At 42.6% G+C, this 72,089-nt stretch overlaps 1 protein-coding gene and 1 long non-coding RNA gene across 4 annotated transcripts; both read left to right on the top strand.

Moving 5' to 3' along the window:
- The first annotated feature begins 23,049 nt into the window (after window positions 1-23,049).
- Window positions 23,050-56,299, top strand: LOC306913679. Of its 3 annotated transcripts, none has more exons than XR_013788591.1 (3): window positions 23,050-23,207; window positions 42,499-42,568; window positions 55,519-56,299. It is a non-coding gene; the product is annotated as an uncharacterized lncRNA (long non-coding RNA). The 3 variants fall into 3 exon arrangements; XR_013788592.1 differs by lacking the exon at window positions 55,519-56,299 and adding an exon at window positions 43,032-43,330; XR_013788593.1 differs by lacking the exons at window positions 23,050-23,207; window positions 55,519-56,299 and adding exons at window positions 29,194-29,300; window positions 43,032-43,330.
- Window positions 47,446-48,738, top strand: LOC306914119 (alpha-2 adrenergic receptor-like; the record flags this gene model as incomplete). Its single annotated transcript, XM_079491049.1, has 1 exon — window positions 47,446-48,738. One exon carries the CDS (start codon window positions 47,446-47,448, stop codon window positions 48,736-48,738), a length of 1,293 nt encoding a protein of 430 aa, XP_079347175.1.
- Window positions 56,300-72,089: the final 15,790 nt, after the last annotated feature.

Genomic DNA, 72,089 nt, shown 5'->3' with positions numbered 1-72,089 from the left:
ACTGGCCCAACACAATTGATGCATGTTTGGGGAGAGAAGCTGGGCAGAACAGGCCGCTGCATGTACTCAGTATTCCTATAAGGGCTGAGGCCGCACCTCCCCTCCCTCTTATTGAGGGAATTCTGAAAGGCAGGTGTAACCCAGGTGGAAAACCCAGCTTACAAGCTAAAAGAGTTAACAAGGTTAACCAAGACATTATTTTATTTGTATTGAAATTCAATGTAAGGTATTGTTTTATTTAAAAACATGTACAAAAGAACCTACCTCAAACTAATACTACTACAATGGTTTAGTTGTTCATGAGGTATACTTGAAAGCAACACTAGAGGGCAGCACTGCTTTTTACAAGCACACACACACACTTGAAAGCAACAGCGTAGCTGAAAGTGACGTCACCACGTCTACACTTCCTTTTTCACGTTGGCGCGAGTCTTCAGCAGCAGCAGTGAAAAAGCTGAGAGAGACTAAGTTCATAAAAAAGTATATAACTAACAGAACAGATACACCAGCTGTGGCTACAGTGTGGTGCTGTATGTTAGTCTTGCCAGGGGAGAATCCTGCAGCCGTTTGGTGTGTGAACCAAACGTTAACCCACTCGGCAAACCCCTGTTGTGAGAGTTGAGTCCTGACGTCGCTCAGTACTGGAACATTGGATGTGATTCGGTCAGGTTTTTTGATGAGGTTGAAGATCCCTGGAGACCAGTATTCCTGGTAACCAGAACCCTGGAGACCCAGTAACCCTGGAGATCCAGTTGATGGCGAGCTACCCAGTTTGATGATTCCAGGACCAGATCTGCATCAACCACGTTCTCAAACAGCAGACGGACGGTCTGTTGATGGTAGGATTGTGCCAGTCACCCGACTGGTGCTGAATTCGAACGCGTGATTAAGAGTGCACTCCAACGAACTGAATTGACCACATAGACCCGGTCTGTGTGGAACTCTGGATCAGAGTCAGACTTGTTCAGTCTGATTCCAACTGACCTTTGACCCAATTGACTTACAAGAGTTGATTGAATTGACTTTGGACCATACTGTTGACCTTAAGAGTACAGAGCTCTAAAAAGTGACGACTTCACTTAAAGACATTTCTTTTTCTATTTTTATTTTGGGGGTTATTGTTTGCCGGCTAATGTACCATTGTTTGTATGTATTTCATGTGCACTATACAGCTGCTAAAATACTAAACGAGTGCCAAGAGGTTACTCAACAAAAGTTACTGTGTCGTCTGATGTGTCACTGTGGTCATTGTACATCGAACATAACAGCTTTAACGGACCTAGAACAAAGCGTCCACCGTAATACGCAGAGTGGGGTACAGGTGGGGGTTACACAAAGTGGCGAGCTAGCCAGGAGCTAAATTACTGTTGTACAATTACCACAACACATCAGATGTATATGTTTTCATGTACTTTATGAGCATTGGTCATTACGAGTGAACTTAACGAAACAAAAACGAAAATGGATATGGATGTAATTGAGAAAGAAAGTGTCAAGGTTCCAAATTCAGTACTCATCACAGGTATGTCCAATACAACTGTAGATGAGGAGATATTTGACTACCTGAAACAGTTTGGGGCCATTGAGAGAAAAATAGAAATTCCACTGGTGCCAGAAAATATAATTTTAGAATTTAAATCTGGTACTACTGTTGAATCTTTACCGTTACCAATGCACAGAACGAGTGAAGCAGACCCTGACATCGTACACCATGTTGATGCACTAGCCAGTGTATATTCCATTGACAAGGGCTCAGTCTTAACAGGCAAGTTTTTGTCTGACCTTAAAAACATGGCTAAGATTAGTGGCAAGTCCTTTGAACAAATTTTGCAAGACGAGTTAGCTAGGATAACCGATGCTGTTGGAGAACCAAACAAGGAAGTGTCTGGTGGAACTGAGGAAAACGCAGCTGATAGTTCATTAAACCTCAGTCCAAGTGTAGCTGTTAATGTCACACCAGCTAGAGTAGCATCAGAACCCATTCCAAAGCTTTCGTCCGAGCAAATAATTCCACCCGAAGTACAACGTCTAGTTGTAGAACACATTGTAAAGACTACAGATTCCTCAGCACAGAGCCATTCAACCGCAAGGTTGCGTTCTTTCTCGGGCAAGGTACCATGTCCCAATTTCGAAGTAGACTATGAAACCTGGAGAGATAGTGTTGAATTCTACATAGCAGACCGCACAATCTCTGAAAGACAGTTAGTGAGGAAAATTGTTGACAGTTTATCATCCCCAGCTGTCAGTGTGGTCAAGTCATTAGGCCCACACTCAACGCCGAGAGCTTATTTAGAATTACTTGACTCCGCTTATGCTACAGTTGAAGACAGCGATGAGTTATTTGCAAAGTTCCTCAGCCTGAACCAAAATTCTAACTCTGGAGAGAAAGCATCAAACTACCTTCAGAGGCTACAGACTGTTCTGAACAAAGCTGTACAAATGAAAGCCATCGCAGCCAGTGATGCAGATATGCAGCTCTTGAAACAGTTCTGCAGAGGATGCTGGGAGAATGACCTTATCAACAAACTTCAACTGGAGCGTAAGACGAAAAACCCTCCTACCTTCTCTGAATTCTTAATGCTCTTGCGCACTGAGGAGGATAAGCAGGCAGCCAAAGACACCAGAATGAAGCGACATTTAGGTTTCACCAAAACCAAAGCTCAATCTCAAGCTCATAATGTTAGCTTCCCTGACAATGATGATGGTGAGTCACATTCACCCGCTGCAGTCAGCAAACCACCTCCAGAACTAAAGCAAATCCAGAAGCAGCTTGTCGCTCTTCAAACACAGATTGCGACTCTCATGCTACACAATGAAGGGAAATCTGATCAGAACAAAGGAGCAAAGAAAAAGTATAAACCATCCAGTGAAAAGGAAGAACCACTCAGTGTGAAGCAGCCACCAGTCAAACCTGTCTATGCAGCTAAACGACCAAAACCGTGGTACTGCTTCCAATGTGGTGAGGACGGACACATCAAGATCACTTGCAGCAATCCTCCTGATCCTGCACTAGTGAATGCAAAGAGACAAGAGCTGAAAGCAAAACAAGAAGCTTGGGAGAAAAATAACACAGACCCTTTAAACGACTAACTGTTCCTATTGCGGGGCAAATGGGAACAGATCAGTGCGAAAGTCCCAAAACTGAGACTGTACACAAAACCAGAGCATCACTAAAAGAACACAGAACTACACCAACCAGAATAATCCCCAAAGGTTTAGTAGGCAGCAAGACTGCAGCTAACATTAAAATTAATGGAATCGACTGCAACTCATTACTTGATACCGGTTCACAGGTCACTACTGTGTCCCAGTCCTTCTATAACTTGCACTTGTCAGACCAAACTATGCACCCAGTGAACAAAATACTAGAAGTAGAAGGAGCCACTGGTGATTTAGTGCCCTATGCAGGTTGTGTACAGTTGAATATCCAATTCCCCAAAGAGTTCATTGCTTCTGAACCTCAAGTTGAAACCCTTGCTTTAGTAGTGCCAGACGTTCGTTCCAACAGCGACATGCCAGTACTGATTGGAACTAACACTCTCGACACACTCTACGAACAGTACTATGACTCTATACCCTCAGTTAATCCCTACTGCGGTTATCAACAAGTACTGCAGATCTTACAGTTCAGACACAAGCAACAAGATGGTCAGCTCGGATTTGTCAAGCTGCGAGGCAGTGAGCCAGATGTCATCCCTGCTGGTCAGAAAGTTGTGTTAGAAGGTTTTGTTAATGTCAGTGGCATCAGCAATGAGAAATGGGCATTACTTGAACAACCCACCTTTTCATCCTTACCCGGTGGAATCCTCACTGATCGCTGTCTCATTACCCTTCCAGCTCGTTCACCACACAAGATTCCAGTGGTGTTAAGCAATGAAACCAACCATGATATTGTCCTCCCAACCAACTGTGTTATTGCTAAGCTTAGTGTTCCACAGAAAATCACTGATCCCCAGAGCACTGGTTCACAGGAGAACCAGAAACCTGAAGCTAGTCAGCAACAGCCTGCTAGCCAGACAAACCAACAGAAATGTGACACGAATGAAAGTCTCAAGTTCGATTTTAGAGATTCCCCACTTCCAGAGGAGTGGAAGGCCCGAGTAACTAAAAATCTCAACTCCTACTCTGATGTCTTTTCCCATCATGATCTTGACTTCGGTCATGCGACGAAAGTCAAACACAGAATCCAACTCAAAGATGAGACAACTTTCAAACAGAGACCACGACCTATACACCCTCAAGATTACGATGCTGTAAGACGTCACCTTCAAACTCTTCTAGAGGCTGGAGTTATCCGGGAATCTGAGTCGCCATTTTCATCACCGATAGTCGTTGTCAAAAAGAAGAATGGTGATATTCGGTTATGCGTTGACTACCGGAAATTAAACATTCAAACAATCAAGGACGCATACGCTTTGCCTAACCTTGAAGAGTCGTTCTCTGCACTCAGTGGATCGCAATGGTTCTCGGTGATGGATTTAAAGTCAGGATACTATCAAATAGAGATGGAAGAGAGTGATAAGGCCAAAACAGCATTTGTGTGTCCTCTCGGTTTTTGGGAGTGGAATAGAATGCCGCAAGGGATAACTAACGCACCAAGCACATTCCAGCGCTTAATGGAGAAGTGCATGGGCGATATCAACCTGCGTGAAGTCCTAGTCTTTCTTGATGACATCATCGTCTTTTCAAAAACCTTGGAGGAACATGAGACTCGTTTAGCCAAAGTCCTGAGTCGTTTGAGAGAGAATGGTCTGAAATTGTCTCCAGAGAAGTGTAGTTTCTTCCAAACATCAGTACGCTATCTGGGACATATCGTGTCTCGAAGTGGAGTGGAAACCGATCCCAAGAAGATCGAAGCCTTAAAGACCTGGCCGAAACCTCAGACTTTGAAGGAACTAAGATCGTTTCTAGGTTTTTCTGGATACTATCGTCGGTACGTTGAAGGGTACTCAAAGATTGCAAAGCCCTTAACAAGTCTCACGGCAGGCTATCCACCAACCCGGAAAATGACAAAAGTATCCAAAGATGGTACCAAATACCACAATCCCAAGGAACCCTTCGGAGAAAGATGGACACAAGCATGTCAAAAATCATTTGAGGAAATCATTGAGAAACTAACGTCATCCCCAGTCCTAGGGTTTGCAAATCCTGAGATACCATACATCATCCATACGGATGCAAGTACAACAGGACTGGGAGCGGCATTGTATCAGGAGCAGGATGGAAAGAGTCGGGTTATTGCCTATGCAAGTAGAGGCCTATCAAGAAGTGAAGCACGATACCCAGCCCATAAGCTGGAATTCCTAGCCTTAAAATGGGCTGTCAGTGAAAAATTCCATGACTATCTGTATGGGAACACCTTTACTGTAATAACCGACAACAATCCACTCAGATATATACTCACCACTGCTAAGATGGATGCCACCAGCTACCGTTGGTTGGCCAACCTGTCCACTTACACTTTTGACATCAAATACCGTGCCGGTAAGCAGAACCAAGACGCGGATGGTCTATCAAGAAGACCACATGGAGAATTGACCAACGATCTATTTTCTCAAGAGGAAAGCATGAGAATCCATGATTTCACATCACACCACTTAGCTCCTGTGGATGTAGTCAAGGCAACCTGTCAGTATCACATTGTGCTACAAGAAGAGGAACAGTTCCAATCTCCTTGTCTCATAGAGTCATTAGCCATCCATCCGGATGCTATTCCAGCTGCATATGAAGAGGAGGATGGGTCCTCTGACGGCCTTTGCACAGTTCCTAAATACAGTGAAGCTGAGTTGGCGAGATTACAGCAAGCCGATCCTGTAATCTGTACTATCATTAAATTCCTTGAATCAGGAGAGCCTGTACCTGACAGCTTAAAGCTAGAGCTGCCAGAGATTCCTCTTATGCTCAGAGAGATAAGTCGGCTAGAACTGAAGAATAGCCTGTTATACAGGAAACGACAGTGTGACAACACAACCGTGTACCAACTTGTTCTTCCACGTGTGTTAAGATCGTCTGTACTCACCAGTCTTCACGATGAGATGGGTCATCTCGGAATAGAACGCACTCTCGATTTGGCCAGATCTCGATTTTATTGGCCGAAGATGACATCTGAAGTGGAGTCCAAGATCAAAACCTGTGGGAGATGTGTCAAAAGGAAAAAACAACCAGACAAGGCCGCACCTCTGGTCAATATCAGAACCAGTCGGCCTATGGAATTAGTCTGTATGGATTTCCTGTCACTAGAGCCGGATAGTCACAACACAAAGGATATCCTGGTCATAACTGACCACTTCACCAAATATGCTGTGGCCATACCGACTAGAGACCAGAAAGCCACCACAGTCGCTCGATGTCTTTGGGAGCAGTATTTCGTTCATTATGGATTCCCAGAACGTCTCCATAGCGATCAGGGACGTGACTTTGAATCCCTGCTTATCAAAGAACTCTGTGCCTTGGTGGGGATAAAGAAAATCAGAACAAGTCCATACCACCCTCGAGGGAACCCAGTAGAACGGTACAACCGTACGCTACTAAGCATGCTGGGTACTCTACAGGAAAAACAAAAGACGAAGTGGCGTGAATATGTTAAGCCTTTAACTCATGCATACAACTGCACGAAGAACGACGTCACAGGTTTTTCGCCCTACGAGCTCATGTTTGGACGACAGCCTCGACTACCGATTGACATAGCATTTGGATTACCAGTCAAGGAAGGCTCAGCTACAACTCACACGCAATATGTGAAAAACCTGAAGTCTTACCTGAAAGCAAGTTACCAGCTAGCTACAACAAATGCAAAGAAAGTGGCTGACAAGAACAAACAAAGATTCGACGCGCGAGTGAGAGAATCTACTCTGGAGATAGGAGATAGAGTGCTGGTGCGTAATGTCCGCCTCCGTGGCAAGAATAAACTCGCTGATCGGTGGGAGTCTACTGTTTATGTAGTGCAAAAGAGAGCAGGCGACCTACCAGTCTATACAGTATGTCCTGAAGGTCGAGATGGACCAACACGTACTTTGCACCGAGATCTACTGCTTCCATGCGAATTTCTCTCTGAAATGGAGGAAGAGCCTGTTAAATCAAAGACACCTACTAAGCGTAGGACAAGACAAACCACCCAAATGGATGACAATCATCAGTTCTCGGACGAGGATGAAGATGAAATTCCATTATTCTATCCCTTAGAGATTGAGACACTGTTCTATCCCATAGAAATTGAGACTGAAGCCAGAGAGTCGTCAAAACCCTTCAGTGTGTCTCCATCTGAGGATGTCGCAGCAACTGGAAGGGAGACAAAACACCTACCTGAAATGGAGCAACCAAACTTACCTGAATCCACTGAAGCTGAAGTTCTAAACTCATCTGTGGAAGGAGAAAATTCAAACTTACCTGAAACAAATACGGATGAACCTGTGGAGAAAGACAATGATATAATGGACATGGAAAACCAACAAACTGAAAACGACTTACCTGCAACGGAAAGAGAGGAAATAACCGAAATAGGACAAGAGGAAATGGAAAGTGGAGAAAAGCAAGCAAGAGATGAGAATCTTCTATTGGAAGAAGAATTACCAGCAGATAATCCTCAGGAAGACTACCAGTCACCTGCAGAAACAACTGAAGATACTGTTAGTGAACAAGATCCCATACAATCTGTACGTAGGTCAGAACGTCAGAGAAAGCCTACTGGGAAATTCACTTACCCTCAGTTAGGAAATCCCTTTGTTTCTTTTATTCAAACCGTATTTGATGGTTTCAATAAAGCACTAGTTGAAACCTTTGAAAGCAATATATTGAAGGGAGAACATGAAGGGACTCATGTTAGTTAAGGAGGGGAGGGTGTAACCCAGGTGGAAAACCCAGCTTACAAGCTAAAAGAGTTAACAAGGTTAACCAAGACATTATTTTATTTGTATTGAAATTCAATGTAAGGTATTGTTTTATTTAAAAACATGTACAAAAGAACCTACCTCAAACTAATACTACTACAATGGTTTAGTTGTTCATGAGGTATACTTGAAAGCAACACTAGAGGGCAGCACTGCTTTTTACAAGCACACACACACTTGAAAGCAACAGCGTAGCTGAAAGTGACGTCACCACGTCTACACTTCCTTTTTCACGTTGGCGCGAGTCTTCAGCAGCAGCAGTGAAAAAGCTGAGAGAGACTAAGTTCATAAAAAAGTATATAACTAACAGAACAGATACACCAGCTGTGGCTACAGTGTGGTGCTGTATGTTAGTCTTGCCAGGGGAGAATCCTGCAGCCGTTTGGTGTGTGAACCAAACGTTAACCCACTCGGCAAACCCCTGTTGTGAGAGTTGAGTCCTGACGTCGCTCAGTACTGGAACATTGGATGTGATTCGGTCAGGTTTTTTGATGAGGTTGAAGATCCCTGGAGACCAGTATTCCTGGTAACCAGAACCCTGGAGACCCAGTAACCCTGGAGATCCAGTTGATGGCGAGCTACCCAGTTTGATGATTCCAGGACCAGATCTGCATCAACCACGTTCTCAAACAGCAGACGGACGGTCTGTTGATGGTAGGATTGTGCCAGTCACCCGACTGGTGTTGAATTCGAACGCGTGATTAAGAGTGCACTCCAACGAACTGAATTGACCACATAGACCCGGTCTGTGTGGAACTCTGGATCAGAGTCAGACTTGTTCAGTCTGATTCCAACTGACCTTTGACCCAATTGACTTACAAGAGTTGATTGAATTGACTTTGGACCATACTGTTGACCTTAAGAGTACAGAGCTCTAAAAAGTGACGACTTCACTTAAAGACATTTCTTTTTCTATTTTTATTTTGGGGGTTATTGTTTGCCGGCTAATGTACCATTGTTTGTATGTATTTCATGTGCACTATACAGCTGCTAAAATACTAAACGAGTGCCAAGAGGTTACTCAACAAAAGTTACTGTGTCGTCTGATGTGTCACTGTGGTCATTGTACATCGAACATAACAGCTTTAACGGACCTAGAACAAAGCGTCCACCGTAATACGCAGAGTGGGGTACAGGTGGGGGTTACACAGGCATAGGATGGAGGCACTACATTCATCCTCCTCACAGTGAGTACGATAGCAGTGGCAATACATAAATGTGTGGGATGAAGGAATTCAGATTTCCTATCATGGAACATGTTTTTATTCAAATAAATAAAAGCATCAGGTTCATAAATGAGTACATTCTACTGTAAGTAAAATAATAAAGTAAACCTTTTCAAAACGTTGCCCATGACCTTCCTTGAATCATAACACACTGCTATGCAGTTTCAGCCCAACCCAACCTGTGGTGTGGGCGTTCATAAAAGACAAAACAGACAGACCCATTTATAATCGGCATGGGATGGGAGCTTTGCACGGCAATTTCTCCTATTTTTTATTTTGATTATACGTTATTTGGTTCTGCTAACAGCGATCACTTTAACCTATAGCCTACCTATGTGCATCCCTAGGCTGTAGCATATAATCACAGGAAAAGACGGTTGGGAGTTATCGCTTATGTAATCTCTATTGGGATTTCTGCTTAATGTGCTCGTTTAATATCTGAGAGAACTCGTGTCCCTTCGCCCCACTGTGAAAATTACATCTGTTAAATTATGCTGAAATGCAAATCAGACCAGACAGTCCTTTTTTCAGTCTTACGGCTTGTCAGAACACATGCCTCCAATTCAGTCTCTTTAATTATTACCACAAAGACACATTTCCTCCGGCTATAGTCCGACGGCAAAAAAAAAAAGGCAAAAAAAGAAAAAAAGAAATCCTTTGAATTTGCCTCTGGGGCACCGCCCAATTCTCTTGTAGAGACTGGATGTCGGCCCTTAACTCTCTCTCCTTCAGCCCTCCTTCCGGTGGAGCGTCTTTGTTTTCATTCCTATACTAACAACAAGCTACACGTTGTAACGGGAGTTACTGACAGATTTAGCTGCGGAGCTCTGGTTCTGTTTTGAGAGATTAGCCCGACAGTAACGTTACGCTCTAGTGAGTCAGCTGTGCAGCAGACTTGTGGTATAATGGGAAGGTCATATAGGTGAGTAAACTAAACTTTCTAGCAGTTGCCCTTGACCAGGCACGTGCAGAGAGTGTTAGAGAGGCAGGGGCTGAAATATGAGGGCACTTTTGGCCCAAAATAGCAGATCTACAAGCTCACAACGCGCCGTGCTGCGACGCATTGAGAGCTTGTAGATCAGCTATTTTCGGGGCGCAACCCTGCACTCTTTATCGATTGGAGATGGGGTGTACGTCTGTACGACATGGATTTCGAAACAAATTAGTTCAATGCAAAATGCTGCGTTCAAGTTCAGGAGACTTCGGGGGAAAAAAAACAATTCTCCTGAATGCTGGTTTCCGGTACGGCATGGAAAGGAGAGGAGCTCGGGCATTTGCATTTCTTTCACCATAGTAAATGCATTTGGTCTGGAGAGGGCAGTTGTTTTACAGACGAGTGAAAGGGCAGGGGCTCGAGCCCCATTTGACGTCTATGTGTCAGAAGCCTGTGTGCGGCCTAATTGGCAGCCAATCAGACACTATATCCTTTTTTGGGAAACACTGTCAAACACAACAACATAGAAATAGACAACCTAGACTAGAGCACAGCCATAACTGTCCTCGTTGCGCACGTAAGGCCTGCTGCATGAATACATTTAGAAAGGCCTATACAAGGCGGTTCAATGGGAGGCTATTGTGCAGTCAAAGTTACCAATACAAGCTAGTTAATTCAGCATTATTTGTATTGACCGGTCAGGCCGGTATGGTAGGCCTCAGGCCTATCATTGCGTGGCACTATGCACTATGCACGGAATATCTATGTTCACAGTGAAAGGGGGTGTTGTTGAGAAGAACCACACGCCCACTCACTATGCATATTTCCTTTGGGAAACCCATTGACTTTTACAGTAGCGTAACAGGATGATGATAGCGAAAAGAAATCTGCACAAACATTTTACAGTTCCATCTGCAAGCAGTGGCAAGAGAGCTGTCTAGTCACGTAATCTTTATTGACTGAGATGGAATAACGTTAACTTAAAACAATAACACAATTACTGATATTGATTTAACAACAGTTCTTCACACCAGTGGTCTGCCAGCGACAAACTCACCTCCTAGTGAACAAAAAACAACAACGTTACTCCATCAGAAAAGATTACTTTCCAATATTCATTTTTATATATTCAATTCATGGTCTCTGTAATGAAACTGTCTCCAGTAATGAAAAGAAAAAGTGAAAAAGAAAACACGAAGAACTGGACGAAAGAGAAATCGATGAAGACAGAAAGCAAACCTTAAATTGAACACAGCATGGACTATTGCAAAGTTATTACTAAAATAATCAAAAATAAAATGTCAGCAATCAGCACCTCAACACCTCAACAATCAGGTACTGCGGTTATATTTGATGCATCTGTAAAACACCAGTAGTTTGCGCGCCTGCGGCACGCTCACCTCCATGTTGTGTTGTTTCTCTGTGAATATCGCGTGTCCAAGTGAGACACACACACAATGCATACATTTCTGAGCGGTGCTAGCGCCACTACTATACGCAGCAATGTGTGTGTGTGTGTCTGTATGTATTTTGTCTGTTTTTCTTCATTGTTGGATTTTCCTTTCACCGTGAAGGAATGTGACACAAACAAAAGTTCTCTGTGAATTCAAGAGGACATTTTGGGGGTGAATTCTACTGTACTTCTGTAATTGCCGTGCAGACGCTTCAACCTATAACCTTGGCAGGTCTAAGTAAATGTTATGCTTCTACAAATAGCAGCTGATCAGCTTATCTGTCGGAAGTGATTTGTTGCACATCATCAAAGCCTGCGGGGCTTGGTAACATTTCCAAACGGCAACCCAATAAACTCTGTTCACTGACCTTTCTGCTCTGGTCATTCGCCTTGTTCAACACAACTCAATTATGACCTGTAATGTCCCGCACAACAAGGCTCTTGCAGTCAGCACCCTCAAGGCATCGTAAGAAGGAAATGTCCTATTGTTGTTTTCTATCAAGACAAGGCTATTTCCTAGGCTGTAGACATCCTATTGGCTGAGATACCTCCAAGTTTTTGTTTTATTTCTTAGTTATTCTCTGTCATGTTTTCACATTCAAGAGTCTGTTCTAGAATCTGTTCTTAATTTGTCTTGCCTGATTGAATAAAGCTAAAGAAAACAAACATTCTTACATGAACACAGCTAACCGCTAATACAGAGTGACAAGCACTCAAGTGGCACACGCAAAAGACACTCACACACTCACACACCTATAAGGTACTTTCAGGGACATTTAAGGATATAGAAAATGCATTATCCCCACACACACACACACACACACACACTAGTAATGCAGAATCAGTGAGGGTACATCAGTGAGGCTCGATCCATTCGTTGATAAAATCTTAATGAAAAAACTTGCCGTCCTCCACCATCTTGTGACTTGTTACAAACCATTCAATTACATTGATTGTCCAATATAATGCTCAAGAGCTGAGGGTGGAATTAATTTTGCTCTCAGCCTCTCTCCCCATTATTGCATTATTGCTCTGCCTATTTTATAAAAAATCTGCACTTTGTAAAGTCAAATCTTGAGATTGATGAATAGTGTGTCATTGTGTAGCATAATGTTGCAACGCTATGTCACACAACTGAGGTAACACGATTTTTGGGGGTAGTCTTTTTATGGGGTTCGTGTCATTTCACAGCAGAAACGTAGTTGGCATACATTGGAAGTCTTACGCTAATAGAGCAAGTTGTTCCACAATAACTTGGCCCATGTCATTGGACATTAAAATAAGCAATACGTTCTCATTACAATGTAAACATTAAAATATATTATATATTTTTTTTACAGCCTGCCATTTTTTGGGAGGGGAAAGGGGCACTTTGAGGCCCAAACCCCAAAAGCCACTCCCTCTGCACATGTCTCCACAGACATGAGCAAAGAATCAATTTGAAATTCCTGATGAAGTTGGGGAACTGGGGAAGTACTGAGTGTTCTCCAAGAGTCTTACGAGGATGGAGAAGACGTTTCAAAGGTGACCGCACGGAGGAGGAGGAGGATGACCCCAAGTCTTCCACAACGAAGACGACAGCTGGTGCGGAGTGATCAAAGATTAACGCTGTGGATGGTAGCGGAGAAATTCAGCCTGAATAGGGAGTCAGTGAGGACCATCTTGGTGTTAAGTGCCAAACTGTCACTAAGCAAGACACCCTAACTGCTCCCCGGTACAAATCCCCTCACTCCCAGAGTGGGTGGAGTTACATTCTGTGGTTCTAATAATTTCACTGATTGGTGGGTGGGGTCTGTGTTTAGCCTAATCTGGTACACCTGTGCCTATACTGTATAGGCCTATATAGGCCCACTGGTCCAGGTAGAACTGCCAGAGCAAACTTTTGGTCTGAAGGGTGAAGAAGTAGCCTGGAGCTTAAACAAACCATTTTACCAAACCCAGCCTGTGAACTTTTCCACCCAATTTAAATCCACACTCTTTACAACTGTATTAATGGCACTCACTGCTCATAATGCTGTAGTTAGGATGGGTAATAGAAGAGGACAAATTTCACGTTAGGTGAAAATGTACCGTGACCAATGTTAAGGCAGTCTGTAGGACACATGCTCAGAAAGACATAATAATGAGGCAACACAATAATTCAGAGTTTGGAAGTATTAGGATTTTACTCGAGTAAGGAGCCAAAACTTACATGACCTGTCATGATAATGGAAACCCCAGTCTGGCTCAAAGAGTTACATAGGGTCACAGCCTTTATAGTTTCACTCCCACAACAGTCAACCCCCAACATAGCCCCAAGGAATGGGACAGTAACCAAACAGCACAGGGGTGTGACAGATGAGATAACCTCAGAGTGCAATTTAGGAGATACGCTTTATAAAGGGGTATTATTAAATGTTTGTATCTAAATTTCTACGACACTAAGACACCCATACATTTAAGTGTGAATTTGCATGTATTAACACCCCAGGTACTAAGCGGTTATGCAGTTCTGCACACCCTGAAGGAGATATTTGCTGCATCATCCACTGATCTGATCAGATCTTTGGCTTTGTTCAGACTGCAAACTCTCCACCAGGCCAAAAGCATATGGGACTGGGGAGAGAGTACAATGTTTGTGTGTCCGTCCAGGCGTCCATATTATGTGTACAGCTAATCTCTGGCACCGATTTTTGCAAAGCACATTCTTTTTATATTACTCGTACAGATATTATCCATACATCACGCAAAGCGGTACACACTATCTCTATTGTTATTTGATCAACACGGACCTGTCCGATTTTCCATATTCCATCCTGAATGGCTAAGATTGCCTTCCAAAGTTTGCAGGATTGGTCTGTTTTGAACAAAAGGCTTCAAATCATGAACACAGCGTGCAATTTCCTTGAAATTTAGCATGCACATTCCCACTAGGCCAAGGAAGAAATGGCACTGAAAACCTTTCAAATTTGCCTCATGGTGGTGCTATAACAGGCCAATTCATCTTTTTTTTTAACCTATAACTGCACTGATCTGTGTAAAACTTTGTATGCACACTCCCTAGACCCCCAGGGAAAACCTTTGCCCTGCATTTTTTACATCTATCTTTTATAGTGCCATCAGGAGGCTGACTTATGTAATTCACATTTTTTATTTTACTTTATAAAAATTCCACACACATTAGTACATGTTAGAAACGGCGAGAAGATACCAATTTGTTAAGTAAATTGAAAGGATTACATATTTAATAATGATAATAAATAAAAGGACTGTATTACTGTATTACTTCGATAGCCAGAGCAAGAAACTCCGGAACTGTAAAAATACTTTTGAAAGTAATCAGAGTACAAATAAATACTCTGCACCACAAATCTAGGCAGAGAGCCTCTAACAATTTACAAAAAATAAAGTTAAGAATTAGCTTTAACAAGAATACTTTTAAGAGAATGATCAATATCCAAATGTTACCTTAAGCAGGAAATACCTTGGGTATTTAAATACCTTTAAATACCCAATAGAAAAGATGAGTCCACAGAAAGAAATGATTGTCCAGGAGCATATATGATTTTCGCCAATTCATTTTAGTTCGGAGAGTACAGAACAGATCCACATACAGCCAATTACAAAATGTCTCTCTCCCGTGCCACAAAATGGACGCGGTATATATATCATTTTAATCAAGATTGAAAACACTACACAAGAGCAACGTGTCAGACAACCAAGAGATGTACACACTGTCACTTCCTATCCAAACCAGGAAGCATAATGAATGGGATATGTAGTTTAAGGGTGATTTTGTAGTCCATAACTGGGTTCTAGTCAAGTTAGTTGGAGACTAGTAAAGTTAAAGGGAGACTGCTTGTCTGCTACGGGAGCATACAAACTCAAGGGCAAAAACAAAGGGAGGAGATAAACGGGAAACAACAATTCTATATCTTACTCGCGGGCTGGGGGAGAATTAAAATCAGTGGGACCATGGGGCATACCACGATTTATAATTAAGCAGGGCACAGGGCACTTATTCACAAACAATTCAATCTTAATAATTCCAAATTATCCATCAGTACACATGACCTCTATTGTCATGAAAGATTCTTTCCTCTGTGTAGAAATCCATTTTATACGCCGCATCTCCAGTAGCTAAAGACTGTGGGGTCACGCCCACAAAAGTAGATGGTCTACAAGCTTGTAGATATGATATTTTCAAAATTTTGGGGGAATTTCAACCCCTGCATCTCTAACATTCTCTGCACGTCCCTGACATCAGTTGTCTGACTCGTACAGTATAGTGATCAATTTTATGTCGCTGTGAACTCAGAAATCCCAGACAATACATCATTGGCAAATACATCATCATGAATCCCAGTAGGGCCATTAGCGGAGGAGGCCCTTCTACACTACAAAGCTCACCACAAATTGGACTTTGAAGGGGGTCAGTTGGGGATTTTATATAACAGAAGTATCTGTAAAAGTGTAATATGTGCCTCGGCCCCACTCGGGACCACCCACAACAACAGTTACAGTGGCATCTGCGGCAGTATTCTTTTTAGATTCTTTGCTAGACTTTTCCATCAGGCCTTAGGTTTCCTTTCAACATTGGTAATCACAAATCAGGTGTATTTCCTTGTTTAACGTACAATGTGTTTTGGTTTGTGTTTTTTAAAGTGAGATTATTCTTTTTGAGTGATTTTACTCTATTGCTTTGATTATTTCTGAGTTGTTTTGAGTTGCATGATATATTTATTTTTGTGTAACCTTTTATCTTTTCACTGACTGGCAAAAAAACCTGGCTGAGTGACAAGGACCTGCACCTGGGTGTGTCCACCAAATCAGAGGCCTATATGGGTAGCCTTGGTCCCAGGCTTACTCATCTGCAAAAAAAAGAAAGAAAAAAAGCCTGGTCACAACCTAAGGTAGAGACCAACAAAGATGCTATCGTCGTATGTGTCGGTCCGAAACATCCGTCAGATGTATTTCCCGATACGATATATTTCCGACCAATCACAACACTTCACTGGGACGTAAACAGATTTGTAAAGCGTCAAACGTCATTTCCTTGAGCAGGTACTTGCAACTTGCAACTTCCGCCCCCAAAAAATGTTAGCGTCTACACTCTACGTGTAGGTCTTGCCCAGCGTGCTATAGGGAGACTGGCAGAGACAGAGGGAGTGGGCCCCTTTTACACTGGCAGCCAAATCTAGCCTGAATCAGATCTGTGCCACATCCAGATTGGAATCTGATTTGTTTAAATGAGTCATGTGAGGTTTAAACCATTTAAACCAATCGGATTTCAATCTCGATGTGGCACAGATCTTATTCAGGCTAGATTTGGCTGCCAGTGTAAATTAGAGAGAGGAGTAGGCCAGACGGCCAGTTCTCCTTATTGTGATATAACGTCACTCTCTGAAGATAGAACTGTCTCCACCTTCTACTCATAAAACCCAGTGTCAACATTAATTTGATCTGGGTTCTGTTATCAAAACAGGTCAGTCAGTTTAATGCCAAATCTGTGCTGTCTCCCAAAGGGAAATGTACATTTTAAACAGTTTACACTAAAAACTAAGGACATCAGCATGTAGGCATACCATTCTGCTGACTGCCTGAAATGAATAGCTTTGCCTTGCATTTAAAGCTGAGTGAAAATAATTATAACCTCTAAAGATACAATAGCTGTGCACTGGCATTCTTCTTACCTTGACCATGCAGGGCTAAACCAGTTCTCTTGCTAAGTATGCAGTCTGTGTGTGTGTGTGTGTGTGTGTGTGTGTGTGTGTGTGTGTGTGTGTGTGTGTGTGTGTGTGTGTGTGTGTGTGTGTGTGTGTGTGTGTGCGTGTGCGTTCCCTCTTTATAGCTACGCTACTCTTGAGTTGGCATGGCTGCAAAAATGTGTCCATATGCAGTAACAATTGAAGTGTTATTTTAAAAAATATATTTTAATATGAATTTGTATGTTTTGGTTTTATGAGTCAAGTGAGTCAGCTGCTTGTTTGGATCACTTCAGTGAGCAGGAGACAGGAAAGTGTGTGTGTGTGTGTGTGTGTGTGTGTGTGTGTGTGTGTGTGTGTGTGTGTGTGTGTGTGTGTGTGTGTGTGTGTGTGTGTGTGTGTGTGTGTGTGTGTGTGTGTGTGTGTGTGTGTGTGTGTGTGTGTGTGTGTGTGTGTGTGTGTGACTGTGCGTGGTTCCATTACCTTACCTTCTTGGGTATCCAGATAAAGGCCTGATAAAGGATTTAACGGGCCAACAAACATTGATATCGCATTCCTAAGCCAATAATTTCAAAGTGTCTCCGCCAGTAATCAAATTATTGGCTTAGGAATGCAACAAAAACGTTTCCTTGCCTTCAAAATAATAAAGCTGAGTGAAAATAATTATAACCTCTAAAAAAGTTACAATAGTTCAGTCAGATATCTCACGAATAGATTTAAACGAAATAACAGAGCATACCGGTGTTGCTGAGGTGGCGGTGGGAGCAAACAGTGCAGAACAACAGCCAGGAACCATATGCAGGAGGAAGGCCGGAGGAATGCATGCAGTCTAGGTGAGCTTAAATACCCCGCCCAATTGGTCAGCTGACTGCCACATCAGGGTATGACGTGTGGGTCTTGCAAACACTGAATACACCCACATATGGTAATGCAGCATATTAACCCCTCGAATACATTAAGGCCTAACAAAATAATACTTTGGTTTCTGGTTGCCGACTGACTCTATTAAATATGCACGACCCAGATTATTGGCATTTGGTAAAAAAAGAAAAAAAAGAAAGTCAGAATCCGACCGAGTCAGACCAAAAAGGTCTTTGATCACTAAAATTCTCTTTGGTGAGACCACCTGGTCGCACGAAGTCAAAATAAAGTTTTCTTTAATCTAAAATATCACATGCGCAAATGTTTTGGATTGCGTCATCGTGAGGAGACGCACAACACAACACAACACAACACAACACAACACAACACAGCATGGACCTATGTCACTATGTGTCCTGTGTCTGTCGTCTGCCCGTGCAAAGCACCGCCACAAATAATTAGATTGAATACTAAATCATTTGCAGACATAATTAAGGAGGTGAAACAGTGCCGGTGTCGGTTTTCGTCCGCAGAAGGGAGACACGACCGAGCGGATAAATGGACGGTGATCTCAGCCGACATACTCTCCCCCCCCACGCTGGAGCCTCTAGGCTCCCAGGCTGGGTGCGTGTTGGCCATGTTCGACTTTAAGTATCTAGCCCTGAGATGCGAGGAGGCAGCCTCGGAGCGTCCTTCGGCTCATGCCTCTGCCCCTCCGTCAGCATTTGACCGGCTATTTGCAGGTTGCAAATTTCAGCCCAACAAAACGTACACCTGCCCAAAGCCAAAGTAGCCCAGAACAAAAAGGAGGAGTTGTTTAACTACGTACTCGACTTACTACGAGAGAGAAAAGTCTGCTTGTTTGGACCACTTCAGACTTCAGTGAGCAGGGGACAAAAGACCCACTGAAGCCGACGGTCAAACACATCCATTTCCTATGTTTTTTCCGTTGTTTGACTTTGTTGCCACGATTGGCTCACTGAAAGAAAGCAAATGCCTGCCAAGGGTCAACAACGTTTCTTTCCTAATGGTTGACGCACGGTCAAAGGTCACCATTGTTTAACACCATGCATTAGACACGTTGAACATGAGTATATGTGCTGCAACTGGCCTGCTCCACCCACCTCATTTATTTATCCTATATTAAAATTGGCTACTGGGAGGGTCGGCCGGCGGACCACGGCCACATTGACTCCGACTCACATATATAATAATAAATAATAATAGCTCAGATTTATATTGCGAAGTACCCAAAGTCACTTTATATGGTGAAGGAAGCAACCAAAGGATGAATGTTGGTGTAATTTAATTGTTTTTGTATACCTTGGGAGTTGGGATGCTTCCTTGGTTTGAGCTGAAAAAAACCCTTAGCCATGAAAAGTGCTTTGTCAATAAAAAAGTAAAAGGCAAAGTCATTATAAAGTCATTAAGTGCAATAAGGACACCGGGCTGAAATATTCAAGGCAGCAGCTTATTTCTCCAGTGTAGCTGCTCTAGTGGCTAACACATTAAATTACACTGACTGGACAAGCCCCAAGGTGTGTTTGTGTGTGTTTTTTAATTTGAGTAAGTCAACTTCTTGTTTTGATCACTTCAGTGAGCAGGAGACAGGAAACTCTCTCTCTATCTGTGTGTGTGTGTGTGTGTGTGTGTGTGTGTGTGTGTGTGTGTGTGTGTGTGTGTGTGTGTGTGTGTGTGTGTGTGTGTGTGTGTGTGTGGGCGTGCGTGTGTGTGTGTGGGCGTGCGTGCGTGCGTGCATTATGGACTTTAATGTTTGTTTAGGGCAGCCAGTAAATGACAACATAAGACGTCATCTGGCTTGTCTTGTAATAATAATTTTGTTTCTAAAGCCCTAACCACACCAAAGGGTCAAGATGGTTTTAGCGTTGTCCCTGCGGTGTGATATGTCTTGTTGCACGTTGACCCACGTTGACCCTATAGTGATTCACCGCATGGAATTCAATGGCCCAAACCACACCCAAAGGGTCAAGACGGTTTTAGCGTTAACTCCTTGCAACCGTTTGGACCCAAGGAGTTGCATGGTGACCCTTCGGTGTGGTTAGGGCTATACATACAATACAAGAAACAAGCCAGGATGGACAAAGGAAAGAAACAATACAACTGTAACCAATGTGGAAAAAGCTTCACAAGAAACAGTAAATTGAAACAGCACCAAAGAATTCATAGCCCCTCGAGTGTGATGAATGTATTCCATGCATGGTGTGGTAATGCAGTATAGTGCTGTACGCTTATCCTTGGAGGAGCAGATGACAGTGAGCCAGCATGCTGATTGTGATGATATAGGCTAGCAGTCAATTCAGTGCCGTGTCCTGGAACGGGCACAGATGGAGCAGCGTTTAGAGGACTGACCCTTGACCTTTGTGCTGCCCTAAGCCATCTCTCAGCAATCATCCATCCCATGGGCATTGTGACAGTAGCGGGTGGCTCCGTGCCCACATGCCACACATTTCAGCCTGCGCAACGGATTTCGTCGACTATAATACTTTACCTTACCTTTTTTCACTGACACAATCTAAATGGAAACTATATGAGAACTAAGCTATGGTGACTAAAACTAAGACTAAATATTGATAATTTCGTCAACAAATAAAAACTACACAACAAATTTAGGAAGGGTCTAGTGGACAAGAGTATAAGTCATTTTACACTTGGTTGCATGCTGAAAATGCAAATGGCTGCAAATGGCTGTAAAATCAGCCATTACAACAGCACCAAGGCCCGCCAAAATACATTTTAGTCGACTAAATCAACTGTAAATTTTGTCGACTAAAATCGCATGATATTTAGTCGACTAAAACTATAACTAAAAAACATCGCATGGATGCACCTGGGACGTATCCTCAGTGAGGTCAACGGGGTTTCGGGTCTCTCAACATCATACCCCTCACTCAGGCGACCCAGCCGGGAGTGATCAAGTCCCAACTTACGTCCCAGTAGCTACCCTCAATCAGTCCCACTAGGGAAAAACCAGGGGCACACAATCCGTTGGGACTACTCCAGAACTACTCTGCCAGGGCTGGGAGGTACACTTCTGGCGCGTGGAGGGACTAGGCTCTGTGGGTTGTCTCCTGTCCGGGCCCCTCCTACGTCTCACCAGGTCCACTCCTGCTCTCACCAGGAGTAGAGCGAGGACCTGTGCGTTAAAACTAAACTAACACTAAAACATTCCAGGTGACAGTAAAATATGACTAAAACTAAATGATAACTATTCAAAAGACTATGACACTAAAATCTAAATTTGCCCCAACCCCTGTGGCGTTTCTTTTTTTCTAGCAACAAAAATATCAGCAACTATTAAATCCCCACTATGAATATGTCTCACATACAATTTAGACTATTCCATATTAGACTTAGTTGGAGCAGCCCCTTTACTGGTTATTATACTACACAGTTTAACGCTTTTAACTTCACTGCTCATGGGTGGATCTCTCTTAAGGGAAAATGTACATTCACACAGCCTGCACATTCCCTGCTGGACGGCCATAATGTGTCAAAAGACAGATTTTATAGTTAGGTAAAAAATTGCTTTTGAGTCCAGCATTGTATATCCTAATCTTGTTTGGTAAGTTAACTCACACCAAACCTAAAAAAATAAATCAGTGGCTGATGAATAAAGGTAGGTTTCAGTATTCCTGGTTGTCTTAATTTGAACGTGAAGCATATTATGTGATAACCTGTAAAATATATTTTAACAGACTTTCTTTCTCATTTTTGTTGAGTGTGAACCTTGAAAAGTCCTGCACACTCTGGCTTCCTGTACAAAACTTCATCAGGTAGAGAAAGCAAGATGAAGGTCAGTTTGACTGAAATGTTGTTCAGTATTCAATACAAAACAAAATTATAAGTGAAGACAGTGTGCGGAATGTCTTCTCCTTTTCACGTAGATTCTTTTCCGTACACTCCGATCCTTTTCAAGTAATTGCAAAACAGGACTCTTTCTATTTTATGTGAACCTTTCTTTTTTTGATAAGTGAGTGCAGAGATAGAGACAAGAAACCAGAGTCGGACACAAACTCTGCAGTTCATCGCATTATACTGTAGTTGAGCTGCCAGGCACCCCCCTCAAAGCTGTAATTTAATAGTAGATAAGATTACTGTCAACAAGGAACTCTCCCCGGCCTGGGGAACAAAATGTTTGTCCCGCTGCGTTGGCTCAGAGCACTGCTCATGCCGCTGTGGGGGAAGTGGAAGAGAGGGCGGCCTTAAGAACACCTAGAGGTGACACTGAAACACGGAACCACCTGGGGGAGGCAGAAAAGACAGCCCACTGGAGGGGCAGGTACGTGCTCAAAGATCATGAAAGGGCACATTAAGCCGATTGTTAGGTATGCCCATATGATGTGTAAAATGTATAACCCTAACCTTTTTCTAGCTGCCATTTCATTCTTTTGTTCAGAACTGCAGCCTTTGCAGAATGAAAACTGCTCTAGGACACCAGTTTGATGACAGTGAGGCACTTAAATTGAAGATGAAGTCAAAGGGTTGTATTGCTAATGCTCGAGCAATGTGGAATAACGGCACAAATTAAAACGGCACAATCTGTTCTCAATCTTGAGTAGAAATGCACTCAGAGAGATGAACCCCTGCACCAAAGAAATGGTCTTTATTTAAAATGGTCTACATTCCAATAGCATCTTTATCCAAAGAATATTACAATGTACGTTACATTCTCCCATTGACATTCACGCACACATTTAAACACTAACGGCAGAGGCAACCATGCATGGGCCAGGGCACAAACCTGCTTGTCTGGATACGTTAGGAGGAGATGGCTTGCTCACTTCGACATAAAGCCAAGGAGCGCTAGAGGTCGAGACTGCCACTTCATAAGCCAAACCTAACCTTACTCACCCCCACCCAACGTATCTGCCAAAATGTATTCAAATCACATAAACATATCACTGTAACAAACAAACAGATTATAACAAATCATTGTTGTGGTGTATGTGGTGTATTTAGTCAAAACTCAGAAATAGACCAAAAATATGGTCAGCATGACATCGCAGACCTCAGAAACTACATCTCCCAGAGTGCAGCAACAAGATGGCTGCTCGTTACCTGATTAGGAGCACCTGAAAAACAAAACACCAGATGCAAACAGCAAAGATCTACTCCTAAGTTCTACCTCCAAAGACGCCAATGGTGGGTGATACTGTTTTGTTTCATTTACACTTGTATATTGCGACCACAGGTCGCATTTACTATGAAATCGTAATTTTTTGTCCGTTAGTGTATCACTCAAAATCCCCATACATGGGAAAGCCTCCATATATGGTGTCCCGGTCAAGTGACATCATGTGACATCATCAGGGATGGAGATCCCTATCCCTAGTAAATGCGACCTGCTGTCGCAGTTAAGCCCATATATGGAGATTCCTGATGTCATCAATATTGGCCAGCTACTCTACATCTGACCTCAAACCCTTAGATCTCCATATATGGATATATGTCAGAACCTGTTCTGACATTCCATATGTTGATCCTTTCCCATCCATCCTTCCTCTTCGATGTCTACCTTTTGACTTATACCTGTTCATTAAAACTCTAGACGGGCCTGCCTCAAAGTTATTAGTGCTAGTGCAGCCACGCCCGGCAGCTGGCGAAAACTAGCCGGCTATCTTTGTTGGGGGTTTGAGTTAAATTCCTGATGCACTCCTTATCAAACACCACCACGCCCAGTGATACTAAATAATTACAAGAAATTGATTGCTTGTGTCTGTTTTGTCATCATGCATTTTGTCCATTTGTCAGTGAGCAAGATATCCTCTATTCAATTATTAGCTTCTGATCAGATGTATCTATTTATTTGTATGCATAGTAGATGGTGTGGTATATGCGAATGCTTTGTGCTGTACATGGTGCTGATCGCTGGCAATTGTATAAGCTAATTTTGGACTGCAGTACAAATATTGAAGTGGCACTTTGCCACTTCAATTACAGTACAGTATTGTACTGTAGGCCTACTGTACTGCACTTTCCACTTACTGTAGAATTAGGATCTGCTGTTGCTTGGATAGAGCTGTTTACTATTTTGGAAATAGGCAGATTCGTGGGAGGAGGAGGGGGTGGCAATTTGTGTACATGGCCCCTCTAGATCTATAGATATGCAGTGTCCTATAAGTTCCAGCATCGTACCTCTGTCTGTTACCTATGCCAACAACATGCTATGGCAGCTGTATTCAGGGGGAGTGAATTGTATCCTGGCTGGTGGAAAAACTGTATGCCATATTGACAATATTACTGTCAATAGATGGCAAGCAAGATTTATTAAATTTGAATACTAACAGGTTACAAGCAGCTTATTCTCTCAGTTGAGAGCAGCTTAATTATTATTTTCTTTATTTTATTCAATGAATCAGCTAACCAAAAATATCACATCCCTCAGTGTGAGTGACATAATTGTGGCTGTGAGGTTATATATCACAAAGTAGATTGCATGACATTGCATTGTGGTATTGCCTTTTGTGCTCCCTTCACTGGCTTATTGCCTGCACCCTGCCCAAAACGCTTTTAGGCCGCCCACATTTATTGATAAATTGTGATATAATTCACGCCAGCATTTTTCCCTGTTCAGCTCTTATTTTGAAGAGCCAAAAATCTAGACCGGATCATAATCTTATGTTGGGATGTGTGACGATGCAACATCATTCCATGTTTACCGCGGGTGCTGCTTTTAACATGATGCAGAAGGATCACATCGTCGGCTCAGGGCCGTGGAATAAACCTTGTTTTGACCAAAAATGCCATCTGGGACAAGGAATATGTATGAGATACAGATGATTGAAAGAAACAGATAGAATGGGTGTTTATGGGCACGGCGAGCAAGATGGTGCGATCCAGTGTTATTGACAACACCAGCTAGCAACCTAATGATAACGAGAGTAGCATTATGATTTGATCAATCAAAAGCACTATAAAAGACCAATTGCCGTAGAGCTACGGCATTGGCGGGGAGCGTAACATTTATTAATTTCCATTAATTGCCATAGATCTACGCCAATGGCGGACGTGTTAAGGGCATGGCACCCCTGTATCTTTAGGACATGATCAAAACCCACAACCCTTTTCTGCTCACTTAGATCACCTAAAACACCCTTGGACAATGCTCCACACATTCTAGTCTCTTCTCCCTCCTAGCTGGCACCTAAATTGTGGAATAAGCTCCCCCTTGCAGTCAGAACTGCAAAATTTCTCCCCTTTTCCATCCGCAGTCAGACTTCATCTCACCCTGATATATTATATCATGATATTACTTTATTGTCAGTTCACACTAAAATTTGTCTCGCGACCCATGTATGCAGAACACATATACACACATTTGACATAGCCCAAAGAACAAAACAAGATTAGAGCAATGTTCATATTCTTAACAACCTCCAAAATAATTGGTCCATTCTGTCATTTAAGGGGTTTCCCCACTGGCTTTTAAGCCGATCTACAATCCCACTTGCACAGTTCACATGGCGGCTGCAATGGCTGCACTATTCCATGTATTGTATTTCTGGACTGTCTTTTTGGAGTGTCTAGACTAGAATGCATTAGAAGACCTGTTCTGATCGACAATCAGATATGTCACATACTGTACACTGCATGTCCAAGGTTATACATGCATAGAATATTGTAAGCATGCTGTGGGGTACAGTACATATCAAGACAAATAAATATTATTCATGGAAGAACACAGTGGCCCTATAATGATTAATGTATTTACCTCTTGGAACCAATTAATAGACCTTTTTAAACACAATATACACTCATAATTTATCAGTGATGCAATAGCAATCAAACTCTAATTCAGCTCAAGTCTACTGCTGCGATGGAGCGACATTACTAATAGAGGCGCCAGGCAACCGAGACTAAGATCTATTAACCGTCACTTTCTGAGTGTTTTATTATTATCTGTGTGAGCCATCGTTGCCAGGGGGAATTCAATTTGAGGGGCAAGGCGATAGGAGCACGTTTGTTTCATTCTCACTGGAGCCCGTGCGAACACACACACACACACACACACACACACACAGCTCACTGAAGTGATACAAACAAGCAGCTGATTCACTCTGGAACCACAGCTAGCCGCATGGGCAGAATAAGCTGCTTTTGACCACATGATTCACTATTTCGTCTCCATGTGTTGTCAGCCATGCTGTTATATTGGATGGAGAAGATACACTTACAGCCCATTGAACTGTTAAGTGTCTTGTTTACACACTCTCCCTCCCAGGGTCGCTGCATGGGAGAATAGCCCATGCAATGTTTTTGAGGGGCCCTCCAATGCCTGGCTTTTGAAATTACGTCTCACCTTAAACCTCTCTCTGGATTAATCAACATCAGGAAGAAGGCAATGGGAATATGGAAACGACTTTGATTGTAAATTAAATGTACCTTGAGTTGGAGTTGGATCTGAGGGTGGACCCGTTTTGTACAAATCGCCACAACTACTCAACGCAGCGTCCGATTTCGGTGAAACTGCATGCATATTCCCACTAGGCTGAGGAAAAAATGCCACTTGACAGTTTTCAAATCAGCCTCATGGTGGCGCTACAACAGGCCGAGCTGTGTCTCACACACACACATACACACACACATACACACACACACACACACACACACAAAACATGATTATATTACTCCTAAACATTTTGCCAAACATCACACACACTCCTATCCTCCTGGTGGAGACCTGTGCCCAGAAGGGCACTTTTTCTAGTTTAAACTGCTTCAACCTGATTATTTATTAAAGCTGTGAACTGCAAAACTATAATAAAATGTATAACATTGCTGTATTTAAAGTAAAATGTTTATAGTATTATTTGTATTATTTGACACTTTTTGGGATTTATTCCCATATTGGGTAAAATAAAGGTTTTATGGGTTACCTCTAACCAAACTAATTAAAACCACCTTAGATCTCAAATAGTAGTAGATCTTAAATACCAAAACCAGCATCCACACCAACTTGCATGCGCAATAATTAGGGTAGCGGTCACTGAAATGAGGTGTTAGTATAGGCTTTAATATATCAAAGGGGTTGTTCATATATTGTGCCTATTAATGAGAACGGGTGTGGCCTTGTGATTAAAGATCGCCAGCGAGCTGGAGCTAAATATCCTAAGCCATAGTCTTAAGTACATCCCTACGTTAGAGTTAGCCTAATAGTAGGTTCAATTCGCTGAGAGTTGGGATAAGACCTTTTAAATAGAGAGACTATACACAGGCCGTACTGCCTGGCGAATTTCTTTCAAACACGTTGTGTTTGAAATAGACACTCGTGCTTTCTAAGGTGTGATTTGGGGCCCTAAGGATGAATACAAAATGAATAGCAACATCCTAATACTGTCCAATAATTAGATGGGGAGGGGGGTGAAATTATGACAGGCAGTTGCTGCTGTATGTATGCCCCCCCCCCCCCGGTAAAAAATACTGTCCAATAATATAGTTAAGGAGGGGCTTTCCAATATTGGTAATAGCCCTAGAATGTCTGTGATCTTACATACATTCCATGTATTCCAAATACACAGCCATAGATCGGTCCTATCCACGCACGGTTAGCAGACTGACCATGTCAATAGATCGGTCCTATCCACGCACGGTTAGCAGACTGACCATGTCAATAGATCGGTCCTATCCACGCACGGTTAGCAGGCTGACCATGTCAATAGATCGGTCCTATCCACGCACGGTTAGAAGGCTGACCATGTCAATAGATCGGTCCTATCCACGCACGGTTAGCAGGCTGACCATGTCAATAGATCGGTCCTATCCACGCACGGTTAGCAGACTGACCATGTCAATAGATCGGTCCTATCCACGCACGGTTAGCAGACTGACCATGTCGGCATTTAAACTTGTATAGCACTGTGTGTGTACTAATGCGTTTGTACCCACCCAGTAATTAATTCCTAAGACTTGGAGTCAGTTATTGTGCTCTAGTTTCATATCCATTTGAAAGTTCTTGCAGAAAACGTGTTAAGTAAAATATCGCCACTTTTACATGAGGAAAACCTGGACTGAACCTGTTCCTTTGGGAACAGTTGATGTTTGGGAAGCACAAACGTATAGACGCCTTATCAGACGATGTCACACCATAGAGTATATAAAAGGATAGAGACTGAACTGGCGCGAAGCTCCGCCCCCCCAGCTATTCATGTCAGTGGAAGTTGCTCAGTGGCGTTTTGAAGCACCCGGAAGACTGCCGGAAGTACCGTCTCAGAACGTCTACTTCCGCATTTGACCACCAAATTTTGGTGGTCAAATGCGGAAGTGCAACCGAGCGCTCAATGTTAAAGCCCAGCTGCACGGGGTTTCCCGGTCATGAATCCACGGGTCCGCCTGTAGTCCCTCCTCCTACCACTAGGGCCCAGGGCCCCTTGCGTAACACTGATAAGAAACGGCATGCGCGCGCATAAAGGCAGCAGAAGAACACCACCTCTCATAAGATGCAATGGAAAAGTTCTAACTGCACTCACGTGTAAAAAATGCCCCATCAAACTTTCAGATGCTGTTTTTCTCCCAGTGTGGAGGAAGAATGATTAGGATTGTTATTGTGATCTCTCGCCCTTGAAATATATAATCCTTGGTTTCTGTTGTGTTTGAACAATAATAGCAATTCAAAACACACACCTCCAGTCGCTGTCATAAGAACGGGAGGTGCGCTCATGATCACGGCAGCAGAGCCTGTTTGTGCACGGCTGCACGCGCACCTGCAGCCCATCAAGTATAATTTATGCTTCGTCCCGCGATGGTGTCGCACACGCAGACCTCTATGCTCACAACAGTCGCATCTGCGATGCGATGTGAGCTTGTATATCAGCTGTTCTCTGTGCGCAACACTGTTGGGCTTTGAAGTATAAATGTCTCCTAGGGTGCACCTCACTAGCCAACTCACAAGAGGAGGTTGAATGGACTGAAACCAGCGCTCCCCAAAACAACAGGTTTGGAGATCTGTTGGGAATTGATTACATGAAACAGTAACCCGTGCGCCCAGTCCCAATGTTTGTAAACAAATAATTGGTCTATGGGGCACACAATTGACAGGGGGTAATTGATCACACCACCTATTTTTACGTGGCCCATACATTTTTGCTTCCTAAAGGAAGTTTTGATATGTTCAGTCCTGCACACCGGGCCCCTCGCCGGAGAGAATGTCGTCCGTATTTTACTAAATATACATTTTCTGCCAGATGAATATGAAACTAGTCCCCAAAACGACTCCAAGCCTTAGGAATGAATTATTGGGTGAGTGCACAGATACAAGGATAGAAACGATTTATGGCTGTGTATTTGGAATACATGATGAAATGTATAGCCTATTAGATCACAGGCATTCTAGTGATATTAACTTGAAAACTGAGAATATTCAACTAATATTCAAACATGTATTCACCAAACCTACTTACAGTTAATTTAAAATGTATTCGTGTGTGTTTGTGCTCCGGACAAGTGACTTCTAAGTGAATGTGAAATGTACTTGTCTGAAGGACAAGTGCCTCAAAAAGTTAATGTCAAGCCCTGATATAAATTCCAGATCTACTGACCTCGTAGATAGAGAGAAACGATGCTTTAGAAAGTCAACCTGATGCTATTCATTCAAGGCAAGTGAAAACCATCTGACCACACGCTCAGGTGTGGCTTGATGGCTTTCAACTCCTGTCAACCCCCGATAACAACTTACGGTTGAAAATGTCAGCATCTAAGGTTATCCTGGGCCCATTTCATGCCTGGTAGGTTTAGGTGCAGTGATGTGGAAGAGGTCTTCCGTCTACCATGGTTGGTCTCGTCTCCAGGTCATGGAGGAGTTCACACAGAGTTCAGTGAGCATGATTCCTTCCTTGAACTCAACACGCCCTGGAATGGAACCAGTGCGGAATGGAATGTGCTGGTAAACTAAGCCAATATGGGCTCACAAACTAGTCAAGGACTCTCAAATGTATTTGGTCACAGACTCCCATTTGAAAAGATGTTGTGGCGGGGGCCCCTGTAATAGAAAATGTGTCCAAATTTGCCAAAACATTTAGAAAATAGGAAATCTACAACGCGTTGCGATGACCTGTGATGAGCATGTAAACTGCTGTGGACCCCCTGAAACCTCTTCAAGGACCTCTAGGGGTTCCTGCACCACACTGAGAAACGGTGATCTAAGGCAAGCATTCCCTAGTTTTGACCATAAGTCAGGCTGCCAGATCATCTGCATTTCCTAGACATTTTTGCGATGTGGCTCTGTCTGAGCTTAATAATATATAACAGTGGTTTTCAACCCTTTTCATATCAAGGTCCAAGTTTTCTGTATTTGAGCCACGGACCACCATTTGATGAGATTTAGTCTTGCAGACCCAAAACGAAAGAATATGTCCACATTTCCATGGTGTATTGATGTTGGTACCATAGGAGAGATAACAGGCAAACGATCAAAATAACAATTCTTTTACATTCTTATTGTGTAGACTTCTTGTAAATTAAGTAATTAACTTAATTAATGCAGATGTTTAACAATAATTTTACGGGTCCATATAGAGTGTTTGTTCAGTAGGGCCTAACAGGAGTCTCCAAGTCTCTCCAGCTTTTAAACAGAAAATGCATTTTCAGGTCAGGATACCAATATTGTATCCAATCAGGATGGGGAATGCAGTCATGATATAGATTAAACAAGTGGAATTGTAAGTGAAGACAAAATTGGAACTGGAACATTATAAAACATTAAGCTGATCAAAGGCTACTCTCTCCTGATTGGCTGAAATGATGTCACCTACCTGAAAATGTATTTTCTGCTAATTAAAGTGCTGGAAAGAAAGGGAGACCTCTGTTACTCAACAAACACCATATAGACGTTTTTCAAATTACGTCAAAGAAAGAACTGTGTTCCAAAAATAGAGAACACATTAGTCCAGTGATTCCAGGGTTTCGGGTCTTCTTTCGGGTCTTCCAACATCTCAGGTGACCCAGCTGGGGTGATCAAGTCCCGACTTACGTCCCAATATACCCTTGATCAGTCCCATTAGGGAAAAACCAGGGCCACACAATCCGTTCCTCCGGAACTACTCTGCCGGGACTGGGTATGCGGGAGGATCGCATCAATCTGGTGCGTGGAAGGACTATATAGGCTCTGTGGGTTGACTCCTGTCCGGGGCCCCTCCTACGTCTCACCAGGTCCACTCCTGCTCTCACCAGGTCCAGCACCTGTGCGTTGCACCAGACTCCCAGCACCAGGCACTTCATTCAGGAGTGGTGGATTCTTGAGCCGCAATGGTTCTGCAGGCTCCACCTGGCCCATGGTGGTGCCGCAGGCTCCACTTGTGGCTTGAATGGCCCTCCTAAAGGGCTCACCGTGGGTTTGTTGGGCTTCTTCCTCATGGAAGACACAGGCTGGGGCACCAACCCATACTGCTCCCGGATGCCGTCTACATTCCGGCTGCCACCCGTCTCTCCGGTGGTCACCAGACTATTCCTGGTTGTCACATAGTCTATTCCTATGAGTCACTATAAATAGAATAACTAAAACAAAAATACATCGCATGGATGCACCTGGGACGTATCCTCAGTGATGTATCCCAAGGTCATCAGGGTTTCGGGTCTTCCAACATCATACCCCTCACTCACGTGACAGCACTAAGCCATTTTTATTGAAGATTGTGGTTAATTAATCTGGTGAGGCCTCGTGGACTCCTGGTGATATGGAACGGAGGGGATTTGTTTTTTCTTAAATGTTTTTTTTTGTGGCTTTCGCCTTTATTTTCGGGATCGGGAGTCGAACCCGCGGCACACTGCCAGACTGGATTACCAGCCAAGGTGCCTGGACCACTGAGCCATGGCCCAGGCCAGGGGATTTGGTTTTTACAGCAAATACTTTCTTGTGATTTATGGTAGCTCCAACGATTCAATGATGGATGAACACTCACTGTTAGTTAAATGACCCCAGAATGTAATGGGATACACTTGGAAGTCGTTTCATGCTTTCACACACCATGGTGGCTTTGTGACCATAATATGTCGTAGCAGGTCACCTGTTCCACATGACTGCCATTCCAGCAACAGTTCACCTTGAGGCTAATTGACAGGTGCTATATCTCATGTTTAAATTTCAGGATGGATATTTTATTATGCATTATAGTCTGACTAACACCTGTCTTTTAACACTGCCATCTCGAACTGAACCACTGCCACAGGCGGTAATAGATAGTTACAGTCGTTGGACATGATGTCACATGAGTGTATTAAATGTGACATGGTTCAGTAGTCATGCCTGGATTAACAAAACATACCCATTAGTACAGAGTATTCACTGTGTCTGTGTGAAATTGAATCAATTCAGATGCCAGCATATAGCATCATCAACCTTGAGCACATGACGAATGAGTAATTCCATGATGTCTGAATTCCATTAATATGTCAATCAAGAGTCTCTTCAAAGGTGATTGGCTAATGTTCCACCTACAATATGGATGTGGTTAATTGTGATATTCTTTAAACAAAAGTTTTTTTTGTGACAAAGAAAATCAACCAGGTGCTCGATGGAGATACACAAATATTAGTGTAGGCCTAAAGTAGGGCTTGTGCTTCGAAGATCAATGGGACTGGAATACTAAAGAGAAGGCGGCGATCCGAGCACTCAGGTTAAAAAGGTTAAAGAGGAGAGGGTGGATAAAAATAGTTGTACTTTATTTATAAAAGTTAAAAGAGTTGTTTCGACTCTAAACGATCCTTCATCAGGGCATGTAGGTTTTTTTGTTTTTGTTTTAAAGGTTAAAGATGGGGTGCCGTGATGTCTTCCCTTTGTATTTAGGGTTTCTTCCTGGAGGCTGAAACCTTGACAGTCAAACATGCCAATGAAAAGAAAAAACAGTGTAGTGACATCACAATATCATCTCCTCCCCTAACCCCTCCCCCTTTATCATACAACCACAGCTGTGGGTGTGGCTTCAGTTCAGGTGGATCACCACCCACCAGGCAAACTAGGCATACTGTACTTAAAGGTATATTCAGTGATTTAACTTAATTCAGATATCACTTCTTTTTTTGTTTTGTTGTGATAATCCTCCCTACGAGTGTGCTGACCATATAAGGAGTTCCTCCCTGTCCCCAGTTTACCCCTGTTCAAAAAACCGTAGGTTTCGTTTTTGGCTAGGTGGCCCAGCCTTCATCCAATCAGGATAGAGAGGGGCCTTCCGCCAATCATTCACTGAGCTGGTGAGTCGGCTGCAAGCTTGGACATGGACATGAAACAATTTGTATTTAATTTAATTATCTCAGTCTCCAGTGATGAAGCCACCTGTCAACTTCAAATAACTTTATTTTTCCTTTCGGAAACTTTTTTTGTGCAGTGGTAAAAGACAACAGGAAAACACAATGCACACAGACTATAAAAACGACTTTAAAAAACTACTGCTTAAAAGCACAATATTAAAATCAATTGTATGTACTAATCTGATATACTATACTGTGGGAATGTCCATGTGAGCAGTGCTGTAGTAAATGTTGCCTTGGTGCTACACAGCAGACAAATTGATCATTATGACTGGGTTCTGCTGAAGCCTTGTGTACTGTACTGTACTGTACGTCTGCAGTGCTGTACACGTCGGCTCCTAAATTAATGATGCTTTTCCTAAACTGTGAAATTATTTGGCAGAGGGGGTTTCTCGCCTCGAGGGGTGTGATGTTGCTTTCAAAGATTTATTTCCTATGTAAATATTTAATGTGTGCGTGCGTGACGTGTAAGTTGTAAAACACAAGATGGTGGAGGACGACAAGTTTTCTCATTAATATTTTATCAACAAATGGAGTGTGTGTGTGTGTGTGTGTGTGTGTGTGTGTGTGTGTGTGTGTGTGTGTGTGTGTGTGTGTGTGTGTGTGTGTGTGTGTGTGTGTGTGTGTGTGTGTGTGTGTGTGTGTGTGTGTGTGTGTGTGTGTGTGTGTGTGTGTGTGTGTGTGTGTGTGTGTGTGTGTGTGTGTCTAATATAATACAAGTTTGCCAGCGTATTGTAATGTAACAGCAGATATCTACTTTCAGTATAATGAGACGTTTTTAAATAAGCCCCAGGTCTAATATGAATGTCGTTCAGCATCCATTCAGAATATGGATGTGTTGAAAGCCTCAATGACACTATGATTCATGAATCATTTCAGTTGGCACAGCACACTGTGTACTCACTGTACTGTGCATTGTTGGTTAGAATAGCCGTTTGTTGTGATCAATTATTGTACGCAACACATCTCTGATTAATATCTCAGTGTCATTTCCCAAACACAAACTGTATGTTACGCAACATTCAGCACAGTTCACAATATAATACAATTTCACCACATGGACCTCAGCGCCCCTGTTCGGAGCAAGTCATAGAAGGTGAACATTTGCAGATAATATAGCAGATCTACAAGCTCACAAAGATCAGCTATTTTGGATAAAGACATTTGGTGTAGATAGGGAAAGAAAGGAGGGAGGGAGGGAGTACAACTATAGACCCACAAGGACCCCGGTCAACCACGTAATTATGTTTATGACTTGTTTGTTTACTTTCATGACAGCACTCATTAGGGTTGCATTATCACATTTTTCACAAGTGGATAAGAGTCTTTTCAGATATTCCATAGAACTGTGACATCCCAGTGGCCATCCATTATGTATATGTATCCATGCATATGATGTGTGCGAGTGCAACCACAGTATGTGCCATTATTAGTGGCTGGTTCTGAACTTTCCCTGACCTATAGTCAAATAAATCTATAAACCAACAGTGTATGTATGTACTACGTACAGACTAACCATTGTTGCATGCTTCATTTGAATTAAATGGACGTCAACCACTAATTGAAACGAGTAACATTCATGTTGACTATGACCCTAACTTTCAACTAATTGGTTGAACTATAATTTAGCAGTGCAGGACAGGACCGCTTTATTCACCCACAGTGAGTACAATATGTTTTGGTACAATTGGAAATTGTATGTTGTATTATTCCTTATAAGTTTCTGATAGTTCTCAATTTCTATGGACTTCAATTCATATTCTATGATGTTACAGTAGAAAATAAAGACAATTTGTCAACAGTCTGAGATATTTTATTATTTGAGGAGTATTTTTGGAAACTATTATATTCCTTCCCTTAGATTTAATGGCTTGTGCTAAAATTCGATTTTGTCTCTCAGTCTCTGTCATTGCACTACAGTAGCAAGCCGGTCCTTTTGACACAATGATTTATACCTGAGGACGATTCTACAAATGTCTTCTAAATCCTGACAGTTTTCTGAAAAACCTATGTTTGTATGTCAGTGGTTCTCAACCTTAATGTCAAGGACCCATGGAATTATCTGTATTTGGCCGTGGACCCCCATCTGAAAATATGTTGTTCCAGGGACCCAGCCAGAAGCAAAGACTTGAATTAAAAACACTGAAAGAATATAAATTCAAAGATTTGCGCCACATTTTCACGATTTTTCAAAAATGGCAGATCTGCAAGCTCGTAGTGCGGCACTCGGTGCCGCGCTATGAGCTTGTAGATCTGCTATTTTTTGATAGCTAAAGTATATGCCTAAACACCAAAAAAGGTTCCCGCCCATTATGGGTTAATTAAGGGACCAAGAAGTCACGTAGTGACTTTGGTCACTTATTGTTTTTGTGTTTATTTTTCTTCTCCCCTTCTCCTTCTTCTCCTTCTTCCGCCAAAAATGGCTGTTCTGACTGAACCGTGCAGTCGGTTTTCGCGAAACTTGTCAACATGATAGAGGACCATGCCAAACGGTGACTATGCGAAGCCCATGATGATTGGCCAAATGGTGGCGCTATAGCACTCAATTGATGAAAACTTGCAAACTTGCAAACTTTGAACGTGCATATCTCATGAACTGTTTGACCGTTGGCAATGACACTTTGATACACATATGTGTCTCCTCATGCCGAACAACTTTCATGTTCTGACTTTTGACCTCTGACCTTTAGATCACCCGCCATTTTGAATTATATGAAAAACAGTTCAAATGTAACTCCTCCCAGAATCTTTGCTTAAAATGCACGAAAACTTCTACACGTGAACTTTGGACCGATACGGACAAATAATCGTAGCAGATTTTTTCTAAGTTAAAAAATTAAGTTTTTATGAGCCAATGAAAATTGCGCACGCACGCACACACACACACACTAAAGTTTATACTGAATGATGTTACTGTATAGAATGAGTCAACTGACTGTGTCTGCATAGCTCAGTTGGTAGAGCTCTCGCCGTTGGACCACAAGGTTGTGTGTTCAAATCCGGGTAAAGACAACTCAGTGTATGCATTGTGTGCTGCAAGATTTGTGATGACTTTTGAAGTAGATTACATTTGACCCATCAGGCACTAGGACATGGCATCACAATAATAGAGTTACTAGTAACTGAAATAGTGTAATAAGTCTCATTTTGTAATAGTGTAATAAGTGTGTTTAGTGTAATAGTGTAATAGTAGTGTAATAGTGTAATAAGTGTAATAGTGTCATAGTGTCATAGTGTAATAGTGTAATAGTGTAATAGTAGTGTAATAGTGTAATAAGTGTAATAGTGTAATATTGAAATAGTGTATTGAGTAACATTTTGTAGTAGTGTAATAAGTGTATTTAGTGTAATAGTGTAATAGTGTAATAGTAGTGTAATAGTGTAATAGGTGTAATAGTAGTGTAATAGTTTAATAGTAGTGTAATAGTGTAATAGTGTAATAAGTGCAATGTGTAATACCGTACTGTACTGTACCATACTGTGCTGTACCTTATGGTACTGTACTGTACCATACTGTGCTGTACTGTACTGCACCGTACTGTACTGCACCATACTGTACTGTACTGCACCATACTGTACTGTACTGTACCGTACTGTACTGTACTGTACTGTACTGTACTGTACTGTACTGTACTGTACTGTACTGTACCGTACCGTACTGTATTGTACTGTACCATATCGTACTGTACTGTACTGTACTGTACTGTACTGTACTGTACTGTACTGTACCGTACTGGGACATGAGCATGTAGGTCTGCCTAACACACACACGCATGCAGCCACACACGCATGCAGCCACAAACACACACACACACACACACACACACACACACACACACACACACACACACACACACACACACACACACACACACACACACTTTAACTGTGCGTGAAAACACACTGTAGTAATGGATAAAGACATGCCCAAAATGCGCACACCTTCTTGTTACCAAATCACTGAATGGTTTTACTGTTTACAATATAGTCACTGATTGTCTCTGTGTAGGTCAGTCAGTAGAGCTCCCGCCTTCGGTCCACAAGGTTGTGAGTTCAAATCCCGGTACCGACAACTCAGCTCGTCAGTCAGCATTTGTGCGTGTTGTTCTTATTGCTCATTGTTCTTCTTCTGTCTTGGTCCCGCTTTATCGCTGCTTGCAGCTATATTGTTGATTTACTACTGAGGGGTGCAGGCTAACAAGCTTAAAGAAGACTTTATCTTACATTAGATTTATACCCTGACTTTCCATCACACTTTGAAAATGTTTGTTTCTCTCAAATGCATTTGTATCTTTTCTCTTCAATACAACTATCATTTGTCAGGATTGGTCACTCGCTCTGACTCACTCATATACAGTACCATATAGCTAGCTACACATTTTACACATGAGGGTTTGTTTTATGTTTCACATATAGTTAGAAAATGCATTGTTTGTTGTAACAATTGTGTTGTCTTTTGGGAAGTGAAACTGGCATTGTGAATTGTGATGACAAGACAATTTCTGAGCAGTCAAAGTAGAAGAGACGATAAGATATCAGTAGGGCACAAGACATGTTAAAGGTATATTCAGTGATTTCACTTAATTCAAATATCACTTTTTTTTTTTTTTTTCTTTTATAATCCTCCCTACTATAGAGTGTGCTGACCATATAAGGAGTTCCTCCCTGTCCCAAGTTAACACCTGGGGGTCAAAAAACCTTAGGTTTCGTTTTTGGCTAGGTGGCCCAGCCTTCCCAGCCTATCCAATCAGGATAGAGAGGGGCCTTCCGGCAATGGTTGCCGTGGTTGGCCTGTTGCGTGTCCCCCCACTGTAGTGCATGCATGTGCACATCTTGTTACCGGGGCAGACCGGGGGGTTTTCCAAATCACTGAATGCTCCTTTAAGAATGTTATTTCATCATGTTATTTCATCATATCATATCAGTCATGTATCTATCTGATATACCTGATGAAGGTCAGTTGGACCTAATAAAATCACACCCATGTGAAGTGAGAGGCGCTCTTATCATCATACATCATGTCATTCTGACCAATCACAATTTGCGTCTTCACTTTTGTCTTCAATGTTTGTTTATCGCAATGTTTGTGTTTACAGAATCCTATACCAGATTCAGAAAGACATTTTCAGCAAAATGAGCTTCTTCTTTCGTGTGTCATCATCAGATGTCCAGCTCAGTAGTGTACAGCTTAGGTCTTAGGTCCCACATCGAAGAGGCCATGGCCTCCAAGGGTGGTTTGTACGGGGGACAAGCAGTGATTATGTGCAGTCTGCTCCGGCTCCCCACACTCAAATGCTGCTCCGTCCGCTAGGCCCCACTTCCTCATGGATGTTTTGAAGCATCCAACCCCAGTTCGCAGGCGGTCAAGAGCCGGTGGACATGCTTGTATCCATTTGACAGAAATATTTGGCTCACAATCCTTTTCCCTCATCTATCCCATTCGTTCCAGGCATTACCTTCATAATGATCATTATCCTGGCAGGTCTCACATTGTTTGCATGACTAAGGGTAATTCCTGAATCCTGACAGATGATGTCATTAAAAGCAAATGGCTTGGGAAAGCTTAGACTTGTGATTGATCATATGGCTACCCCGCTTCAATTCTAATGACAATATATTGCACAACAGCACTAGCTACAAGGTGGCCCAAACCAACGACAACACTTGGCACTTGGCAGGATGTTTGATCATTCTGGACACATTTTTGCTATACAAAGGATGTTTCCATCGATTGGGATCTTAGCACTGAGATGCTGCACTTGCTTGCGATGCTGGCATTCAAAGCAATGAATGTATGGCAGATACCGATATGTGGGTGAAACATTTGTGCATCCCTACTACAAACACTGGGACAACGCTCCACACGTCCCAATTCCCAAACTCTTCTCCCTTCTGGCTCCAAAACTATGGAATGCACTTCCCATTGCAATCAGAACTGCAGACTCACTCCCAATCTTCCGCCGTAGTCTGAAAACCCACCTCTTCAGACTCCATCTTAGCCTGTAGCACTTGCCGTAGCACTTGCCCTAGCCTCGACAACCTTACAGGCGTATGCAAAGGTTCAATTTATGTAACTTAGATAGCATTTTATGTGGACATAGCACTTTATAGTATATATGCATAGTTTCATATAGATATTCCACTGTTACGTTCTTAATTTATGTATATAGTCCACTGTTAGGTTCTTAGCCTACGTATGATTCATGACTATTTTTATGCATATGATCGCTCTGAATTACGAGTGTCTGCTAAATGCCAAAATTGTAATAATGCTGTAATCTCAAACTAATTAATATCTCTCTAGGGGATTTAATGTGACAGGAAAAAATGCTAATTGTGGGTCTTCATTATGCTGCCCTTTTCTTATTCTTAATGTGGGAAGAACGCAAATTCTATCTAGTCCACTTCACAAAACTTTTTTTCTGAGCTCAAGTGCACTATACTACTACCAGTATACAATCAGGGCCACCCCTACTCCCAATCACCACTTGGAGTGCCATTAAGAAAATAGGATGATTTAGTCCGCACTCCTTATGTGTGTGTGTTTTTCACTGTACATTTGCACATACAGTACCATGTGAAATTTGTCCTCTGATTTACCCATCCTAAATATTGGAAAACCAGTCAGATTGAAAAAGGTGCATTTGGTTTCACCTTTGGAGGAGCGACACTGGGCCTCACGTGGCTCAAGTCACCTTGAGGTTGACATTGAACAACAACGCATTCTCTACCATCATAGCCTACTGTTACTGTGTGTGTCTGGCAAAAACTAAATGTATTTTTGAAAAATGAAAGCATGATTCTACATTGAACCACATTTTTTCCACCCATCTAATGTAATCCTGGGCACTACACTCACTCTGCCAACCTGGGGAGAGCACTTTAATTCTATGCATCAGGAGTCCAAGCTGCTTCTTTTCACCTGACAGGGGGGAGTTTCACCGGCTGGACGTAGCTCATGGAAGGAACACGTTATTCCAACCAGTTCCTTTCCCTTCCATCAGGTGCTCCGGCTGGCCAGTGGGAGGCAGTATAGAGACCAGGATTACAGGGACTTCGGATCTATGGGCAGTCCCCGAACTCCACAGAGAAAGGCCCTTTTGCCAATGGGAAAAGGCAAAAGGGCCATGGGGAATTGGGAATCATATTTTATAGCAAACACGACGTGTCTCGTGGTCTTCACCTATTTTAGTTAGCATATATATAAATTCCTTCAAATGTCAGGGGTTTTGCGCGTATCTGTGCGGAGAGCGCTCACAGACCACTGTGGATTTACACTGTGAGAGGCGGACTTCCAGCCCAAAATCCGGAACGTGTATTATTAATAACTCAACTCTGCTCTTCTAGCCTGCATGAAAGCCTGGTGACGTTGCATGTGCTCTGTGCAGATCAAAGCAAATTACACTCGCTGCACTGACTGGACTGAGCACTCCTCTCCGTGAATGAATGAAATGCCAAAATACTATGCCATGATTTCACCATTGAATTGCAGATAAAGTAGGCTACTGTTTTAGTCGTGACCCAGAAGCAGATTGTATGGTCTGTCAGCCCAAGCTGGAACTTGTGTCTGTCGCAAATAAAAGTTCTGACCTGCCCTTGTCAACACTACAAAGCCGACAGCTTTGTAATTGACCAAATTATTATTTTGTACAACCTAGCAAAGCATAAGATATGATCGTTTGGAGAATGGGCGACTACCCCTCTTTTTATAAGATAAGCCAAGAGTCAAAAGGCATAGCCTAATTTAAATCAGTGGTTCTCAAACCTTTTAAGTAAATCATGTTGTCCATCCCACCTGATCAGACAAACTGTAGGTTTTGTAAATATTTATGAATTATTATGGATAAATATGTTACAATTTGTCTCTGGACATGGAATTAGGCTTAATTGTGGAATCAAGCCGGTATGGTTGGTACGGTCCAGTGGGAGGGGCCTAGCCTATTTAAGAAGGGGACCTGCCACTTTCCGGCAGTCAATGTAGGGACTGAAGTGGAGTGAGGAGTCTGAGGACCAAGAGGGCCATGCCTTGCCAGTAGTTGTAAATAGCATTGCTGTATTCTTGTTGGAGCACCATTTTGTTGCACTGGCCACTTTGGGAAAGGTGAATAGAAAGAACCATTTCATCTCTGCATCCAAGCTCTCTGTATGGCAGTTTCTCCAGTATTTTTCCTGTTTTGGCTATTTTTACACCTGTGCCACGACCCACACTAGGTCAGAGTGTGACATATGGGCTGCAGGAGTGTCCAATTAACCATTAAAGAGCATAATGTCATTATCCATTAGCATTCTGAAGTGCAAACGTTACTACAAATAACACATTCCACTTAGAAAAGAGCAATCACACACTCAGATGTGCATTAGTCATATAATGCAAGCTTTCCCTCAGACCATCTTCAATGCATTGAATTGGCTTTGAAAGCTCCTTCCCACCACTTGTCTACAATCATTTAGTAGCATAAGCTTTGGGTGCTATCTTGGGACTGCACTCTCTCCTCTATTGGAAATTATTATTATACTTTGGTCTGGAATGTAGACCACCAATGTCTTTTCTCTAAGCATGAATGAGTGATAGGCTACTTTCTCCTTCCTCCCAAATCCTCTTAAGTCTTATAAATGCTCTTGAACGGTACCAAATTCCAAACGGCTCCACTGGAACTATTCCACATCCTAAATGTGGGCTCATCTAAATTATTTACGAATTTCACCCACCTTTTTACTTGTAAAACCGTGATGTGACAATAACGATGATTCTGATTCTGATGACAACATCCCACACTATACTTTTCAATGTGTTCACTCCATAGCCTGTCACTCTGGTTGCACCTTAATGACGTTATGACAAAGGCAGACTCAAGACTAATCTGCTTGAATCCATGTATTCTCTGTGATTAATGATTTGATCTCCCGTTTATGTACACAGGTCAGGTCCACAAGTGCACCAAATTGTTTTGTCGTCTGGGCTGTTTTGCAAAGCGTTTTTGAAGCATCTGCGCCTGTAGCATGTCTCGGTGTGATAGCCCCATTAAACTTTGATCATTTCATTAATTTTTGCATCTCTTGCATAGATCAAAGAATAAGAAAATCGCAATGTTTCTGTAGTAACTTTTTCCGGAATGAAACTTGGATGATGGGACTTCAAGCGCATACATGAATATGAATTTCAACCAGATGACCTGTGAATATTTTATTTCCTTAGCAGAGCAGCAGATTGTGGCAAAACCCGCAGGGAGGAACCACGTCAAGCAGTCCTGTCCTGGTGTGCGAAGGTAATGTCCTGTTCATTGTAGCGACTAGCAACTCGACCGGCCTTTGGCCGGTCTCTATTCTAGTTCCACGCGTCATTGGCTCCCTTGTGACGATGTCATCCTTGCAATGTTGCACTGCTAATTAGGGATGGAGCTCGTTAAGGTTTTATTGATAACGATCACCTTATCGAGCAGGCTTATTGAGCCGGGTCCTTATCGAGCCCACTATCGAGCATTTGCTATTATTTTGTGCAGGAAAGACGGGAGACAATTCATTCTGAACAGAACTTTATTTTTATTGGCCAGTTGTGATAGTTTGTATGCCAATAAACAGTTCTAAGGTGTCTCTCTCTCACACACACACACACACACACACACAGACACAGACACACACACACACACACACACACACACACACACACACACACACACACACACACACATTTTTGAATGTTACCAAACTTTTTCACCCGTTCCACCATAGTTCCACGGCAAAACGATGACGCACCACGCAACCACCCGTCGCGTCCCAGCCCAGTACCCGATAACAGAGGATGGACCATCCCTACTCCCAACGCAGTGACTCGCTGTGACTTTGTAGATCTTGTAGAACAGTGCGCAACTAAATCAAGCAAACTGTGGGATTCAATAATATAGAAACTATACATGCAACATTGACCTGAATATGCATTTGATCTAATTGTTGATATCAGAAACGTCCATCTACAGCAGGACCATGAATTTGACAAAAGGTCAAATTTGTAATTTATCTTTGATATAGCATTCCTTATTAAATTTAAATTTCATACCTGAAATATGTCCTTTGCATTTTTTTTATCGTTATTAGAAGTTTGCAAATAAGCACTTGGGAAGCAGTTAGGGGCTATGTGTATCGTTCAGGGACATTTGGCCATGAAGCCAGGAGGAACCAGAATCAAACCGTGAACATTACAATTCCCATGCAGACCACTGCGGCCCACCCATTCTTACACTGCGGCCCACCCATTCTTACGCTCTGCTGATAATAATATTAGCTCTAAGAGTGACTGGCAGCAGAATCGCAGTTCCTCCAGGCAGGCACTATGCAACGAATCCCCTCCTGTCTCCATTTCTTGCGTAGTGCTCTTTCATGTGTGATGGAGCTGTGTGGAGAAACACAATATAACAAGGTGTGCACTGTGTAGCGCAAATGTCAGCCAAGGATCAAGAAGTGTTTATTTGTGCACTCACTCATACAAGAGCCAGGAGGCATGCCCCAATAATAAAAGCAATTTATAATATTGGAACAGCATACAGCCATGAAAGAGTTATTGTTGCATGTTATTATCAGTAGTACATCGATCATCGGACATATTCTTCCGTCTGGGATGACAATATTTTGAGATGCTAGCCACGTTTGAAACCGTTTGAAACTCTGCTGTTAGCTCTGAGAAGAGCTCTTCTGTTATTTAGCTCAGCGGAGGGTGAGGTTCCAAACGGGGCTAGGGTTGTGCAGGAGTGTTAAAAGTCACGGGGCAATAAGAGGAAGGGATATACTACAGCAGTGGTTCGTTCCCAAACTTTTTCATGTCAAGGACCCCCAAATTGACACTGTAGAGCCCGCGGACCCCCATTTGAAAAATATATGCCAGGGACCTCCATAAGAGAAGATTTTGACGGCTTTAGCAGTGATTCTCAACCCGTTTAATTTCAAGGACCCCCAGTTTGACATGCATATTAGTCTACAGACCCCCATTTAATGGCATTTCTATCTCTGGGACCACCAATTCATATTGTAAAATCAATGTTAATGTAACTCATTTGGTTCCAAACTATTATTTAGCTGAGTACCCCCTATGGAACTCCCTCAAGGACCCCCGGGGGTCCCCGGACTCCACTTTGGGAACCACTACTACAGTAATAAAGGACTGTCTTTACATCAGTATGCTGCAACCAGAGTAGACAGGCTGAGAAGAAAAATGACACTGAACACATTGAAGAGTATAGTCTGGCAAACTTGTCATCTAGGACAAATAATAGCATACATTGCAATGTCATGTGCGCAACACTCTGAGCTCCAATAAGATCCCTGACATAATTCTGAATAGATTTCTGTCGTTGTCGCTGTAATCCGCAAAGTCTGATTGTACTTTTGTCAATTATGTTTATATAACAGCTGTCAATTAACAGTTGTGATTTCTGAGTCCTTTGTTAGACCCACATTATGTAATTGGGACTTACATGATGTTACTTTATGTCCTGGGTCTTGTGTGGAAAATTGTGAGAGAACTAGCAACCCTGAGGTCCAGTGGGAGTCTGTTCCAGAGTCTGGGGGCCCTGACTGCAAAGGCCCTGTCGCCCTTGGTCACCAGATTGGTTTTAGGCGGCACATGTGGTTCCAGGAGGTCAGATATATATTTGGGTGCCAGGCCGTTAAACCGTTAAGGGCTTTAAAAGTCAACAATAAAATCTTAAAATCAATTCTAAACGTTACTGGCAGCCAGTGCAGTGTCGGTAAAATGTTGCATTCTGTACTAACTGTAGGCGGTGTATAGATCCTTTGTTGAAATTTGAATTAAGGGCGTTGCAGTAATCCAGGCGAAATGAAATGAGGGCATTGATGACTTTGTGGAGGTTAGGGGTGGAAAGGACTCTGTAAATGTTGCGTAGGTGGAAAAAGCATGTGCTGCGAACTACGTTTTTTTTTTTACCTGAGCTTCGAGGCAAAGGTTAGAGTCCAGTAGGACACCTAGATGCTTAGCCTGTGCGCACAAGAAATATGACCAGACCAGTTGTACAGACTAGATACAGATAAAGAGAGACAGAGACAGATTCTTTTTTTGCATTACCTATGAAATGTGAACTTTATGTTACCACAAAATGGACTGAAATAAACAAAACTAATATACAAACCGACAGACGCGCGCATGCACACGCACGCACACACGTACATGCACACACGCACACACACATCTTTTCTGATGATGATGGTGGCCATTCTACATCTACGTGTCAGTACACCTGAGTCAACAATGAAACATCAGCAGCACACAGAACGTTCACTGATCAAATACTATGACTGTGTTATATGTGCACTACACAGAAAACACAACTTGGCTCGGTCTATATGAATACTCAACAAAATGAATGGTTATTTCTAGGGATGCACGATTAATCTGTAGCATGATCGGAATATGGCCATATCGGCCATAAAAATGCCATATCGGTATATCGGAACAGTCTCAAAATAATACAGATTATTTAATCGGTTTTCACCTGCAGTAAAAACAAAATTAATCTAAATTTAATTTGTGTACTCTTTGGGCCAAGCCCCTATAGGGCCCAGGCTTGTTTCCATTGTGGTCCTCTGTATAATATCGGAATCGGTCAGAATCGGTATCGGCAGATATGACCCTGCAAATAATCGGAGATCGGTTATCGGTCATAATTTCATAATCGTGCACCCCTAGTTATTTCCTCGATTCGATTTTGAAGGTCTCTAAAAAACAATTGAGACACAGAGAGAACAGAACAGTGTGAGAGGCAAGGAGAAGTGAATTGCAGCAGCGGACTGTGGGAAATGCAAGCTGTCTGCATGGTGTGGACTGTGGTGTCTAATTTATTCAGTGATTATACAGTCTGCCCGGTGCGAGGAACGGAACGTGACCTCCCAGACATGTGGGGAAGTGAAGTTTGGGCTGAATTTATGTATACATGTCAGATCAGGCGAATCCCACCAAAATAAATGCTTAATGCTTAGCCTGCGGTTGGTCATATCTGGCATGTATACGGTGTAAATCCAGCCCAGTCTCACATGATTTAGGAAACATCACTCTCACACACACGCACGCGCGCACACACACACACGCACGTGCACGCGCACACACACACACACACACACACACACACACACTGGCACACGCACACACACATGACGCATACACTCTCTTTTTCGCTCACACCAACACCATGCTGCATCATTCAAAGTGCTACACCATACAATACTCTCACCTCATGCAACGTGCTATACCATTCTGTCACCCCTGCATGACATTTCCATGAATGGCTGTGAGCTAAAGGGGCCCGCCGCCCGAGACAGTTCTTTGCTCTGCCATCTCACAGGCACAGCTGCTGAGGAAAAACCTCAAAGGATGACTTCATTCTGAATGCAGCAACACTGACCTCCAGTGTGTTGGTTTATGAAGATGCAGATGCTATACAGTGATTTCTAAGATTTTCACATTATGTTTTATGTTTATAATGTATTGATTTATTGCAGTTTTTTTTGCTATTTAATATAGGCCCTATATGTCAGAAACGAATTGAGTCAAAAACATTTAGGTAGGCCTAATAAATGCAGGTTGTTGACGAGCCTATGGGGCATGCACAGATATTTATGTTATGATGAAATGCATGTGGTGTTCACACTTGACAGACGTTTTAAGCGTCAACGATATTAAAACTATTGCAGAAAAATAATGCACTCAGTCGGGGGCGTGTCAGAAATGGGTTCGCTTTATGAGAACAACAACACATGGGCCATGCACGCACACCACGCACAGTGAGTGAGACAGCACTGATTAAGAGCTCTGCGCCCGAGCAGGAGAGTGGCTGGAGAGAGAACTCTTGAAACGGAGTTTATATAAACCGGGGAAATTAATTTAGTACGTTTTTATAATGGAAGAACTTAGCAGAACGTTATAGCTGCCTAATATATTTTCAAGTGACATTTAGCTTTCTCCCAACTTTACTACTGCGTCATTTGGATTAGGCTATGTATCCAATGACGCGCGCCGCTTTCATCTCGCCAACATGAACACCGGTTCTCACCGTGGACATGTGAGCTTCTGATGGACTCTTCATCACTGGAGTGACATTGACCACATTTTGGTCAGTTTGGATAACGGGCGCAAATCGGCATGGATTCGTTTAATTCCAGCGGAATAGACGCGTCTCCGGTGATCCATTTAAATTCTTCATGGACCCTGGACAGTGGCTATTCTTTGCCGGCGATAGCTGGTATAGCCGCTCTCGTGAGTTTCCTCATTCTGTTTACCGTTGTTGGGAACATATTAGTCGTAATAGCGGTGTTGACAAGTAGGGCATTAAAAGCCCCGCAGAACCTTTTCCTTGTGTCTTTGGCCACCGCAGACATTCTGGTCGCCACTTTGGTAATGCCCTTTTCGCTGGCAAACGAACTTATGGGCTACTGGTATTTTGGAAAAGTTTGGTGTGGTATTTACCTGGCACTGGACGTCTTGTTCTGCACTTCGTCCATCGTTCATCTGTGCGCAATCAGCTTGGACCGCTATTGGTCCGTTACGCAAGCCGTGGAGTACAACCTGAAACGAACTCCTAAGCGCGTCAAGTGCATAATTGTGATCGTGTGGCTTATATCTGCGTTTATTTCTTCTCCGCCGTTGATATCAATCGAGGGCAATAATACTGATGCGAGCTATCAGCCACAGTGTGAACTCAACGATGACACATGGTACATCCTCTCCTCCAGCATTGCGTCGTTCTTCGCGCCGTGCGTAATTATGATTCTGGTGTACATCCGAATATACCAGGTGGCCAAGACCAGAACCAGGAACATGTCGGAAAAAAGGCCCGGGACAGACGCAGGTGTTACGCAGACAGATAACGGGCTGAGCAAAGCCACCTCTCCGTTTCACGAGGAGCGAGAGAACGGACACTGTCGGTGCCCGCCTACGCCCAGTCGGCCCACCACCACGGAGGTGGAAGCGGAGGAGAGCACCTCCTCAGAGGGCAAAGGTCACCAGCCTCACGATCTGAACTCCACGAAGATAAAGAGAGCAGCCAGCCAAAAGAGCAGCTCCCTGTCCAAACACTCCAGCCGCCTTTCCAGAGCCAGTAACAAGTCCATGGATCTCTTTACGTCCAGAAGGAAACGCCGGCGGAGCTCGGTATCCAGGAACAAAATCTCCCAGGCCAGGGAAAAGAGGTTCACTTTTGTCCTGGCTGTGGTCATGGGGGTGTTTGTGGTGTGTTGGTTCCCGTTTTTCTTTAGCTACAGCTTGTATGGCGTGTGCAGGGACTCCTGTAAGATCCCTGACCCCCTCTTTAAATTCTTTTTCTGGATTGGCTACTGCAACAGCTCCCTCAACCCTGCCATATACACCATTTTCAACCAGGATTTCCGACAAGCCTTCCAGAAGATTCTGTGCAAGTCGTGGAAGAAGTCATTTTAGATTATGAAGAAAAGCTATTGCACAATGATGACCATGACAATCTTTCAACCAAGTGACATTAATGGAATGTAGGCATATATATATATAAACTATTGTGTCTACAATATTCTGATGTATTTGTACACTCGTACTTGGCTGCTTACTGGCAATTGTGCATGTTGTGTTTGTTTGTTTTCACTCTGCATACTGAAGTATGCTCACTAATGCTTAGTGTGGCATCTTTGTTCAAGCCTTCTCCAAATTCCACATGCACACAGCAAGAGGCAGGCAGGGGGGGGGGGGGGGGGGGTGTTCTGTTAAGGTGCACACTGACCCTTGTGGCCTCCATTCAAACCCCAGGTATTTAATTGGAATGCTGCCTGGTGGTGAATGACATCTTAACATCTATTTCCTTGGCCTGTCATGATGTATTATTGGGCCTTATTTCAATTGTGACAGTGGGAGTGACTGAGGGAGACAGGAGAGGCAGACAGAGAGCAGGGGAATGACACAGCAAACACTCAGGCTTGCCGCGAGTCAAACCAAGAACAGGCAAATAGGCATTTGGTGCCCATGTGGTATAAGATATATGCTCCCCGACCATTCGGCTATCGGGTCTCCCCAAGCCTGTCATGGTGTAGCCTATGTTAGATATGTTTGAATTGACACATCTGAATGCTGCCATACAGACTGAAAATATGACCAAGCCAAAAGACATGAATGGTGTGTGTGTGTCCAGGAATATACCTGTGACCCGGATGAAAACTACAGCTGCACGGTGGAACCGCGGGCTAATCCTCCATGGTGTGTCTTGTCCTGATTAATGACTTAAGACAACAAAGTGACACGTCAATTAGCTGTTTCTATGGTGTTCAATAAGAAGCCCTTGTTTTCACAGTGCCCATGAATGTTTTCAAGCAAAAACAGGAGCATTTATTTGAGGGGGGAAACAAAACAAAACAATCCATGTTTCTGTGATTTCTTGAGCTGTTTTTGCATTCAAACTTTGGAAAGTGCATTACATTTTCCCTTGCTTAAGTTGTCTGCTTTCATGCAAAATAAAGGCTGAAGAAATCGTACATAATCCTATTTTGTGATGTTGGAGCCATACAACTTACTGCTGAAGTATTTTCTCATGCAGGAATAACTAGTACTATTAATTAAGTATATAGTAAGTCTGTCAAATAGTAGTAGTAGTAGGCGTAGGACAACATTTGATTTATAATGCATTTTACATTTGAAACAAAAACAAATGTTATATGCCTACAGAGTAAAACGTGCATAAAAACTAGGCTGCATAAAACTAAACTAACTATAGGGGAAAAAAGGTAAACAAAGTAGTTTAAGGGGATGTTCTGATTTAGCTTTTTTGTTATCTTTGAAGTGTAAATTAGATTATTTTCAGATTTTTAAACTAAAGCAATTATATAAAACCTTCCTTTGAAGAAGCGTGTGTGTGTGTGTGTGTGTGTGTGTGTGTGTGCGCACGTGTGCACGTGCGTGTACATTCAGCAGACCGAGGTGGCACTGTTGGAATCAATAAAGGTGCACTAGTAGTAATGGGGTCAGATAAAGGTTGGGTCCCTCTGTTGGGGGACTTTCCATGTCAATTTGAAGGCGTTAGCAAGCTTTTTCTCACAACAGGTTTGATGCTCTGCCTCACTTCGCCTTAATCTAATACTGACCACGGCCCTGGGCAAAAACCATGTGAAACAGAATTCCTCCTATACCCAACAAGGCAAGGCAAGACATGTTTATTTGTATAACAAGCACTTTGAATTGTCTTGTTGTTGAAATTGTATTTCAACAACAAGACAATTCAAAGTGCTTTACACCAGGCCTTCTCCACCTGGGGGTCCCGAAATTATTTTGGGGGGGTCCCCAATTTTTTTTCCAAAAAAATAAAAGCAACTGAATGGCTGGAAAATGAAAATTTAGAGTTTACACTTTCCTTCATGATTATATCTGGTTTCAGTATTTATTTATGATGTATTTTCTCTATTATTAAGGTTGTTTTTTGCTGCATTCTGCTGAGGCTGGGCATGGAATCTAAAAGAACAAGAGACAATCTCTTTGTAATGGGTTCCTAACTCTGTGTGCCATTGTTGATGTTAACAGACGTCAGCAGAAATGTGATGTGTCACAGGCAAAGACAATGAATGCGATATCACAGTCTGTTCAATTGCCTGAATAATAAATTGCAGAAAATTTAAAAAGAAAATCTGTAGGGAGAATAAATACACAGATGCACAGCTTCTATTTAAGTGGTTGATACATGTACAGTTGGGTGCCACCGATATTGTCCCTTATCATTTGACCCATTTAGGCCTGACCTCAAAATTAAAAAAAAATCCTTCTAAATCCTCCAGTTTTCTGAAATAAATATTTTCACGATTTTTCAAAAATAGCAGACCTACAAGCTCGTAGCGCGCCACTCGGTGGCGCGCTACGAGCTTGTAGATCTGCTATTTTTCAATAGCTAAATTATAACAATGTTTAAAACACCAAAAGGGGTTCCCGCCCAAAATGGGTTAACTGTCCTTTTGCGCAGATCACGCAAACCTCAGCAAAAAGAAAAGGACAATATCGATGGCCTCCAACTGTACTGTATCCGTCACCTCTCTCCATCCATCTATGGGACCATAGGCCAGTGGTTCCCAAACGTTTTCATGTCAAGGACCCCCAAATTGACACTAATTATCCTGCAGACCCCCCATTTGAAAATACATGCCAGGGACCCCCATAAGAGAAGATTTTTACGGCTCTAGCAGTGATTTTCAACCTGTTTAATTTCAAGGACCCTCAGTTTGACATGCGTTAGTCTACGGACCCCCATTTAATGGCATTTCTATCTCTGGGACCCCCAATTTATATTGTAAAATCAATGTTAATTTAACTCTGAGAGTGTACAAATGGATCCAAACGGACCCGTTACCATTTGTACACTCTCAGAGTTACAGACCCATAAGGGTCCATTTGGTTCCAAACTATCATTTAGCTGGGTACACCCTGGAACTCCCTCAAGGACCCCTAGGGGTCCCCGTACCCCACTTTGGGAACCACCGCCATAGGCACTCCCACTACAATGAAACTAATGTAGGATATAGGTTTTATAAATCATCTACCAAAACCAAATGTGCCATTTAATGTGAGACCAATTCAAAATTGATGACTCAAACATGCTGGTATTAGCTAGATTACATTTTCTTTATAAAGGTCAGACAGAGATGAATTTGCGCTGCTGTAGCCAATGTTCTTTGGGGATTTATATCTTTTTTAGGAAGGGCAGTGCATAAGTCACTCAAATAAACGCCTAGCACTTATCCTGTGCTGAGGGGAGTGACACGGCGTGCATTGATATCAAGGTTCTTGTTCAACAACCAGGATACTGTATAGGCCTACTCCCAAATTACATCCCCATAAAATGACAATGTATTCTTTATCCTTACTGCAGTTTGGTATCTGAAACCTTGTTTGTATTTGAGAAGTTCTTCATGTGTAGCTTTGGCAGTGCGGGGTTGAGCGATGCACCAAAGCGGATTAGACAATTATTTGATGTTTTCCCCCCAAAAAAGCCTTTTGGTCTGAAAATACATTCAAATGAAAGAAGATAAGGTATTGTGAGTTTGTGACACAGAATGTAAAAGTGTGCAATCTCTTGCAGGACTGTAGTCATGTTCAACAAAGTTGAGTCAAGGATTTCTATCTGTCCTTGCACTGCAAAGAGATAACATGAAGGGCAATGTATTATCTCAAAATAAATTGCCACATGCTCAGATTCAAGAAAAACTAAAGACACATGCTTTTTTTGTTGCTACGTAAATGCACCACTACCATTGGCTTTAGACCTACAAGCTCACATAATATAATAATAAATAAATAAATGACGAAAAACAATATACATGAATATTTTAATTTCAATTAAAATTAAAATGCATAATGATTATTGGCATCCCTAATTTGGGCATGTCAATATTCAATATATTGTAAATAGCTTAAAAAAATCACACTTGTGTGAAGTGAAAGGCGCCCAGATTTTTGGGGGCACATTGATGTTCTCATGTCTCAGCAAGATGACGTCGCTGATTATTTACCCTAAACAAAGTCCATGGAAGCTTGGCTGGCACAAATTACATCCTAACTTACCCTAAACAAATATTAAAGTCCGTAGACTTGGCTGGGGTGGGAAATGTATAGGCTCTCGACAAACATTAAAAGTCCATAGACTTGCCTGGCCTATGACGTAATTTCGGAAAGCCATGCACCCCTCAAAAGAATAGTTTATCTACAAGCTCACAATGCTTTTTGCTAGATCAGTTCATTTTTGCTATTTAGGGGGGACCACGTACTGCCAGAGTCTATGCCTATGTGGGGGTCCTTGGCATGGAAACGTTTAGGAAACACGTGACCTAAGTAATCAAAAGTAAGTCTGTTGCTGAAAACGTTACAGTTGAGTCTATTGTGTACAATCAATGTTTAATGTCAGTGTACAGACACAGCGGGAATTCATTGTGTAGAAAGGTGTGTATGAATGTGCCAAATAGGTACTATCCTCAGTATATTTTTGAGGGGCGCTATACCCTCCTATAGCTTTTGTCCACACACGTCTCATATTTGCCATTGACAATGAAAGGAGAAATTAGGTCAAATGTCCGCCAAATATGACGCCAATATGGCGCCCCTCACTTCCCACAGGTGTGATTTTTTTTAATCCAAACCTTGGAGTGAAATAAACTGAAGACAGAGAGTACCAGTTTTATTTTATATATTACTTTTTGTTTTTTACCTTTCAGTCCAAGGTTACATCTGAAGGACTAAATTTACCTATCAAAGAAACCAAAGGAACACTAATCACCTCTGTATTGGATTAATTAAAATCGCAGATATGTTGGTCTCCGGGATATATTCAGCTTTTTGAGGCTGGTCTTGAGGCTAAAGGATGTGTTTTTAATGAAGCCAATGTGTGTTAATTACTTTTTGCTGGCGTTGACTATGCACCACGGAAGAGAAAAAGCATATATTGTGTATTGTTGTTTTCATTTTATCTTGGCTTCAAATTCAATGGCTTTACTGCCATCCAAAAGGAGCCAGGGGAAATTACAAATGCTTTTGTGACCACAAAGTGACAAGAGTGTTCCGATTGGAACTATTTGGCAGTCGAGCCACAGAAAAACACTCCCTAATGCTAACTCTAAACATGAAAAAGGAATCTGCTGACATCATCATCATCATTAAGCAAGTGAATACTGGAGAGGTCACCCTTTTACCACCTCGCCCGGGCGTACAGTTTGCAGAACTGCACAGCCTGCAGGTATTCCTAAACGTAACCTAAGTAAACTATAGTTAAACGGTCAAACCTAACCTTATTCCTAACCTTAACCTTAGTAAAACTAAGGCCCCGAGAAACATTCTAATTAACCGCTCCCTCCCCGAAGCGGCCCCAAGAAGGATTGCATTCGGTCTGAAACGGAGCAGATTAAAATTGGATCCGATCCTAAATAGGACAAATACCGACCACGACCGTGGGCAAAAACAATGTGTCTATAGAGCGTCGCAGTCCTGCCCCCTTTCATGACGTTTTCCCATAGACATTTCAAAAAGTATTTATTTAAAGATCTGTAAGCCTCGAACAAAGCCAACTCAGATCGTGACAAATCATGACAACAAACACAATATGTTGGGGCGAACAAATAATTAGAAAGAAGAAAAATAGGGCAGGGTACAACACTTTTTGTGTTGTTTTTCTTCTTTGTAATTATTTGGAGAGTCACCCTCGCCTCTGACGCCGCGGAGCGTTGCACCGACTTTCATACCAGAGTCGTCGACATTCGACAATCACAACTAAACTGTCCCACACAGCTGACTTTCCTTTTGGGGCTTGCTCGCTATACTCTTGATTTGTAGTTTGCGTTTCACCTTGCTCAAGAGGGCCGCCATTGATTGCATTAATTTAGCCTGTGTGTGTGTGTGTGTGTGTGTGTGTGTGTGTGTGTGTGTGTGTGTGTGTGTGTGTGTGTGTGTGTGTGTGTGTGTGTGTGTGTGTGTGTGTGTGTGTGTGTGTGTGTGTGTGTGTGTGTGTGTGTGTGTGTGTGTGTGTGTGTGTGTGTGTGTGTGTGTGTGTGTGTGTGTGTGGTCAAAACTCAGTAGTCGAACTTAGGTGTGTTAGGTGTTCTCACACACACACACACACACACACACACACACGTGTATAGGCCTACAGTATATGAGAAACCAGTACAAGGTGTAATTTCAGCCAGTGCTGCACGCTCGCTCACCCGGTGCCCCGGCCGTCCCTTCACTTTTGGCACGGTATTTATGCATCTGACAAACATCTGACAAACAAAATACTAAACAATAACTATATACTGTACAGTATGTCCTGCCTGGGTCCAGAATTCCTCTTAGGCTGAACAGCAGATGTTTGGGTTTCCCATGGGATGGGATCCAGGTGGTTATATGATTGGTATTTCCCTTTAATATAAGGCCTATTTAACTGAATAAACTAGACTAAAACTAGTATAAAGTAGGACAGCTCACATTATAACATTAGATTATATTCTGCAAGCCACACTTCATAAAAGGTTGCTGTAAGATGTTTACTGAAACTGCCTCATGCATTACCTTCCTTGTAAATGTGTGGTGAGTTATGTAAAAGAATTGTCTTCAGCCAGTAATAAATCATAGTGTAGCTAACATGTGTAATGATGAAGGAGCTCGGACACACAGATGATCTCACAACTCACCATCAGTGCAAAAAGCACAGGCTCTGTTCTTTGACACCACTTTACTCTCTCCTGTCAGATGGTCCAAATGAAAGAGTGGAGCACAGCTCTGCCGAAAATGGATGAAACACTTTCCTTGGATTCCTGTCAACACTACAAAGACTTATTTTCTCCCTAGTTGTCGAAGGAAGACCATTTGAGCCACCCCTGCACTTCTTCAATCTGACAAATGTAATAATGAACGTCTCATATGATGAATGCTCCCACAGTCCCCAGTCCGTCTCCAGATGCATTCATTTATACTTCATGGCCAAAATAACAGATTTTCAAAAACTGTTTTCGCCGAGCAACATGGTCATACGATAAATTATGAATTCAGCTTCAGTTATACTATAAGTATCAAACACAAGCAAGCAACACATGAGAAGAAAAGAGTCTTCCAAGGTTCCAAAGATGGTAACCCTAGAAAAAGATAATCTGTGTTGTCTCCTGTGATCAATGCTGCTTGTTGCGTTGCTCCACACAACAGTGAATGCAGTGCAGAAACAGAGCTCGATCATTGAGATGTACACGTTGTACAGTATTAACATTGCTTGACTGACCATGTAGGGTTTGAGATACATACTGTATGCCAGGGGTCTTCAGCAGGTGGTCCGGGACCCCTAGGAGGTCCTCAGAGTTACTACAGGGGGTCACGTCATGTTTGAATTATTGTATATACTAGCCCTTACCCGTTTGAATATATGAACACCAAATTATGTACATTGTGGGCGATTTAATCATAGTAATGCCCTGGGGGAATTTGATGACATTTAGCACAGATAAGGGTCAAGGGTTAACTTATTAGTACAATTGCCATATTCACAAACGGCAGAATCTGTCAGAACCACTGCCCAAAGATTGCAGATCTACAAGCTCGTGGTGCTTGTTTAAAGAAAACAAGTGCATCTGTGTCTGCATGAGTGTTTTTTATTTTGATTTTAACACAAGTATAAGCCTATTCAAACCCTGTAGTATCAAGTAAGCCTATTCTAATCATGTAGTATCAAGTATAAGCCTATTAAAATCCTGTAGTATCCTGTAGAAATGCCAAAAAGGGATTTGAAAAGAGCATAGCTACAAGTTGAAAATAATCATAATAATAATAATAATACTCAACAGTGCCACTGCGTTTTGTTCACCCAGCAGTATTGCAGCTGTCCGTACTCGGACGGACATAGGGACAGACGGACAGACGGACACACATACTGTAGCTCTTCATTGGAGTGGTTAGGCACCGCTCTCCAAAACACAGAAGCACCCAGGAGGAAGTGGACTTAGAAAGGGGAGGAGGGGCTCCCATAAAACAGTCAACATGCGACACAGTCAACATGGGACACAACAGGAAATTGTAAAAATAATTCTGCCTCTTGGCCAGTTCCCACTTGTAAAAGAGACGCAGTCTCAATGTTTACTGGTTTAAAAAAAAGGTTAAATAAAAAAGGAAAGCCTGTCACGCCAAACTTAACTTGGCCAAACTTAACTTTTACCTAGATATTATTCAGTAAAGCGTGAAACAAACATTATTCTGGATTATAGATGTGGTATTTTGTCTAAAGAGTCACAAGACTCAGAGCACAGCAGGTTCATAATCTCAAGTAGCCCTTGTTTGCTCCCAATGAGTAATAATAATTACCGTAATCCATCACACACAGCAGCTCTGTGCCTGTCGTTTGACAGCAATTCAGGCCACACAGGCAAACTTTATATGGTCATTGTTTGGCAGGAATATGGTTGGTGAGAACATCAGTTTCACAGATATTGATCAAACATGCTGCAGTTGCAGGCTATAACTACTATTCATGTTTGTAGTTATTTACTGTACATACTGTTAATTGCTTATTTGTGAGTAACATGTATAGGGTGCATGCGTAAATATGCTTTTGGGGGTGAATTCACAAAGAAATTAAGAATGGAAATAAGTACATTAATTAAAATAAGTCTAAGATTCCAGCCTTAATTATAAAAACATAGTTCACCTGAGAGACAGACTACTTTGAGTCATTCTAGTTTGGGAGGCAGCTCATTAGGGCTGAGGATACTCCCAGGTACACAGTCAGCATAATGAGGCAGCACTGTCAGTTTCTAGTGTGTGTGACCTCTCTAGTCTCTCCTGTGCTGCACACTTCATTAGTTTGGTTTAGTTCACACACTAATGGTTCACATACACAACTTATTCTACAGCCACACCTACACCAGAGCCATAGAGTAAGACAGAGTAAAGCCAATAGAGCACCGAAGTCTGACGTCAATATCGGTAGATAAGTCCACTGGTTCATGTACTTTTTTATTTGCATTGTAATCCCCATAGGGGGATTTTAGATCATCCCGTCCGTTTCACTCATATGGATATGAAGAATCAACTGACTGAGAGAAAACGCTATTGTTACTGCTGCTGAATTAACTTTTTTCATTTTCGCTAGAAACGGACTACACGAAATATGACTGACGACTGACGGTCGTAAACGATACAGAGACACCTCCCTGACAATTTCGCGAGACAGTTTGTTTATTGTTGGACCGCAATTGACCTATAGCTAAGCCCCTCCCCAAACTGCTATGGTCCAATCACAGCTAAGCATAACATGGGTTATAGTTTTCCTATATGATAAAACATTGTTTTAAAAAAGAAATTCCACACACATATTTTTCCAATGCATATGGCAGGCCTTGTTGTTGGATTTGAAATTGATTTTGAAGGTATGGTTCCAAAAATGAACCAGTATTTAATGTGTAAAATCCATGATATTTACATTGGAATGAATGAGCCTGGCTGGAATGTGTCCAAGTGGGAGTGTCTAAGTGAGAGAGGCCGGGTCTTAATTGGCTATAGGTGAATTCTTACATGAGACGATTTTAAGATGACCCCATGTTATTCTCCATAGAGAAAAACTTCCATGAACCAGGGGATGAGCGAGTGACGTCTGGACTTCGGGCGCTCTATAGACTCCAATGCATTCCGTCAACTTCCGGTTCAGGCCTTTGTCACTATTCGCCAATAGAAGTCTTATGTAGACTTGGACTGCATGGCCCCATGAAGTGAACACAGTTGTCGTAACTCTGTCTTACTCTATGGCTCTGAGTCTGACCTGGCTCTGGCCTTCGGCTGGTCGAATGTTTTTAAATAATAAAAAGGGGGAGGGGCCTTTAGTGGGGACGCATTTGACACCCAGTAAGCTGAAGTATAGCCAGCGGTACAGTTAAGGTCCTTTCAGAAGGGCAGCAACTGACACGCCTAATTATTAATTTTCAATGAGAGGCGTGCGTTTATTTTGGATGTGCGGAAAAGTTGAGGGGAGTCAACGGCGCACGCGTAAATGTACGTGGTCCCTTGAAATTTCCACACGCGTGCTCGTTTCGTGCACACGCCCGCGACTGACTAGACCTGGATTGTGTTGAGCAGACCTGGAGACCTGGAGCAGACCTGCTGATCCAGGCGACCTCAAGGCTGCAGAAAGCAGCTATTATAATAAGCTATTATAATAGCCAGAATAGTGAGGAATATTTGTGGAAAATGTTGAATTATTTGGAGCATGTGTGCGTGAGGAGACCCTGGTGATTTGAGCTCTTCCGAACTGCATAGCGGATTTTGTCAGTTAGTAGGGATGACCGTAACCTGTTTATTGTAGCTAATTTAAAACAGACTAGAATTGATTTCCTCCACAATATTTAGCATGATTATCCCCTTTGGAGAATTCTTCAAATGTCTGCATTTAGAATTCAGAACATTGTCTTCCTGGGGAGAACGTCCCTGGACCCGACTGCATGGGCTAAGCCTCTCATCTTAAACAATGCTAGAAACGCCCCTGTGGCATGCCTTTCAAACAGCTACGGTATGTTAGTGTTCTATCGAGCAGTCTTGGAAAGCCTGGTCAGGTTTGGCATCACAGTTTGGTTCGGTAATCTCTCAGTGCAATTGAGGTCCAACTTGTTCAGATTGGTGCAGACTGCAGGGAAGATCATAGGGGTAAGACAACTCCCCTCTCTGCAGTCTATTTATGAGCAGGCTACATTAAAACAGGCTAAAAAAAATCGTCAGGGATGTTACCCATGTTTTAAATGGCGAGTTTGTACTTCTGCCCTCTGGGAGAAGATACAAAGAACCAAAGTGGAAGCACATCAGATTTAAAAAATCGTTTGTACCAGCATCAACTAAGATGTTGAACGAGGCTCTGAAACAGCAGTAACTGTGTGAGGCTAGATTATCCACATCATGTGTGCAATTGTGTAATGTTGTGTCTTCCTCTGTAATGTAATTTTGTTTGTCATTGATGTTTTATGTGTGGCTGTAGCTGGGGTGAAAGCCCAAGACAAATATCCCTTGTGGACAATAAAGTTTACAGTGTATACAACTAAAATATGGAATTCTCTGCCATTATCTATGGGAGTTTCCAATTAAAGAAATACTTTCCATATGGTCAGCTAATGAACGTGGGTCCATTCAATATTTTTCCTAGAGGTTTACTTTTTGTGCTTTTGACTTTAATTTTTGAGATATGCTGCTGTTGTTTCTTTTCTTTGTTATAATGTCCTCATGTTTTTGCTCTACACAAAATATAAAAAATCACACCAGTGTGAAGTGAGGGGCGCTAATAGTTTAACTCATGTTGATTAGGTGATGTAAAACAAACGGTGCAAACACAAACATTAAATGCCATTAACAATAAAGAGACAATATGACGTAATGAGGGACAATATGACGTAAATTTGCCCTTCATTGTCAATGGCGTTTTTAAAACAAACATTGAACCTTTATATGGGAGGGGCTAGCGCCCCTCAAAAAGAATACCTCTTTTTCTCCCTATTTTAGTTGCTATACCAATTACTTCGTCCCCACACATATTTCTGTGTGTTGTCACTGCCACCTGCCAGTGACGAGCCCCCTGTGTACTACTCCTCCCACCCAACACTCCCTGCTGACAGATGCCACACCAGCCCGTAGGAGTACGTGCAGTGACAATTATCACCGTCCCTGTCCGGCTTCACACCCCAAAACACTGGCCAATTATCGACAAAGCCGGATGCACCAGCCGCAGCCTCTGAGGACAAATTTCCTTTGTGGACAATAAAGTTGACCTTGACCTTGAGGTGGTGGGCAGGCACATTACCACTGCGCCACCCAGTCATGGTCATGGTCCTCCTAACCACAACCGTGTGTCATCTATACCTGATACCTACGGTGAAACCAGGAACAAATAAGGAGAGGATGCCGGAATAGTACAGGAAATCTATGGAAAATACAGGATCAACCTCAAACTAATTGCAAAAAATTTGTTTGCTGATTTTGTATCTTCAATATATCCTGAATAACAGAAAAAAGTTGCCTGGAATTGTCTGAGGGGAAAGTTTAGAAAATGGCCTGTACAGTATGGCCACCATATTTTCTAGATTTCCTTTTGCTTTAAGTAGCATGTGACATGTCAAACTAGGGGGTTTTCATGATGCTGAATCCATTCCAAGCATTAGTTTTACATAAAAACACTCATTGGTCTAAAAACGGCCATAGCCGTCATCCCAAATGTGATGAGGTCAACACATTTGGGCAAGTGGCTATGGCCAAATGTAGCCCAATGAGTGTTTTTATGCAAAACTAATGCTTGGAATGGATTCAGCATCATGAAAACCCTCTAGTTTGACACAAATTACATTATTACTGGACTAGAAAACAAAACCCAGGGTTTGGTAGGTGCACACTAAAAATGTGTACTACATTTGTGTGTGGAAATGTCAAGAGTATATGTTTCACGCAACTGCATGCTAGTTGCTAGAGTACAGTATGTATAGGCCTATACTGTATATAGTTAGTATATATAGTGTATGTTTAGGTAAGGTGCAATGGGTTGTAGCAAGTTTACAAATCTATTATTACATTTCAGAGAATTCCACGGCCACAATTTTGTGCCCATGGAGCGAACAACTTTGTGCGCCAGTTGTGACGTATGCAGAAGTGCCGTTTACGCCTGTGCTTTCTGGCCGTGTTACGTTACCTCTGCGTCTTCAACCCAGCTGGGCGGGTGTGCGATTACTGGCCAATCACAGCGGGGCTTTCCTATACGAGCAGCAGTCTGTCGCTTGGTGTTGAAAGTGAAAGTAAAAACCCTTTTCTGTATCGCATCGAACAACAGCATGGACAAAAGGCGGTCAGTGGCCACCACGGCTTTCCCACAACTGCGGTGAAACAACACCACAGACACACTTGGATTATCTCTCTCTGTCTTATTCACAGAGAAAAAAACAACAACACGGAAACAACACAGTCAGTTGCCAAATACATCGCTGTCTGTCTTCGTTCAAAATGTACAGTTTGTGTGTCTCTCTCACTCGGACACACAATATTCACGGAGAAACAACACAGACCGCATGGCGTTATATGCGAGATTCTATTTAATTCATAATGCCAGAAGTCCTAGACATCAAACAAGCTTGTTCGATCAATCCACACATTAAATTGGAGGTGGCAAGGGTGGAATGGAACATATCAGATTATCAGTGATCTCTGTAAACATACAAAGTTGTTACATGAGTAAAAACTGTCCAGAATGTATTATAAATTCAAACAGCTAAGATGTCAGCGATCTGGGACTGGAACAAGATTGATTTCATGGTGTCTGGCCCACTATTCAGATTTTTTTGCCAGGAAGTGCTAGGACGGATATCGCAGCTTCAATAATAAATAGAGTTCACAGGTATGTATTACTGCTTCCAATATGCATTCTGAGATTTATGAAGAAATTGACTCCCTTGACTCCTTCAAAACTGCTCTCAAAGGGCACGGACGGCTGCAATTTGAAACTGGCCCCCGTAAAATCTGAATCCCCCACCCACCCTTTTCCCCTCACTGTACTGTATATGTTTTTATGTTGTTTTTTCCCCTGCTTTTTACCTCCTCTATGATGATGTCCTGTTTTTGGTTATATAGAAGTGTTTATCTGTACGTCTCTAGTGTTATGATGAATTGAACATGGTGGACCCTATTGTAAATAAGTGTAATGCTTTATGGTGTCGTCCCGTGTTGTATTGAGTTGTGTTAAGGTGTTAAGGTGGTTACTGGGCGCGTTTTTCGGAAAACCGATGGAGAAACGCCGCTAAAAATCCGAAAATCGCGTGTGTGTGATCTTAATTCTCCAATCTGTTAATACATTCTTCAATCAATCAATCAAAGGATGGAAATGACGGACAGTCTCTTGTGAACTTGTTTTGTCAATGTTACATTATTGTGTTTTAATCATGCATTTTAAAGTATGGATTGATTTAAAAGTCCAGACGAAAATACTCAGAGGAAAAACTATTACATTTAAAATGTGGGTTAATTACGGAATGATGTTTAGATAACATTGACATTAATGACAGAAAATGGTAAACTTCTAATTATAAAGCCATTACTTTTTAAAGGAGTACTTTTGTGCTATAACAGGCCGATGTGAAAGATTTGGGGCAGACGTTCTCTGGCCTCCAGAGAGTGTGTGTGTGCGCACAGATGCACGTCTATTGACGGAGATTAGCTCTACACAGACAGACGGACCTTGCGCATGACTGACGGACTGACGGACTGACTGACTGACTGACTCTGACTCTGACACTCTGACTGACAGACTGACACTCTGACTGACAGACTGACTGTAGATTAGCTCTACTGACTCTGACTCTGACACTCTGACTGACAGACTGACACTCTGACTGACAGACTGACTGACACTCTGACTGACAGACTGACACTCTGACTGACAGACTGACACTCTGACTGACACTCTGACTGACAGACTGACTGACAGACTGACACTCTGACTGACACTCTGACTGACAGACTGACTGACACTCTGACTGACTGACACTCTGACAGACAGACTGACACTCTTATAGTGAAAAGTCCTTGAATGTTGTCAGACTGTGGATGAGATGAGATTGGATGGACCTACAGTAAGATGCTGCTGTGGCAGTAGCGCAGCAGGTTATGGCACCCCGGGGATGTGGTGGAGAGAAAATGACATTCAAGTGAAAGTTCAACAGTTCATTGCCATACCTGGGCAGGCTGGGCTGAGCCAGGTCATTATGTGTTTTCAGCCGGAAAGCAATAGGCCTATATATCATCAGCTGAATTAGGTTTAGGCTTGTCAATCACTGTGACATCTGCCACTGCTGTCCTAGTTTCAGGATTACTCTCGCTGTGCAATCTATGCGTTGACGTCTTGTCCAAGGACATGGCGGGAGAAATGGAGGCAGCTAATTTTCAGCGACCTGGAAGCAGATGTGACTTATATATGCCTTTGCGACCTGCAACCAACTGGAGAGAACAGCTCAAGACAGAGATGCCTGGAGATCGCTTTTTGATGGCCTATGCCCCAGAAGGGGTAGTAGGCGTAAGTTAGTACCCAAGTACATGCAAGTAAGTAAGCAAGTAAGTAAGTAATTTTCAGCAGAAATACAAACTTTGCTTAAGATTCAAGATCAGCAATAAAATAAACCATTGGTCATACATTTTTTGGTTCTTGGCGGTGCTGTGTGCATAAATTCCACTTCTAAATGTTATCCATGTGTGTATGTGCACACTGTGCAGTATGAGTCAGATGTCACTTTGGCATGTGGGTGCAGTTACAGAGGAGGGATTGGCACAGGTTGCTGGTGGAGGTGAACCAAACAGGATTTGCTCTATTGTACATGTGGAGAGGTTGTGGGAGTATAACTAGTGTAGGTATTTCATATTTCAGGTATTTTGTCATATCTCACCCAGAAGCACATTGCAGTATTCATCTTCCGTTAACACCCCGAACGCCCGGGGGTATTTAGGACCATTAAATCAGAGCGCCAAGCGATTTGCAGCAACGGAGCACATTTCAAGAGCACCAGGCGCCATCTTGGATGTAGCTGAAGTAGCTAGATGTATAGTCAAAACACCCCCGAGGCGATCGACAACAAAGGGGAGGTATGATTAATTCTAACGCGATTAGCGGTGGGACCGCGATGGGCTGTCAAAAACATCATCTTTGATTATAATTGGACGGATTGATTTAGATCAAGCGTTATTCACGTTTGAAGATTTTCGTTCTCATCCACTAAAATGGGGGGGAACATTTTGGATGACGTCCCAACCGGAAATGCCATCGAATGTTGCCCAACAGACGCTCCCAGCCTGTGGAGCAATGCGCTCTGTTTTGATATCAATAAAGTTCCGTCCTTTTATTAATCTCCGCGTTGAGCGTTACTATAGAGGGTATGCGCATGCATAAAGTCAATGGCAAATCGAGTGGCAAATCGAGTGGCAAAGTGACAGGTAAAGTGAGTTTAACATTGTTTAATGTCGTTTAAGGCAATTAAATATTACTTTTCTGTTTGGATGAATGGGCTGTCAAGGCCAGAAAGTAGTTTTTAGCCACTTAGTAGGCATTCCTGCATAACTTCCTGGTTTGATGATGATGTCACGCGCATACCCTCTATTTGATAGGACGGAGACCTCCGTTTATGCTGCTCAGGGTGTAACAATGTGTTTCTACAAAAAGAACCACTCCACCCCAAATTTAATATCACATTGTATACTACAGAACACACCCAGTGTGATATTGACATGAAGTTATCAGGGGAAAACACTGCCAAAAATCTATTTTAACATGTTTCTGGTCCTATTCATTGTTGGATTTAGAAAGGCATTATAATCATGATGAAAAACAAAAGGGCACATATACTGTATAGGAGGAATATTGGTCACACTAACATAAATCATTTCTATTATATAAAGGAAAGATTCATTGCACTTTGACAGAGCCCATATGGAACAGGTAAATTAATGACCCACTGTCTATATCAGACACTCAAGTCAGGTGACAGCTGGGTCATAACATTGATATGCGTTCACCTTTTAAGCGCACTCCATCATGGGGACGGTTGTCCTTAAATCACCCGTTGTATTTTGCTCTGCAACACTCACCATCATGGCCCTCAGGGCCATCCAGCATGATCATATATCATCACACTGTCAATTAAATGCCATGTGTGGATAGTGTGATAATTATTTCTAACTAATGCATACCTATACAGTATCTACTGTACATGCCTCAATCGATATTTGATTACTGGGATAAGATTGCACATTATTCTTTTTACTGCCCCAAACTACGCTTCTACTGCAGGGAATCAATTTTTAAGGCCCTCTCCGAGGTGCTCGGAGTGGATATACAGCCTTGTCCCCTACTGGCCATCTTCGGCACTCCTGCTGAGTCCCTGCGTCTGGACCTTATGAAAACAGACATCGTGGCTTTCACGTCCTTACTAGCCAAACGCAGGATTCTCCTGCACTGGAAGGCTGCCCAGCCACCTTTTTTTTTCCCAATGGCTAAATGACGTAATGTACTTCCTCCAACTCGAGAAAATTAAATATTCACTCAGGGGCGGTAAATTTGTTCTAAAATGGAACCCATACTCATACAGTACTTCAAAAACCTACAGAGGTTACCCACAGACGAGACATCATGAGGTGTTAGTCAACCAGACCACGCTGCTATCCTATTTTCTACATTTGTATATCCTCTTATTTATTCTCATCTCTTTCTCCTCTCTCTTTAATACTCACTGCTTAGTGTTCACCCACTGACTGCAGGTTGAGGTGCAAATATGCATATAGGCCTGGGCTCGGAGGCAGGTTTGGTCATGCGCAGTGTAGGCGGGTGGAGGCTGTAGGTAGGGTGTACTGGAAGGAGTGCCGATGATGAACAGAGCTATTCTCATTTTTGTACTTGTATGTTTATTTCAATTGTTTTGTATTTTTTTGTTACAATAATAAGTGTCACTGTCAGGCGGAGGGAGGGAGGGTGGGGGGGTGGGTGGGAGGTAGGAGGTCGTCCTCTAGGCCCTAGGGAAAAAACAAAAAAAATTTGTACCCCCTAATTTCTATTTTCTCCCTGTAAATAGGCGAGATATTGTATGTTGTGACCAACCAACTGCTGCTGGTATGAACAATAAAAAAACATAAATACAAAAAGAAAAAGAAAAAAGATTGCACATTATTCATGTTGTCCTGTCAGTGTTTTGACTTAGCCAAGTCCTAGTCTGTAGGTCTTACAGTACGTATATTATGCCGTTGAATGCACAACTGCACTGGTAGCCTTTACTATGCACACATGACCTGCAGGGTGAGGTTGGATGCTAAGTCGTCTTTAGTCTTTTATAGTATTTATTCCGACTGCAGGTCGCATTTACTATGAAATCGTACGTTTTTTGTCCGTCAGTCAGTTAGTCAGTGTATCACTCAAAATCCCCATACATGGGGAAAGCCCCCATATAATGGTGCCCAGGTCTCGTGCCATCACGTGACATCATCAGTGTCATAGTAAATGCGACCTGCTGTCATCAATATTGGCCAGCAACTCTACATCTGACCTCAAACCCTTAGATCTCCATATATGGATATATGTCAGAACCTGTTCTGATATTCCACATGTTGATCCTTTCCATCCATCCTTCCTCTTCGATGCCTTTTGACGTATACCTGTCCATTCAACCTCTAGATGGGTCTGCCCCAAAGTAATTAGTGCAGCCGCGCTCCCGGTAGCCGGTGAAAACTAGAGTTCTCAACAGGCACGAAAATTAAGGCCCGGCCCTACCTGGGCCCTCATCAAACCCTGTACACTCTCTGTCAGGCACCAGAAAAGATAGGACTCAAAAGCATGAGGCATGCAGACGGAGACAGTAATAAGCGTTGACGGGTTTTAATAAAGCCAAAGGGAAAAGTCAGAGACGTCGTCGGTAGGGATAGTGGGGGTCAAGGTTCCGGAAAGGCCATCCGTGGAGCGTCGGTTCCGATATAGGGATTAGGCAAGCCGTATGTCAAGAGTTCGGTCCAGGTCCATACACAGCGGTTCTAGGATAAACAGGCAAAGGTTAAGGTGTCAGGCAAAGAATAACTAGGGACGGGCAGAGGTCTAAAACAGATAGAACTAGAAAAAGTGCCCTTCTGGGCACAGGTCTCCACCAGGAGGATAGGACTGTGTGAGATGTTTGGCAACATGTTTAGGAGTAATATAAACATGTTTGCCTTTGATGGCAATTGGATGATTTGAGGCATTTTGTTCCAAAATTGTTGCAAAAATCAACCTGTTGGTGGCGCTATAACAGGCCAATGTGAAAAGGGTGGGATATATTCCTCAGCCTAGTAGGAAAATGTGTGAAAGATTTCACGTAAATTGCATGCTGCGTTCATGATTTGAGGCTTTTGTTCAAAACGGGGCAATCTTGCAAACTGTGAAAGCCAATTATAGCCAATTAGGATGGAATATGAAATATGGGACAGATCCGACTTGAGCACATGACCATAGAGATACTCTGTAACGATTTGTGAGATTTTTGGACAGAATCTGGAGGAGTAATATCAAAAAATGTGTTTTACAAAAGTCGGCCTCCTGGTGGCGCTATAAAAGGCAGATGCGGAAAATGCAGGTCAAAGGTTTGTCCTTGGCCTCTAGGGAGTGTGCATGCAACGTTTCACGCAGATCGGTGCAGTTTTAGGTAAAACATGTGAAAAGCTGCCTCATGGTGGCGCTATAACAGGCCGTTCTGGAAAATGTGGGGCAGAGGTTCATCGTTGGCATCCAGGGAGTGTGTGTGCAAAGTTTGGCATCGACCGGGTTAACGGTGCCAGAGATTAGCTGGTAACGGACGGACGGAAGGACACACGGACACACGGACGGACACACACACACACGGACGGAGTGCAAAACATACTCTCTCCCCATGCCTTCGGCCTGGTGGAGACAATAACAGGTTCAAGAATAACACGTGCTAACCTAGCATAAACTAAGTTGATCTGCAGGCAGAGAACAATTCAAGATTGCTTTATTTGTCATTCTTTCCAACTGTAGCAGCAGGAAAAAAAAATATGTTTCTCCTAGTACAAAGACAACACAGACTCGTACAAGAATAAATATATCAAATGCATTATGCAAGACAATACTCTGAATATAAATAAGTCCTAAAAAACTACAGGAATCCATAAAAATGCATATCCAGATAAATGGGTTGGGGGCAGACAATAAGTATAGCCTTGGCTACTCAGAGACTCAGAGATTCAGGTGGCCGGCTACTGTGAGTGAGCAGGTTTATGATCGTAGACTTATAGTGATAAGTAGAATGCAGAGCTGGTCAGCTGGCTTGAACATTTTCTTTATGTTTTGTTTTTTGTCAAACCATCTCCCCATCAAATCTGGGATTTTTTTTTTACCAAGAAGTTTCTTCACCAATGTGTTTGTAAAGGTGTCTACTAACATCCCACATTGGTTTCTATTCAACCACCCTAGGGGAATTTTTGACAGCTGCTGAAAGTTGGGGTACATCAACAACCATAAGGCAAAATGTTATAAATGTCATTATTATTATTTCAATTACATTATGTGACGTGTCAAACTAGGGGCTTTTCATGATTCTGAATCCATTCCAAGCATTAGTTTTGCACGAAAAACACTCCTTGGGCTAAGAACGGCCATAGCCGCCATCACAAATGTGCTGAGGTCAGCACATGTCAACTGACATTTGGCTGATTGCAACATCCACCATCAGGATGGGTGCAGTCAGTGACAGGCCCCGCCGCCCCATAGTACAACATGATACAGTGAACAGTTCTAGCTGTTCTAGCCATTAACTCTGAACCTGAACAGTAGCAGCACCACTCCAGCTAAGCCTCACCTTTGGCCATTGTGCTGCTCCTGACTCATCAGACAGCCAGTTGCTGAATGGGGGTAACGTTTGTTCTCCTTCATCTATAGTGACTGACTTCTGATGTTCTATGTACAGTAGGGGGATGGGGTACGCAAATGCATAAAATGTTCCCCAATCATTCTAAAAGGTATTAGTACATTGAAAATATTTGTAGGGCGCCACGGTTGGCACCCACTTTAAGAAACCCTGGTAGGTTATATACACAACAGTTGGGGAAGAGAAACAGTTTTTATTTATTGTTGACGGCCCCGTGGCCTATGTCAACGTTTATGTCTGTGCCTTACTAATAGTAATCTGTCTTTCAGGGTGATGGGACCTGGTTGGAGAGCGGTGGCAATCAAGGATTGAAGGCAGCTGGCCAGTGCCTCCAATCACTGCCCTGCACCTTCCTAGCTCCTTCCCAGCGATTCTTTCTCTTCCTCCTGGGCCACACCCGAGCATGGCCACACAGAGCCCCATATGTGCCCTCTCCCTACGCTCATTCTGTAGCTCCGAGATGAGGTCACAGAAAGGGCCCCTCCCACCCCGTTCAGAGACGGCGCATGTTTCCACAATTCCCCATTTCTTACCCTTTTCTAAACAATATATCAAAAACGTGAAGTGGCTTTCAGGGTTTACACTAATTCAACGTCAACAACGCCAAAGAAAATCCTACTTTAAACGATTACACGAGCGTCTAGCGGTTGTTTAGCATGTTTTTCAAGGAAGTTGAAAAGCTTTAGCGCCTCCCCGGCGCCTCCCCTGGTCGAAAATGTCCAACTGACTTCAGTTCACTCGACATGCCCGCGCACACGCACCAATCCCTTGATAAACATGGAAGCGGCTGACTAAACCAACCGCTGTAATGCTCGTAACCGTTTAAAGTTGGATTTTCTTTGGCGTTGTTGACGTTGAATTAGTGTAATCCCTGAAAGCCACTTCACGTTTTTGATATATTGTTTAGAAAAGGGTAAGAAATGGGGAATTGTGGAAACATGCGCCGTCTCTGAACGGGGTGGGAGGGGCCCTTTCTGTGACCTCATCTCGGAGCTACAGAATGAGCGTAGGGAGAGGGCACATATGGGGCTAGGCCACACAGAGCATATTGTTTGTTTGACTCAGTAATTTGTTTGTGGTGGCAGTTTAGTTTCTGCTGGAAACCTTTGCTTTATCTTCTTTAACATTTTACGTCCTGGGCATGAACTGTTCCGTTCGAGAGGACCGGCGACCCTCGAATGTAAACAGCCACGAAAGGAAACTATGGATCATTACACCAGAAACACAAATCTAATCTTCTTTAAAATGCATTATTCTATTTAATAAACTTTACATTTTTGCATTTATTCCTGGCTTATTGTTTCCCTTCTTTGTTGTGGCCTGGGAGCCGGACCATATAAAGGCGTGCAAAAGCATGCAGTTCGGCTGTAAAGTGACGGTATACCAGCTGAGTCCCTCTTCTGGGTCCTTGAAACTAATATAAACAGTTTGAGAGTGAAGCCTTGCTTTTGCTCTGCAGGCTGACTTTGTTTTTGCCTTGGCTAGCTTGTTCATGGCATGCAGCTCTTTATTAGCAACCTGCTGCCACCGGCCCTGTAGCTACGTAGTCACTTCCCATGCGGCATCATCTGAAACCGTGGTTGGGGTGACTCGGATCTTTGATGGTTCTTCAAGCTTTGCTGACACAGCATTCAATGTATAATGCTTGGATGGAAGGAAGGTCACATCTACTAATGCGCTAGGCTGCCCTTTCCACACCTTTGTATTGCCTTGCGGTGAGGTTCAGTGTTTTGATAAGGGCTCTATAAGAAGATCTGTATTATTGATAATAGAGTGCTAGTTTGGCCTTATGAGCTAAAGAAATGTTGAGTGACAGATTCATTAAAAGCATACAACTCAAATGTGAGGAGAATAATGCCTTTAAAGCAAGGTTGATGGGGGAAATAATTATTAATTATGGACTGTTATCATCTTGAAGCCATTGTCAATTAAACCGACATAGCAACATACAATGGAGTATTATGAACATAGTCTAGCCTAGTGTAAGCTAGGGTACGGTCACACCAAACTTTAATTCTGCCTATAGGCAGTATCCACATTATTTCAAAAGAAGCATTTCACTATTCCAAGTAATTGGCAATAGTGGGTATAGGAAAGATAGTGATTATAAAATAATCAACTTGACCTATTTGACTTTCAGCTCAGCAGTACCAAAATATGAACTATTAGGTTCCCTATTTCACAAAAATGCATTTTACTTGCATAGGAATGCTCCCCTTCAGACCCATCTGTCTGTTGTTACACTATCAGCAGCTGCATATTAAATCCTTGTCATCTCAGAGTCCTGCTGATGCACAAGGCCAAGGAGATAACAACTACAATCCTGAATTCATATTCAAAAAGCAAATAACCCTCCAAATGTTGCCGTTTTATCAATTGTGATTAGACGTCAGTCACGCCACGTGTCCTGGAGTGCACATCAACGACAGGCACTCCAGACACTTCACCTTTCTCGCGTTCTTGTGTCAGAACTCAACTCAAGCACATCCTGCTGTGCCTTATAATTTGTCCATACAGTGTGCACACTATGATGAATAGACAGATTTCACTGTCTGCAACATCTGCGTTTGTTGCATCAGGCTTTTGATGTCTGAGACCCTGTCTGTCGAAGCATGAAGTGCTGACAGGAAATGCTGTATGGTAAATGACTTCTTGACTTTGATTACTATAACAAAGGATTACGTTCTTTAGTACAAGTCATCTTAATAGAATAATATGTCGTTGTGTATAACGATGATGAGGTAATCACGGTGTCTTCACAGAGAGTACTTTTTCTTTAGAGATACATTTATATGGAGTGACATGAATAACTTTGCTAGATAGATTACATGGCACTTACTGCATCGGAAGAGAGTGAGACAAATGTACCACCTACAC

Source organism: Electrona antarctica, assembly GCF_951216825.1.
Source record: "Electrona antarctica genome assembly, chromosome: 21".
Taxonomy (NCBI): Eukaryota; Metazoa; Chordata; class Actinopteri; order Myctophiformes; family Myctophidae; genus Electrona; species Electrona antarctica.
This window is presented reverse-complemented; position numbering and strand designations above follow the sequence as displayed.